Genomic DNA, 72,089 nt, shown 5'->3' with positions numbered 1-72,089 from the left:
TAAACTAAATTAAACTCCATCATTCTAATTAACCAAAAGCACTTATATTCAAACCATGGCTACCAAGGCCTTTCCAAACCATATGAAACCAACAGAAACCAATTCATGTTTCTTTAACTATTTACGTAATGTAAAGATTCCAAGGATAATCAAACTATGAGAAAAAATCATTCCCATTGACAATTTCACAAACAGGTAGAGGGCATGTTCTCAAAGAAAAAATCACCAAAATTAGGGTTCAACCATGAACCCTCAATTAAGTCACCATTCCCATGAACCCACATACGCAAAACCATAATTAAAACATGCATAGTTACAATTTTAAACATAGGAAACAATATTAATTGATATGCATTCAAACCCCTCAACCTTTGCTTTCAAAACCACTATTTATAATTCATGAACAATGCTTAAACATATGGTTTTAGTAAACTAAAATGAGGGAAGTCACATGCCTGAATTACAAAAATTCACAGAGAGATATAAATCCTTAAGAATTTAAATAACCACTTTGGAGAAACCTTATCCAATTGTCTTGAGAGGATTTTAAGAGAGTAAAGAGGATGTTTAATATATTAAAGTGTGGAATGAATGACCTAAAAGTGTTATAGGTACGTGGATCTTAAGGGTTTTAAGTGAGAAATGTCTAAAGTGCTCCCAGTTTAAAGTTGTTAAAAAAACCATCCTTGGTTATGAGTCAACCCATCGATTCATTACCATGATGTTGGGTGTATTTACGCATTTTAGCGTCTTTATTATAGCCCTTTTAGCCTTGTTTTAAGGATAATTCTAAGATATAATGGTTGATAATGAGATAAATATGTTAAAAGACGTGTTTATAAGGTTCTAAGTGAGTTTCAAACAAGTTTGTACCTAAAAGATTTATTTAGAGTTCAACCTGGAAAACTAGCATTACTAGCTTGAGCTAGGTGCTTGTCTAGTTGATTCCGGTGGATTCTATTGTGTTTAAAGTGTTCCAAATGGTTTTAATGTGTAATTATGTGTGAAAAAACTTGTTTATAATGCTCAAGGGTCAATTGGATCAATCTAAAGGTCAAAACTAGGAGTTAAAGATCAAAGTGAAATTAGCCTATGCTTAGCTCGTGTTTCTAGTTCGTTATGTTGGATATTGTGTTGTTTTGAGCATTAAATTGTTGTGTTTAATGTTATAGGATAATTGATGAATGTATTTTGTATATATATGAAGTATATATAATCTTCATATCAAGTGGGAACAATTCAAAAAGGCTCGGAATGGCTCAACGAAGGCACAATACGTAGATTGATGCACTTTTGGACCCCTAGAATGTATTGGGCACGTGTGGATTGTATTAGTGTCCAATGGATGTGTGAAAAATATCATTAGATGCAGAGGAGGCCTAAAATATCAACAAAAGGCGATTACCATGCGACGTACGCTCATTTCGGTGCTCCCTTGCCTTAGAAAAATTTCTAAAGACAATTTCCAGTGAGTGCATGCGATTAGCATGCAACGTATGCTCCGATCCACACCTGGGAGTTTTCAAGCTAAGTCGAGTTATATTGGGATTTGGCTTAGCCTTATGTTATAAATACATGTTGTATCACATTTTTATATACTTTTGGACATCTTGGAGGATTAAGGAGGCTACCACAACTTCTTTTTAGGGTTTTATTATCTTAAATTTGGTTTCTTTTATGGTTTGTATCATCATTCCAAGGGATTCGATGATGAATATGTCCATTAAAGGCTAAAAATCCCTTTCCAGGGTTAAGGCCAAGATCATGACTACTTTTATTTTGAATTAAGTTTGTTGATTTGCTTATCAATATTGGTTGTTTGTTTATGCTTGTTTTAACTATTTTAAGGATTAGCTACCCTTAGAATACATCAATTGTCAACCTTGCGATCTCGAGAGAGGGAATAAGGAGGTAGAACATGGTAATAAGCAAAGTATGTTTTTTTTTCTTTATGAAGTAAGTAATTCAAATTAGTATCTAGGGCAGGGATGTACTTACATGCCTTACTTGATTCATATGTAGGATGATATTTGTAATGAACTTAAGTGAACTATTACATCCCCACTCAACGATGTAGTTGTAAGATTCAACTTAGGTAAAGGATTAGAGGTTGGGAAACCATAATCATGCAATTAACCCTATGAATCAACAACTAAGATAAGCAAGTTAACGAATAAAGTTCAATAACGTAGTATGATTGTTCGTAAGCCTTAACCCTGGGCTACTATCCATAGATTGTTCTAAGTCATTATTTTTTTTTCATTAGTTTAGTTTAGTTTTAATTTACAACTTTAAAACTCTATTTTCTCCTCTCCTCAATTGGTTAAACAAGAATTGGAAAGGCGGCGAACACAAGTCCCTGAGAGATCGATACTTGGGCTTCCTTGAAGCCACTTTACTACTTGATAAGACCATGTACACTTGCGTGTGCACTTGGGCTCTGTCACACCACATCATAGGACTCGCACCCTTGAGTCATCACTAGGACGTTAGACACCCATACCTTGTCCACCATACGAATCCATGACCCTACCCTTGACCTAACCATACTACCCATATAGTCTAGTCGTATCCAAGATAGAACCCGAGGGATTGGACACTACTACTGATAACCTATCCTCACGGCTCTTAGTGAGCCACTCATACTTAGAGCCAAGTCAAGTCACTAAGTTTTTGATTTGATTAACAACAACAGCAATAAAACCAGTGTATTCCCACAACATAGGGTCTAGGAAGGGTAAGATGTGTGCAGTCCATACCACTATCTTCTAAGAGGTAGAGAAGCTATTTCCGATAGATTCCCAGCTCAAGATAAAGGATAGTAAGTAGGGTGATGGATGATATAACCAAAATAAAGAATAAGAGATAATAAAATAGGAATCAAAGAAATATGAGATACGAGAAATAAGAGCAATACAGAATAAGAAAATAGGAACTAAGAAACAAGAAATAGGCCACCCACCTAGTAGTAACATACACTCACATACCAAAGACACCTATGTACACTGTCCTATGATTACTATCCGGCTACACAAGAACTCTCCTGACTGCTTGCTACAACCCACATACTAACACTAGCCTTTTACCCTTATTCTCGACCTCTACACCTTCCTATCTAGGGTTATGTCCTCAATAAGCTGAAGCTACTCTATGTCATGTCTAATCATCTCCCTCCAATATTCTTTTCACCTACTTCTATTCCTCCTGAATCCATCTAATGCTAGCCTCTCACACCTACAAACCAGGGTATCCACACCTTTCCTTATCATATGCCTAAACCATCTCAGCCTTCCTTCCCGCATCTTTTTCTCCACCGAAGCCACTCTCACCTTTTATCAGATAATCTCATTCCTAACTCTGTGCCCTCTAGTAAGTCCACACATCCAACACAACATTCTCATTTCTTCCACCTTCAATTTTTGGATGTGAATGTGCTTAACCAGCCAAAACTCTTCTATATACAATATGGCCGGATGAACTGCCACTCTATAGAATTTGCCTGTAAGCTTAAGGGGCACCTTCTTATTGCACAACACTCCCGAGGCAAGACTCTACTTCATCTATCTAGGTCCAATACATTTAGAAATATCCTCATTAATCTCGCCATTCCCCTGGATCATAGACCCTAGATACTTAAAACTATCCCTCTTACAAACATCCTGGGAGTCTAACCTCATCACCACTTTGTCCTCCTGCCTCGAGTCACTAAACTTGCATTTCAAATACTCTGTCTTAGACCTACTCAACCTAAACCCCTTAGACTCAGGGTTTGTATCCAAACCTCTAATTTGTCATTCACACCCCCCGTGCCTCATCAATCAACACTATATCTTCCACAAATAATATACATTAAGGCACCTCACCTTGAATACTCTGCATCAATACATCCATCACCAACGCAAAAATAAATGGACTAAGAGTCAATCCCTGATGCAACCCTATCTCGATCGAAAATGCTCTGAGTCACCTCCCACCGTCCTTACTCAGGTCTTCCCTTCATCGTATATGTCTTTAATAGCTCTGATGTATGCCACCGAAACCTCTCTCACCTTCAAGCATCTCCATAGGACCTTCCTCAAGACTTTATCATATGCCTTATCTAGGTCGATGAACACCATGCATAAATCCCTCTTTCTTTCTCTATACTACTTTACCATTCTCCTTACCAAGTGGATTGCCTTTATCATCGAGCGACCAGGTATAAATCCAAGATGATTCTCTAAAATAGACATGACCCTCCTCAATCTCTGCTCAACCACTCTCTCTCAAATCTTCATAGTATGACTCAACAGTTTAATACCCCTATAGTTGTTGCAACTCTGAATGTCACCCTTGTTTTTATATAATGGAATCATCATACTCCTCCTCAAAGCCTTAGCCATTCTTGTATTCTTGAAAATGCCGTTAAACAAATCAGCCAACCACCTTAAACCTGCCCCACCACCATACTTCCAAAAGTCCATCAGAATCTCATCAGGCCCCATTGCCCTACCCCTCCGCATCCTACAAATAGCCTCACTGACCTCCTCAACCCTAAAATGCCTACAAAAACTAAAAACATGGCTCCCTTAGCTCAATTCCTCTATCTCTCTTCTCATTTAATAGTCTGTGAAAATACTCCTACCATCTCTTCTTAATGTGCAAATCATCCACCAAAACACTACCATCCTCCCCCTTAATGCACCTCACTTAATCGAGGTCACAAACCTTCTGCTCCCTAGCCTTAGAAAGCCTGTACTACCTCTTTACCCTACCTTTCTTCTCTAACCCTGCATACAAGCTCTCGAATGCAGCTAACTCAGAAGCCATAACTGCTAACTTAGCCCCCTTCCTTGCTACTTTGTAAACCTCCCTATTCACCCGCTTTTTCTCTTCATTTTTACTTTCACTCAACTTAATACACTGCATTCTTAATCTCCACTTTCTTCTTCACTTCTTTATTCCACCACCAGTCTCCCTTATGACGACCTGCTCGGCCCCTCAAAATATCCAACACTTTTCTAACAGTCTCCATAATGTAGCTAGAAGCCCTATCCCATATAACATCCATTCCTTCCTGCACTCCCATACCCCCATTCCTGCCACCTTGTCCTCTATCTCTAGAGAACTAACTGGCATCATGCCACCCCACTTAATTCTAGGTCACCCCTCCCCGACCCTTTTCTTCTTACTCTTCTTGATAGATAAGTCCATCACTAGAAACCTATACTGAGTTGAAAGATGCTCCTTCAGAATGACTTCACAGTCCTTACATAACACCCTATCCTTCTTCCTAAGCAGCAGTAAGTCAATCTGAGTATTGGTTATCATGCTTCGAAAGGTAATCAGGTGATCTTCCTTCTTTGGAAAGCTTGAATTAACTACCACTATCCCAAAGGACCTCGGAAAATCCAACAAAGCAGCTCCCTCACAATTTCTATTACCAAAACCAAAACCTCCAGGCACATCATCATAGAGCCCCGGTAAGACCCTAATATGCCTATTGAAGTCCCCGGCTATGATAATCTTCTCTGAACTAGGCACGCTTCCTACCACCTCATCCAAATCCTCCTAAAATTTTGCTTTTACCTTCTCTTCCAAGACCACCTGGGGCGCATAAACACTACACACATACAGCGTAAAACCCCAAATAACTAACATAATCTTCGTCATCCTATCATTGACCCTCTTAACCTCCACCACCTATCCTCTAAGCTTCTCATCCACTAAGATGCCAGCCCCATTCCGATGCCTCACATTCCCTAAGTAACACAACTTGTACCCATCCACATCCCTAGCCTTAAAACCTAACTACCTAGTCTCCTGAACACAAGCAATATTAATCCTCCTCTTCTTAAGAATCTTTACCAACTCTACGGACATGCCCTGAAGGGTCCCAATGTTCCAAGACCCTACCCTCAACCTATATTCTCTGTCCTCTTGCCTAGTTCTAATACCCCTCACCACCCCATCCCTAACACATGACCTATACCCCATACCCATCCTCGTCCTCTCCTCCTTACCCCCTCCTAAAATAGTCCTCACCCCTAACCTACTCAGACATGACCCTAATACACCATGAACCCCTCTTTCCAATACTCAAAAACCAATACAAAGCCCCTAAATTGACAAATAAATAAAAATAGCAACAATACAAAAAATAGTAAGAGAAGGCACGCATAAAGTATACTATACGACCTAGTAACTAGAACAACACAACAATAATCCACCAATAACCAAAGAAACCAGACACCACTATAATAGAAAGAATGGAACCAAAAATCCAAAATTAGGGCTCAATATGCAGCAGTCACCACTACGGGTTAGAAGCCAAAAATCAAATTGGAAAAACAATACAAAATTCTACAAAAATTTTAGGCAACAGGCGAGTAGAAATTGATCAAGAAATCTAATCTTAAATGCTTCTACCTCTAGCTTCTTACAAGTACAATAATTGAATGTATGCTAACACAAACCAGAATGCACAACAGACTATCCAAACATGCCAAAAAATTCGATAGCCAAAAAATTAACAACAAGAAATATACAACCAATTTACTAGAGTCCAAAATTTGATAGCCAAAAAAAATTAACAACAAGAATTATACCACCAATAAGAAATATCTACGAATTTAAAGATGGATAACAAGGTAGAATACAACTATTGAATAAGAAAAAGATGGAAAAGGAAGGTTTTAAAAAATATAAACCCAAGTCACGAACAAGTGAAATGTTAGAACCTGGTTAGGACGACAAGATCTCTAATTTGATTAAGGATCGACCAAATAACCCATCACCACCATTAAAGACTCATAGAACTAAGTCATTACCAAGACAAAAAAAACCTAACCACCATCCACTAGTCTCCTAATGACTAGGGTCACCGACCTGTACCCATACCATACAATTTATAGGATGAGTCATTACTAGGATAGTGAGCTCATAGCTTAAGAATTTTACAAAAAACTTGGGTGTTTTAGGGTCCCATAAACTAAGATGCCTTCTCTTGTTTTGCAACAATTATCCCATAAATCTAATAAAAATGCATAAACTTATCATACAACCCAGTCTACTTAGTGTTTACCTTTTATATTACCTCCATGCGGTGATCAATCTTTGAAGCATCTGATGGGAGCTTAAACTCTTCCCCATAAAGGAACTGAGATATCATTTGAGTAGAGATGTGCACACAAACACCTCAGACTATCACCGAGTGTAAGATATCCCTTCTCTTCCATGACATGCTTTGTGGATACATCCACCTCAACTCTATATGATAAGCTCTATAAAATACTCAAATTAGTATCGGGCTGTGTCTACCTGAGGACTTCGTCATCCACTCAAAGTGGTACTTTTTGAATTTTGCCTCAAACTTTGGAATCTCAAACATGACCACCGTGCTCTTCTTGAGATCAAGGTAGAACCCTCTCTTCGGCCACTGTGTAGTGGGGATAATGGCACTATGCCACTCATATAATTCTTACATTCTGAGGTACTCCCACCAGTTAACGATGGGCATCGAGAAAGGCTCAAATTTGTATATGTGATGCACTGGTGGTGGATGGGAGATATCTCTACTGGTGTGATTTTGCTTGACTCTCCTTCCTCATCCTCCTCACCATTCTTCAAACCCAACTCCAAACCTTCATTATTTGACTCACTGCAAGATAAATTATTATGTTCTTTCACTTTATCCTTATGGTCTAATTTAGACTCTTCTCCTTCTTTAAACTGGAGAGATAAAGGTGGTGGTGATTGACTTGGGTTATTCATTCGAGGCCTAACCTATGGAGGTAGCTGGCCCAAATGAGTAGACTTAGTGCCTCAGGGTACGATAGTCCTTGGTTTCACCGGCTCTACCATGGGATGTTCTCTTATGAATATGCTAGACTCATCATCATTGGGCTCTTCCCTAAGTTAATGAGTTGTGGAATGAGCTTACTTCCTTGGGGTTTGCTCGGAGGAGTCATTCTTCAGTGCCATTATACATGATGGAAGAAATTTGTTAGATAATACTAGGAAAAAGAAAAAAAAATAAAAGAATAACTAAGAATAATGACAATGGCTGGGCACCCTACGAGTTAAGCTATGACTCATTTCTAGAGGCTACAAGTCATCCTGACACTTTTAGGGTGGAATGACATGGAATCCTTAATACTGGTCACCCTATAAGTCCACCCAATGAGTCATTGGGTCACCTGACAACTCATCAAGTGACTCGTAGTCTGACCAGAACATAATTGCTAAGTTATCTTTTATGTCCAGTCACTATGAGTCCACACTATAAGTCGTAGGGTGAGACAACGAATCGTATTTTGAGTCATAGTATTACTTGATAAGTCTCAGCCTTACCTACTCTTTTTTTCAATGTGTATGAGTCACTTAATGATTCTTTAGGTTACCCTATGAGTTGTTATGAGGCCCATAGCGACTGCAACATGTGTGGTTAAGGATGATTAATTTTTGCATTCCTATTTCCCAATGGGTACTCAGACTTCCCCCATAAATTCAACAACTGATTTAAGCCTTAACTTATCCCCACATCAAGGTCTACTCTATTTTATTATAATTTTGAATTTTCTCAAGAACCACATGGTAAACTTTTAACCCTAGGCAAATTATCAACATGGAATCTAAAGCATTTTTTCTTTAGGAATTACCATGAACTTTAAATGTACATCATGAGATTAAAGCACTTACTTGAAAATAAAGAAATATTTGCTTGAATTTAGAGTTTTGTTGCCTTGTTCTTGAGAATATAACTTTTGGAGTGATTAAATCTTGATTTTAAGAGTGTTGAAGGATGATTAAGGATGTATTTAGGGTATTTTAGAATGGTTATAGGAATGGAGGGAGTTACACGAGCTTAAATGGAAGGGGAATCAATCAGGAGCTTTAAATCCTTTTTTCTCACATGAATTGGGTCGGGTTATCGTATAATATTTGTGATGTTGGGCCTGACGATGAATAATAGGAATGATTCATAATGAGTTTCTATGAGTCGTAGTGTTCTTCTATTTATATCTATAGCCTTACCTGGGTCTCCAGTCATCACGACTCAAGGTGGCGAGTTGTTGTCACTGAAAAAATGACTCATTCTGGGAGTCGTTAAGACTCCAGAGACCAGTTACCTAAGAGATGTCATATTGGATACTTTTGAAGGGTCTGGTGATGAGTCATATCATATCCTAATGTCTTAGAGGGTCCCTCGTAGGGACCAAGGCAGCACAAAATTTTTTGGTCTTTTCCTATATCTTTTAGCCCTTCATACTAAACACACAAGTTACCCTACAATGTAATAAGTACAAAACATGGGTTGCCTCCCATGCAGTGGTTGATTTAATGCTGCGGCATGATGTGGATATGTTGGATACTCAGAATTCAATAACAAGCCCATGGACTGCCTCCTATGTAGAGTTTTATTTAACGTCGTGGCAAGACTCAGTTGCCTTGGCTCTCAGACTTTGTCAAGACTTACATCAACACATATTTTCACTTCCTCCATATATTCTATTTAGCACTTAACATGCTTCTCGTTCACCTTGAATATGGATTATTTTTCTCACTTTAAATCAATCGCACCATACGGAAAAAATCTAACCAAAGTGAATAGTTTATACCATCTAAACTTCAACTTTCCAGGAAACATCAATGTTTTAAATTATATGATAAGACCATATCACTGGGCTTGAACACTCTTTTCTCAATCTATTTTTCATGATACAATTTATTTTCTCTTGTATAAAGATGACTCTTATAAGCTCAGATCCAGAATTTGTCTAATTCATTCACTCTATTTATTCTCAAGTTTGCAACATTGCTCTACCCAAAATTTAGCTTTTTCAACATCCATAGTACCTTGTGCTTAAGTTTAATCAACAAGTGGCATGCCTTTCCCTACATAAGATGATATGAAGAGGCACCTAGGGGGTTTTAAAAGATGTCCGATAAGACCAAAGTCCACCATCTAGATTCCTCGACCAATCAATCTAGTTGGCATTCACAATCTTCATCAAGATGGACTTTATCTCACGATTAGAGACCTCAACCTGTCCACTTATCTACGGATGATATGGTGTTGCCAGCTTATGTTTCACACTATATTTTTTGAGCAACGTCTTAAATAGATGATTATAGAAGTGAGACACACCATCACTAATAATAGTACATGGAGTGCCAAATCGAGAAAATATATTCTTCTTTAAGAATGTGGTAACACTTTAGCCCTTATTATTGGGAAGTGCAGCCACTTTTACCCATTTAGAAATATTATTGACTATCACCAGTATATGCTTTATCCCATATGAACTCATAAATTGACCTATAAAATTAATTCCATGCACATCAGATAGCTCTAATTTCAAGATAAGTGTCATAGGGAGCTCATGTTTCTTAAAAATATTTCTTTTCCACTGACACTGATCACAAGCTCAAGCAAAATCATAAGCATCTTTGTAAATAGTTGGTCAATAGTAACCACACAGCAGAATTTTATGGGTTGTACGGTACCACCATGATGACCTACAACTGGTGATGAATGAAAGGCCTCAAGAATGCTCATCATCTCCACCTCAGGAATACACCACCAAATAACTCTATCCACACACACCTAAAATAGGTAAGTCTTATCCCAGAAAAACTCGCATACCTCATGCATGAATCATTTGCTCTACTGAAATGACAAGTCTTTTGGGACAAGGCCACTTTCCAAATAGATGGAAAAATTAGCAAGCTAGGGGATTAAGTTTTGAGATGCTACCAAGACCTACTCATCTATAAAAGTATAATCAATTTCAATATCATCCCCTAATTTCAGCATTACCTCCACTTTGAGGTAGGATAGGTGGTCTGCTACCCAATTTTTAGTACCTTTTAGCTTTTCCACCTCAAAGTTAAATTCCTATAGCAATAGTACCCAGTGAATTAACCTCGTCTTAGCATATTTATTCGACATAAGATATCTCAATGCTTCATGATTAGTATGAACATGAATTTGGTCCCCATCAAATATGACAAAAAATTCTCAAAAGCAAACACCATTGTGAGTAGCTCCTGCTCAGTAACTTATGATTGCTACATAGGGTTGAGATCTTTGCTAGCATAATAGACTGAGTGAAATTTTTTTCAGATCATTCACCTAGGAAAGGTCCTAAATCCATACCACTAGTGTCGTACATCACCTCAAATGGCAAGGACCAATTTGGAGACACAATAATAGGAACCGAGATCAATTGCTCCTTAAGGCACCCAAAGGCCTTGAGAAAGGCATCATCAAATATGAACTTCACCTCTTTTTCCATCAACTTACCCAATGGATTTGCAGTTTTAGAGATATCCTTGATTAATCGCCTATATAACCCTGCATGACCCAAGAATATTCTAATATCCTTGGCAAAAATATTTTGAGCTAATTTTTCAATAACCTAATGCAATACCCTAGTTTCGAGAACTTAGAAAATTACAAATAATTTTAATCTTTGGACCAAATATGACTCATGGGAATGAGCTATATGTTGGGGTATTGATCGTATGGTCCAGTCATATGCTGATCAGTATTGGTTAGTGGGATAGATTTTGGCTATTAAAATGCATATGACTTAGGGGTATAAGTTGTATTGGTGGTTATGAATTATTTGGTTTCTTTACTTATTAGTAGACTTTGTTACTTAGGTTGGATCTGAGTATGAGTGGATCACCATGAGCTGTAAGCTAGGGAGCAAGTCATACCTAAGACTCATATGGTGGATAGTGTCTAAATTTTCCTTAGGATTAAATTTTCTAGGGGTACAGATAATGGGAGAGGATCGTATACTTTGGATACAACTTGGTTGGATGATTCATATGTTGGATAGTGTTTGATCCAAATGTTAAGGCCTGGGGTATAAGTGGAGGGTACAACTCATATCAGAGGGTATAACTCGTGAGGGTCAGTCATTTCCCTGTGATGGGATTTAGGTGCAACTTAAGTGGAGTGTATTCTAAATATTTCCTCACTTATCCTAATAAGGTCCCATAACTTCTTACCTACTTGAAAGGTTATGTACCCTGTTATTCCATTCATTAATACTTAGAAACTCATCTAAACACTAGGATTCTCTCAAAAGTTTTTGGGCAAGAGAAGCTAGGGTTTCAACTAAAGGATTGATTTAGGGCTTGTCTTGGTGATTTATTTCAATCAACATATTGGTTTAAGGCATGTTCTCTTCCGTCATTGTTAATTTTATCTTAAGGCATCGTTTTTATGAATGTTTTTATGATTTCATTAGTTGTATGATTTTGGTTTTCAAATATGATTTGAGGGTTTTGATATTAAATGGTTAATTATTATTTCCCATGGTTTTAATTATGCTTTTATACACATTAATGGTGATTTTGGATAATTGGATTGCATGGGAATGGTTTAATGGTAATTGGATTTGGTTTTGGTCATATTATGACCCCAATGTGTTTTACAAAATATGTATAAAGATATTTTTCATGCATTAACTACTTTTATTGGAACTCTTACTTATTTTAAAACTTGGTAAAGAAATTATGCATGGCTTAAATAGTGTTAAGAAAGCTCAGTAATCTCAGTTATCTCTATAATCTCTATATCACTAGTAATCTAGCCACAGTCCTGTAATCAGCTCCATTCTAATAGTATTCAAGTGATTCAATTCTAATCTCAGAAGCGATTTGAGCTATTCAAGATCTGTATTATCAGTCAGATACCATGATTTAATATCTTTTCCATTAGATACGGAACTAAGTAATAGCAGCGTAACTCAGTCAGATCTTTTGAGAAACTTGATTAGTATCAAATTTAACATTGTCTAGTATAGTCTAAGAATCAACCTAAAATCTTTCTGTTGGGAGTAGGATTCAACATCAAGTGAACCCAAGGATGGGAACTCACCTGATAATAGAAGGTGTGATTCTTATAAGCAATACTTGCATTCCAAAACTGTGTATCCAGCACAGGAAAAGGATTCACCCGTTAATAAAGCTTGACGTCCTATTGAGAGATACTACCAGAAAGCCTGACCTTAGAGAAAGATAATGTCTTTACCCGTGGCACGGTATTGGCACCCTCCCAACTGAGGGTGGATATTGGACCCCACCAGTTGTAGGTTGGGACATGTTAGTTAGATGACTATTTCCCACAGTTTTAGTTTCAAATTTAGTCTCAGTTTTAGAATCAATCTTTAAAAATCAGGACTGTGTGGTACAGTCATTTATTTTAGAGAGGAAATCAGATAGTTCCATTAATTTATGGACCATCCCGTCAGATAGGTTTGGTCTTATATACAGTTTTTTGATATCATATTTAGAGATATGCTGCAAAATAGGCTTGTTCATAGTATCAGATTTCTAATGAATATTCTTATCGTCAGATTTAGATATAAGCATATTTTTTATCATTGATAAAGCTTCCAAATTAATCTATTAGAAAATTTGATCTCGGTCTCCGACCATGTTAAGTATTCTTATTATCATATCTAGAGATCTCCCATCAGATAGGTTTAATCTCCATCCCAGATTCTATTAAGTATTAATGTTGTCAGATTCGAACATGATCATACTTCTTATAATTGAGAATCGCTGCAGAATAATCTGTTAAAAATGCTGATATCTAATTATGCCAGTCAAAAACAGTAAGCTCAGAGTTCAGTCCTTGATGTAAATACATCCAGATCCTTAGTTATCAGTATCAGATAAGTTAGTGATTCTGTATCTCAGTTTTTATAGTGAGTTCAGTCAGCAGTAAGGTGGTATCCGAGTTTCAATATCTAGAGTCGTGATGATTGTGTTCATATTTTGTCCATTCATATATGTGATCTTATGCGACATCTTCATGATTAGTTATTTTAGATATTGTGCATGCATGAGCCCTTGTATTAGCCTACCTCATCTATTAGTTTCGAGATTTATTTTAGATATTATAAAGTGTACAGGTACATATACCAGTAAAGGGTTACCTTGTGGTCCTTCGGGGTCATAAGCACCGTATGATGTCTCGGGATGGAATCTCGGGGTGTTTCAAACTTGGTATCAGAGCCTAAGGTTCAAGAGTATCCTAGGGAGTCCTAAAAGCCGCATCTAGTAGAGTCTTGTCGATGGGTATGTAGCATGCTAAATTTATGTAGAAGATGCTACGGGATGTTCTTAGGAGCCGTTCCTCTTCTTTCACTAATAATTTCGTATGAATGAGCATGAGGTCAAGTTTATCATTAGTCTAATCCACTTCTTTCTAAGAATTATAGAGTATGCCTCCTTACAAAAATTTAGTCTGTGGGGTTGGTGATCAACCCCCACAGCTAGTATATCCTGAGAAAGAGAGTGTGTCACATATAGAGTTTTGAGCAGCTTTTCAAGTGCTAGCCCAAGCTGTGACTAATGTTCAGGGAAACCGTCAGGCTGCAGCCCCACCTCAGCAAGATGGGAATTCTGCCACAGCCGGGTTAAAAATTTCATAAAAATAAACCCGACAGAATTCTTTGGGTCAGTAGTAGGTGAGAACCTAAAACTTTATCTAGAGGAGTTGAAAAAGATCACCCAGATTATGCATGTTTCTGAAGAGAGAGAGAGTGAGTAAGAGAGCCAAAATAGGTAGTAATGATTTCTCACAGTCAGGGTCTTAAGGTGGTAGTAGTTATTAGTATGGTCGAAGAATTTTTAGTCCCAGCTCCATCTTCAGCTAGTATACCCGTACCTGTGTTTGGGGGTGGCAGATCTAAGGGAGCGCCAAGCTCCAAAGACCAGAGTAGTGCTAGTGGTGTTCGTACCCATTTGAGTTGTACAGAGTGTGGCAGGCGCCACCAAGGTGTGTGTAGAGCTGGTAGTGATGTATGCTTTGGGTGTGGTGATCCAGGCCATAGAATGCGAGAATGTAGAGTGTTCACTTAAAGGGGTAGACTTTATGCGTTTCAGGCTCGCCTTGATTGGGAAGGATTCGCTAAAATAGACCCGGGTATGTTATGAGCCCTTCATCTTTGTGATATGCATTGTTAGATCCTTTGCTTCCATTTTAAGATTATATACGTTAGCATGAGTCATGCATAAGTTTCAGATCTTGATCGGTCAATTGTGACCCAGTCTGTTGGTGCCCTGCGCACTGCTCTAGTATTTCAGCAAAGTGTGTTTAGACGGACATAGAGTCCCAAGGGGGTGATACCCCATAGTATTATAATGTTGTATGCCATTAGATTCATCCCAATGCATGTTTATATTTTCTTCGTGGAGTTAGTATTAGTTGTCATTGCATTGTCAAGTCGTGCTTTCAAAAGTCAGCTTAGCCGAACATTCAGGCATTAGATATGCACATTTAGTAGAAAAGTTCATCTTGTCAGCGTGTGTTCAGTCATGTATTCATGAGATCATCCCAGTTATGAGTCCATTCATCAGATATGCATGCCCAATGGGAGAACTCTATATGTCAGTTGTTCCAATCACGTAGTCCTGATCTGAGATGTTTCCATTTCTTAAGCAAGTTCTGTTGATTCATATTCTCATTCTATCAAGCGACATTCGAGGAAAAATGTTCTCAATGGGGAGATAATGTAATGTCCCACAAAATCCTCTTCCAATCTGAGCCTTAGAGCGTATTTCGGTAGAGTAAAAAACCAAGATAAAATGTTTCAGAAATATCCTCCCAAGTATGAAACACTTTAAATCATTTGGGAATTTATTAGAGCATGAATTGAGATCATAGAGGTCCCCTAACTCATGGACGAGTTGAAAGCTTTCCTATCGTTCAAGTTTTAGTGACCGTCAAAATTTGGGTCAAATTATATCGACCATAACTACTTGTATATATCGAATTAGAGGACCTACTATATATAAAATGTAAGCTCTTTGAATTATCTTTCCAATGATACCTTTTTCGTCAACAACTGATATAGGAGCAAAGAGTTATGCCCATTTTACTCTAGCATGTCTTGCCGAAAAATTAGTGACGACAATTGTGACAAGCCTTCACGCCTGTGACGGACTATCACAAAATGTCATCAACCCTGGGCAGAAAATCAAGAATTCAACCCCTTTTTGTGATAACAATTTATGATGGCCTATCACGGGCTTGACGGCTTGTCACAGATGTCGTCAAGAATATTTTTCCAGTAATTTAAGAACATTTTTTCAAGGATGTTTTGGTCATTTTACAGCTTTTGGAAGCCTCTATAAATATGGGAAACCTCATCGAAAACTGTAATTTCCTTTACTTTCTCTTCCAATTCTCTAAAGAGAAAATATCTAGGGTTTCATTCAAGAACCCTAATCTTCCAAAAATCATCCATAAAGTCTTAAAAATTTCTTCAAGAATCAAGTTCCTCATAGTGTGGGCTTCGAGAATCATTTATTACAAGTGCAGATAGAGTCTCAAGCATTAGAATTCATCCCATTTCAAAGATTAAGGAATGTAGATGTTGATTTTTGGGTCCCTTTTATCCAAGAAGCTCAAGAACCCTTTCTAAAACTAAAAGATTTTTATGTTTATGAGTTGTTAATGATTTGTATTTGTTTAAATTGATGTTAATATGTTGGTCAGTTTTGATTTATGTTTGCATACAAAATTTATGAGCTTTGACCCTATTATGTGGAATTCATTTGATGTTTTTCATAGACCTTCTTGAAGTTGTTTTCTATATGAGGTGTTCATGACTTTTGGATGTAGAAATGGTTGAATAAGTGAAGCATGTCCCCCATAGGTTTGATAAAGGCCATAGGTGAAGCATAAGGGACATTATAGTGTGTTGAATAGGAAACCCCAAATTGTGAGTTAGTTTGTACTTAGTGTTTTGATAAAATGCCCAAGTGAATGAACTATTCTATGGTAGTAGGAAATTACCAAATAAGTTTGAACCCATGCATGTCTAGTATTTTGTTAAAGGACCTTAGTGAACAAGTAGAGCGGTAATAGTAGTAATGTCCCCAATTATGTGCTCCTGATATATGCTAAGCTTTTAATACATGCCAAGTGGTTAGCAAGTAGGGTATAACATCATAGTATGAAGTTTCCCCAAGCAATGTGATATCCAAACACGAGTCAAGATTGATATAGGTATGAAATAGCTGAGGTAAAACCTTGTTGAAAGGAGTACGATTTAGTAGCTTATTTCCCTGACATTATTATATGATTTTGATTCCGAGATGCCTAAAGTGACCCCACGGTGACTATGAAAATACTTTAATGATTATGAGATGCTTTTATGATTGTGATGATGTATGAATAATTTTGATGATATATGAATGAACGTGATGATGAATGAATGATTATGCTTTACTTTTATGTCATCGAGTCCTGGGGTTTTTATACCTAACAATAGAGCTGTTGTCTAGAGCCCGTGTCAGTTTCTTGATAATTCAAGTCATGCCATGATTCTCAGAACTTAGTGAATTATAGAACTTTGTATCCTCAGACAAGTGAAGAACTTAAGATAGCTTAGTAATCTCAGTTATCTTGGTAATCTATGTATCACTAGTAATCTAGTCCCAGTCCTGTAATCAGCTCAGTTCTAATAGTATTCAAGTGATTCAATTCTAATCTCAGAAGCGATTCAATTAATCTATTTAAGATATGTATTGTCAGTCAGATATCATGATTCAATATCTTTTTCATCAGATACGGAACTAAGTAATCTCAACGTAACTCAGTCAGATCTTTTGGGAAACATAATTAGTATTAGATTCAGCTTTGTCTAGCACAGTCTAAGAATCAACCCAGAGTCTTTAAGTTGGGAGTAGGATTCAGCACCGAGAGAACCTAAGGATGGGAACTCACTTTCTAGTAGAGGGTGTCATTCTTAGAAGAAATCCTTGCATTCCAGAACTGTGTAGCCAGCACAGGAAAAGAAGTCACCCGTTAAGCAAGCTTGATGTCCTGTTGAGGGTCACTGCCAGAGAGCCTGACCTTAGAGAAAAGATAATGTCTTTACCCATGGCAAGGTATTGGCACCATCCTAACTGGGAGTAGAGGTTGGACCCCACCTGTGGTAGGTTGGGGCATGTCAGTTAGATGACTATTTCCCACAGTTTCAATTTTAAATTCAGTCTCAATTTCAGAATTAATCTTCAGAAATTAGGACTGTGTGGTACAGTCATTTATCTCAGAGAGAAACTTAGATAGTTCCATTGATTTATGGACCATCCTATCAGATAGGCTTGGTCTTATATACAGTTGTTTGATATCATATTCAGAGATATGCCTCCAGGTAGGCTTGATCATAGAATCATATTTGTATTGAATATTCTTGTCATCAGATTCAGATATAATCATATTTCTTATCGTTGATAAATCTTCCAAAATAATCTGTTAGAAAATTTGATCTCAGTCTTAGACCATGTTGAGTATTCTTATTATCATATCTAGAGATCTCCCGTCAGATAGGTTTGATCTCCATCTCAGATTCTATTAAGTATTCATGTTGTTAGATTCGGACATGATCATACTTCTTATAATTGAGAATCTCTCCCGAATAATCTGTTAGAAATATCGATCTCTAATTCTGTCAGTCAAAAAAAGTAAGCTCAGAGTTCAGTCCTTGATGTAAGTACATCCAGATCCTTAGTTATCAGTACCAGATAAGTTAGTGATTCTGTATCTCTGTTTTAGTAGTGTGTTCAGTCTGCAGTAAGGTGGTATCCAAGTTTCTGTACCTAGAATTGCGATAATTGTGTTCATATTTTGTCCATTCATGTACTTGATCTTATGCGACATCTTCATGATTAGTTATTTTAGATATTGTGCATGCATGAGCCCTTGCATTAGCCTACCTCATCTAGATACTCGATACATTCCTGTACTGACACATTTGCACTATGGTGTTTTATTTGACACCATAGGTTCAGAGGCACAAGATCCAGAGTATCCTCAGCAGTTTAGTCCTAGTCAGCAGCAGTAGCAGTGATTCCTCTTCTTTCGAGGACAAATTTTAGTCTACTATTATTGCTTCAGTCTTTGTTTATTTTTAGTTGATGGAGTTAGTTGGGGACCAGTCCTATCAACTCCGCAGTTCAAGTAGTTTAGAGGTTTCTCAGATGGATGTATTAGTATTCAGTTTTTCTGTATTCTGAGTATTCATAGATGTGTTTAACCTTATGGCTAGTTTTTGAATTTATTTCAGATATTATGCAGTGTACAGGTACATATATCAGTAAAGGGTTAGCTTATGGTCCTTTAGGGTCATAAGAACCGTGTGACATCTCAGGATGGAATCTCAGGGCGTTACAAGCCTCTAATAAAAAAATACAAATATTATAAAGTCAATATACAATAGTCTCAAAAATAAAAATACTACAAAAAATAAATGAAGGAGAAAAGGTAAAATGCAGCTTTGAGAGCTCACCCTTTCTAAGAACTCTACCAACACAATTCTAAGTGTCAACTAGTACTTGGATCTGCACCTAAAAGGTACAGAAGTGTAGTATGAGTACCAATTCCACAAGTACTTGGTAGACATCATCGGCTAACTAAGCTAAACCATAATATAAATATAATAAAATATTAGATTAATAACCTAAGTCAAGATAGGAGGGAAACCTGGAAAACTCTCCAAATGATGAAAGGAAACAACAGTAATTATAATAATAAAGGAAAATATAACTATCTCTACACAACTAGCCCCCATAAGAAAAAAGTCAAGAATAAATTAAATAACCCAACACGAGCCTCCTTAATCCCGGATGGTGCAATAAAGGAGAAATACTAACTTAAATTTTTTCTAATTAACCATATTCCAAAATCATAACGCTAGATCCTCCTATGCTATAAAACAACTAACTCAGACTAGTTACATAATTTTAATAAATCACCTCTCAATGCCAAACTTGCACCATAACTCATATTATTAATAATGTGATATCAAGGTCGTATGATCAAGTAACACCCCACATTTTTGGGATAGAATTTAAATCATTGTTCCTATGCATATAAACTTGAACCCAATGATTCTATATCTATAAATGTATGATGATTAATTCTATAGTGTTGAAATGTTCTATTATATTAGTTGAGGTCATAAAAATCTCCAAACTCAAAGACAAGTTAAAAATGCTTCTATTGACTAAGGTTTAGTAAACGTTTTAGCTTGGGTCAACTTTAAAAGACCATTACACCTTGTAAATAATGATTTCAGTGGGATAATATATCTCAAAATAAAGATCTTTAAATCTTATTTCCAACACATTTTGTTTCACCTTAATCCGATATCAAAGAAAAAAGTTATACTCATTTTACTTCAGCATGTCAATCTGTCAACAAAGTGATGACCTGAGCTGATAACCCATCAACTAAGTGACAACTTATCAGCCAAGTCGTCTGCTCAAACTAGTAAGCTATCACTTTCATCCTCCAAGTTATGACCTAAGTTGATAGGTCATCAACCAAGTGACGACCTATAAGCCCAAGTCATCACCCATGACCAGACTTTATCAACCTCACCCTTAAACAATTTTATAGTGGTATTTTTGTCTTTTCCCTAACCTCCCAAGACATAAATCATGCACTAAACCCTATTAAGTGTTAATATATCAGTTTATCATCACTCATAATCCTCTCAACTCTCAAAAATAGGAAAATTTGGGTTTCCTTCCTAGATCATCTCCCAAGAACAAGATTCAAGACATTCTTTAAGAAAACTAAGAAATTATAATTCCCAATCCAAGAATGTTCAAGAAAAGTCAATTCTCTTTCAAGATTAAAGATTTAAGGTATGTTAGATGTTCATCCATGTGTCCTTTTAACCCATGGAGTCCAAGAATCCATTTTTAAGTTTTAAATCACGATCTTTACATATTTTTATGAATTATGTCCATGATCTTTCATGAATTTCTAATTTTATATCATGTTTACACAAAATAGTTATTGTTATTTAACCCTACATATTTGAATGGTTTTGTTCACTGATTTAAGCCTTAATGGGTGATTTAGTATCAAAATCATGCTACTACTATAAGTTTTAGCAGTATTCCCATGCTTAGCTTAAACCATGCATTTCAAGTGTTTCATAAAATACCTAGAAGAAAGGATTTTGAACAATGATTACATAATATGTCCCTAAAGTTTTAGTATACTTTAAATTTTATGATTCCATATTATGTTCATGCAAGTACAGAATAGAACCCTCAATTTATGATTTGGTCATGTGATTCATGCTATCTTATTATGTTTAAAAGCACCCTAATTTCAAACTTAGATCAGTTCAGTAACCCGATTCAAATGCCTCTTCAATTAAGCTTAGCTTAGTTTTGTAATCAGTGTTAGTTTAGTTGGGAGTAAGATTCAACACCGAGCGAGCCTAGGGATGGAGGCTCACCAGTTAGTTAGGATTGGGTCCTTAGAAGCAATCCTAAAGATCCAGAACTACATAGCTAGCATAGGTTTTGAGATGTCACCCACGAGTTTAGGACTTATACTGTTAGGGATCACCTACTAGTTAGGACTGATCTCAGCGGTCCCCCGCTAGATTAGGAAAAACTCCATAGACAATGTTAGTACTCGTGGCATTGTACTAGTAACCTTCCAACTGGGGTCACATATTGGTCCTCGAACAGCTAAGACTAGGGTATGTTGGTTAGATGATACCTCCCACAGTTTCCATTTCAATGTTCAGTTCAGAACTCAGTTCAATTTTTCTTGATCATAGCATATAGTTTATTAGTTATTTAGTTATCAAATTTTAGTATTTTAGTTATAGACTATATCAGAAATATGTTATTTTCTTGGTCATACAATCTAAGATTTTTCATGTTTCACGCATTTAGATTTACTATTCTCATGCTAACCGGACAATCTCTAGTTCATGCATGCTTACTAAGTTACTTTATATTATTCAGTAAGTTAGTATTTCATGTTCAGTTATCCCATGCTATTCATTTAGTTTGTTATCATTTATGCACATAAACCCATGCATCTCAGCCTTACCTTATTTAGCATACCGATACATTCAAAGTATTGCTCACATACCCATTTCTTGGGCTATGATGTTTCATATGATAGGATCAGATTCTCAGGCTCCCGACCGTACCTATTTATCCTAATGCACCAGTAATAGCAGCAGTAGAGAGTCCTCATGTTTTGAGGAACAGTTATGTTCATTTAAGTTTCTCAGTTTTAGCTGACAGTCTAAGTTAGTTGAGGGCTTATCCCATTTACTCCTCAATTATTCAGTTAGAGGCTTTAAGACTAGTAAAGATAGTCAGTTTTCAATTGATATTATAAGTATTTTTTTTTGTAGAGATTATCATAATTATGAATGAAAACCTTATGAAAATTTTAGTTAAATTCTGTAAAATAAATCTTATGTTATCAGTTTAATTCTGTGCCCACAGCAAGTACCATTCATGAGTTAGCTTGTAGTTCTTACATGATGTAAGCACTGTGTGACACCAAGGGTGTACTCTCGAGGTGTTACAAACTTGGTATCAGAGTCTAAGTTTTTAAAGTGTCTGAGGTAGTCTGAAATCCACATCAAGTAGTGTGTTATTAATAGGTGTGAAGTGCACCACACTTATGGACAAGAGGCTATAAGATGTATTAACAAAAGTTTCCCTTCTTTCATGTCTTAGATCATTCTATCGAAAGATTCTCTGAGAAACTTATGTATATTCTCATCTTGCTCCACTCATGTCAACTCTACCTTACTTTTAAGGTAATAGAAGCAGTGAAGCTCAAAGTCCTACAGAAAGAGCTTTCTCAAACAGTCCCCACAGATAGTTATGGGATTACACATAAGATCGAGAGTGTTTCATCAAGTGCTATTCAGTTCTAAAGTTCTAAATCTAATATTCATATTCATATAAATCATGCACTAAACCCAAAGTAAGATGTGCCCTCAGACTCCTTCTCAGCATTCTAGGATCGCATATGATCTAGAGTTAAAATCATGAAACAAGGAGTTTAGCAACAGTAGTGGAGTTGGGATAGTGTTATTGAATTTAAACAGCTTATATTTCATGGGTTAGTTATATGAAAGGTTAATCAATAGGCGTGAAATAGTGTATGGAAGAATTTAAGTTTGGTAATTCAAAATTATATGTGTTGGTTTTGTTGGTGAAGTGGTAATTCTCATGTTGATTGATAATATAAGTTTAGAGATGTGATATTTGTAGCCTATGATGAAAGTAGTATGGTTATTAATGATTTGCAGATATCCATCTTACTTGTTAGAATCTAAGTTTGAATCTTTGATTGTTAAGCTAATATACAGAGGAGTTAAAAATTAAGTTAGTTAGTTCTTAAGTTGTTACATGATGTATTTGGGGCTATAAAAAGTTAAAAGTTCTATGTTAGAAGGAAGTATCAGTAGTAGGGTTTTAGACTTTTAGGTGCAATCTTTCAGTATGAATTTAGTGTTTATAAGTATTGTTACATCTCGAAATCTAAAGTAAAGTGGTTTTAGTTTAGTTTACAGATATTGATTAAGTAGTTACAGACTTGGAATGATATATTTAAGCTAAGGGAGATATGATAGAGTAAACAAAAAAGTTAGGTTCTTAGATTCTAGTAGTGATGCCAGTATGTATAGAAAAGCAGTAGGGGAGAATAATGCCCAATCCCTTCTTATCTTAGTGCAGTGTTTCTCAGTCATCATGATATCTACTTATGCCTTACATGTCAGTTCCATAATCATAATTCATATTCATACACATGATAAAGAATCATGTACGCTTCCAGTTCCTAGTCTAAGGAGTTCTAGTTTGCTCAGCAGTATAGATCATGTTCCATAAAGTTATGAACTCCAAATTCAAGTCATTAAACTCATGACTCATGTACTCATGCTTTAAAGTATGTTTAGTTCTTGTACTTATGCTACACACTTAATGATTAGTGAAATTTAGATTCATGCTATGCATGTCCTCAGTTCAAACCTCTTTGATGAATCTGTGTCAGTAACCCTCTATTACTCAGACCTCAGTTTCAAACTCTAGATGTTCTGTCATTATTCAATCCATAATTGTTTTACATATCATCTCATTCTTTCCATAGTATGTCAGCCAATTTAGTTTTATTCGAGGACAAATGTTCCCAAGGGGGAGATATTGTAACGCCCAACATTTTTGGGCTAGAATTTAGATCATTGCACCTATACATAAAAAACTTGAACCCAATAATTATATGTCTATATATGTGTGATGATCAATTTTATAGTGTGGAAAATGTCCTATTATATCAGTTGAGGTCATAAAAATCTCCTAAATCAAAGACGATTTAAAAATGCTTCTATTGATTAAGTTTTAGTGAACATTTCAGCTTGTTTCAAATTTAAACAACCGTTACTCCTTGTACATTATTAGTTATTTGGGATACTATATATATATATATCAAAATACATATCTTTGAATCTTATTTCCAATGCATTTGGTTTCCACTTAATCTGATATCAAAGCAAAAAGTTATACTTATTTTACTTCAGCATGTCAGTCTGTCAACAAAGTGACGACTTGAGATAATAAGCCATCAACTAAGTTACAACATATCAGCCTAGTCATCATCCCAAACCAGTGAACCATTAGTTTCAGATTTCAAGTGATGACCTAAGTTGATAGGCCATCAACTAAGTGATGACCTATCAGCCTAAGTCATCACCCATGATAAGACTTGATCAACCTCACCCTTAAAAAGTTTTAGAGGTGTATTTTGGCCTTTTCCCTCACCTTCCATGACTAAAATCATGCATTAAACCCTATTAAGTGATAAAATATTAGTTTCTCTCCACTCTAAAGAATAAGAAAATTAGGGTTTCCTCTCTAGATCATCTCCTAAGAACAAGATTCAAGCCCTTCTTTAAGAAAACTAAGAAATTATAATACCCAATCAAATAACATTAAGCAAAAGTCAATTCTCTTTCAAGATTAAAGCTCTAAGGTATGTTAGATGTTCATCTATGGTTCCTTTTTACCCATGAAGTCCAAGAATCCATTTTCAAGTTTAGAATCATGATCTTTACATATTTTTATGAATTATGTCAATGAACTTTCAAGGATTTTGAATTGTATATTTTGTTTACATAAAAAGGTTGTTGGTATTAAACCCTACATGTTTGAATGGTGTTGTTTGCTAATATAAGCATTAATGGGTGATTTAGTATCAAAATCTTGTTACTACTACAACTTTTAACAATATTCACATGCTTAGCTTAAACTATGCATTGCAAGTGTTTGATAAAATTCCTAGGTGAATGGATTTTGAACAATTATTATACAATATGTTCCTAAAGATTTAGTATATTTTAGATATTATGGTTTCAATATCATGTTCATGCAAGTCAAGAATAAAATCCTTAGTTTATTATTTGGTTGTGATTCGTGCTATCTTATCATGTTTAAAAGCACCCCCCATGTCAAAGTCTTGACCCCTATGCAATTGATGAAATGCTTAAGTGAATAATTGTGAACAATGATTTTCTTCCATGGTTTTAAAGATTTCATGTGTCCCTGTCATTATTGTTATCGACTCCTGGAGGTTATGAATAGCCGAAAACTTAGTTGTTTACTTTGTCTTACTAGTTTCAAAATGGTTTCAAATAAAACATGAGTGTCATCATTCCAGTCAATTATCTTATTCAGTCAAACTTAGATTAGTTTAGTAACTCGAGTCAATTCCTTCTAAAGTTAGGCTTAGCTTAGTCCCGTAATCAATCTCTATTTAGTTGGGAGTAGGATTTTTCACCGAGTGAGCCTAGTGATGGGGGCTCACCTATTACTTATGATTGGGTCCTTATAAGCAATCCCTAAGTTCCAAAACTACGTAGATAGTGTAGGTTATGAGATGTCACCTGCGAATTTAGGACTTACACTCTCAGGGATCACCCGCTAGTTAGGATTGATCTCAGGGGTCACCCGCTAGATTAGGACGAACTCCACAACCATTGTAAGTACCCGAGGCACAATACTAACACCCTTTAAACTATGAACACAGGTTGGACCCCGATCAACTCAGACTAGGGCATGTCGGTTAAATGTACCTCCCAAAATTTTAGTTTCACTGTTCAGTTAAGTTTTACTTGACTATAGCATACAGTTTATTAGTTATTTAGTTATCAAATTTCACTATTTTAGTTACAGTCTACATCAAAAACATGTTATATTCTTGGCCATGCATTCTAAGATTTTTCAGCTATCACGCATTTATATTTAGTATTCTCATTCTACCTAAATAGTCTATGCTCCATGCATGCTTACTAAGTTTCTTCATATCATTTAGCTAGTTATTATTTCATGTTCAGTGATACCATGCTATTTATTCAGTTGGTTATCATTTATGCACATAAACTCATGTATCTTAGCCTTACCTCATTTAGCATACCTATACATTCAAAGAACTAATCGTATTCCCATTTCCTATGCTATGACGTTTCATATCATACGATATGACTATTAGGTTCCCATCCATACCTAGTTATCCTAGCTCATGAGTAGCAGCAGTAGTAGTGAGTCCTAATGTTCTGAGGACCAATTATGTTTATTTCAGTTTCTCAATTATAGAAGAGATTAAGAGTTACTTGAGGGCTTGTCCCATCAACTCCTCAGTTATTCAGTGAGAGGCTTTTGGACTAGTACAGACAATTAGTCAATTTTTATTTGTTATTATCAGTGTTGTTTGGGATGAAAATATGCAACACAGAAAAGGTAATTTTTGAACTATTATTCTCTCTCCTCTCTTCTCTCTCTTACACTTTTCCTATCTAACTAACGTCTCCTTCAATATATTCTTTGTTGTGACCACTCCATCTTTGGTAAAGCAGATGCTGGCGTAGTAATATCATCGGTGATAGGTAAATACGCTACCCTTTCTCTGCCCTAGTCTCTTTCCCCTTCTTCTTATTGCTATATTACTGGTTTAGTCTCTCATCGGCGTATGGGTATCTAGTTTTTCCACTTCGGTGATGGATATATAGGAAGAAGCGGTGTTGCCGATGGGAAAGAATAAAAAAAGGAGTTACATAAGAGGAGGAAACAAATCAGTCCGCGATTAGATCAGGCAAACTTAATCGATTACCACCGGTGACCCTCCGACGAATTTCCAGTGACATATTCCAGTGACTATTTTCTACCTCGAATTGCCAGAATCCAACATAACAAGTAGGATTTGAGCTTTTGCTACACGTATCCAGTGTGCCTTTAATACTTATTATTGTTTTAGCCTTTACTATACTTTTGTTGATTAGTGGCTTGGGTGACATATAGTGGAATAGAGTCATGTCCTTGAGGGATATGGGTGGGTTCAGGGGTTGGTCCTGGGTTAGGTCAGAGATGCGAAGTGTGAGGTATTAGAGGATGGGATAAGTATGTTAATAGGTTGAGGGTAGGGTCATGGAAAATAGGGACCCTTTAGGGGAAGTTGATAGAACTGGTTAAGATTCTTAGGAAGAGAAAGACTAATTTTGTGTCTATCTAGGAGACCAAGTGGGTAGGTTCTAAGGCTAGGGAAGTAGATAGGTACAAGTTGTGGTACTCGGGTAGTGAGAGATATAGGAATGGCGTAGGTATCTTAGTAGACGAGGAGCTTAGGAGCAGGTAGTGGAGGTTAAAAGGGTTAGTAGTAGGGTGATGACTATTAAGTTAGGCCTTACGGGGTGTACTTTGAACATCTGTAGTGCGTATGCGCCACAGGTGGTCCTAGACGAGGAGGAGAAGAAGTGTTTTTGGGTGGTTTTGGATGAGGTGATTAGAGGCATGCATATTTCAGAGAAGATTTTCTTAGGATGAGATTTTAATGGGCACATTGGGTCATTGACATTAGGGTATGATGATGTGTATGGAGGCTTTGGGTTTGGTGTTAGAAATGATGAGGCAGCTGCTCTTTTGGATTTTGCGAGGGTCTTTGGGTTGGTGGTGGTGAATTCTTACTTTTCGAAGAAGTTGGGGCATCTAGTTACTTTTTGTAATAGGTTAGCCAAGACTCAGATTAACGTATGGATGCTTAGGAAGGGGGATAGAGCTTTGTGTAAGGATTGTAAGGTAATTTCGAGTGAGACTCTGGCAACCTAACATAGACTCCTGGTGATAAACTTGGTTATCATAAAAGGAAAGAAGAGGTAGGGTAGGAGGGGTCAACATAGAGTTAGGTGGGGTGACCTAACTTTTATTAGTGCTTTGGAGATAGGGGTAAAGTTGTAGGGGATGGGGGTTTGGGAGTGTAGTGGGGATATGGATAGTATGTGGGATAGGGCTGCTAGATGCATTAAGGAGTCTATTGGAGAGGTGTTTGGTTTCTTGAGGGGCTGGTCTAGACGGTATCCACGTGATTAGTGGTGGAATAAAGATGTTAAGAAGAAGGTGGAGATGAAGAAAAAGGCTTATGCTAAGTAGATTGAGAGTAAGGTTGTAGAAGAGAAACGGGTGAGAAGGGAGGAGTACAAGGTAGCTAAGAAGGAGGCTAAGTTAGCAGTTATGGCTACTAAGATAACATCTTTTGAGAGTTTGTATAAGGGGTTAGAGGAGAAAAACGAGGAAAAGAGGTTGTTTAGGCTTGCAAAGGTTAGGGAGTGGAAGGGTTGGGATTTGCACCAAGTAAAGTGTATTAAGGTGGAGGATGGTAGAGTATTGGTGGAAGACGCCCTCATTAAGAAAAAATGGCAGTCGTATTTTCATAGGCTCTTAATGATAAGGGGTATAGAGGTGTTATGTTAGGGGAGTTGGACCACTCCGGGGAGTGTCGCTATTTCGACTATTGTCGACATTTAAAGATAGAGGAGGTTAGTAAGGCTATTCGCAAGATGTGAAGGGGTAGGGCTATGGGGCCCAATGAGATTCCAGTGGATTTTTGGAAGTTCTCTGGTAAGGCAGGGTTGAGGTGGCTGACCAACTTATTTTACAATATTTTTAAGTTTGTAATGATGCACGAGGCATGGAGATAGAGCATGATGATCCTTTTATATAATAAAACGGGTGACGTTAAGAGTTGCAACTACTGAGGTATAAAGTTGTTGTCACACTATTAAGATTTGGGAGAGGATAGTGGAGCGGAGGTTGAGGAAGATTGTGTCTATTTTAGAGAATCAATTTGGTTTTATGCCTGGTCACTCTACGATGGAGAAAATTTACTCGGTGTAGAGACTGGTTGAGCAGTATAGAGAAAAGAAAAGGGATCTTCACATGGTGTTTATTGACTTGGAAAAGGCATATGACAAGGTCCCTAAGGATGTTCTTTGGAGATGCTTGGAGATGAGAGGGGTCCCAGTGGCGTACATCACAACAATTAAGGACATGTATGAGGGGTCGAAGACGCAGGTAAGAACAATAGGAGGAGATTCATAGCATTTTTCAATCTTGATAGGGTTGCACCAGGAATAAACTTTTAGTCCATTTTTATTCACCTTGGTAATGGATGTGGTGACGTGGAGTATACAAGGTGAGGTGCCTTGGTGTATGCTTTTTGCAGATTATGTAGTTTTGATTGATGAGTTACGTTAAGGTGTTAATGATAAGCTGGATGTTTGGAGACAAACCTTGGAGTCTAAAGGGTTTTGGTTGAGTAGGACAAAGACGGAGTTCTTTGAGTGCAAGTTTAGTGACTCAAGGCAAGAGGAGGAGGTGGTAGTGAAGTTGGATTCCCAGGCGATTTGCAAGAGGGATAGTTTTAAGTACCTTGGGTCTACGATTTAAGGGAATGAAGAGATAGATGAGAATGTATTTCACCGTATTATGGCAGGTTGGATTAAATGGAGGGTCGCTTCGGGAATCATATGCGATAAGAAGGTGCCCCATAAGCTGAAAGGTGAATTCTATAAAGTTACAGTCCGGATAACTCTGCTTTATGGAACAGAGTGTTGGCCGGTTAAGAATTCTCATATCCAAAAGTTGAAGGTGGCGGAAATGAGGATGTTGCATTGGATGTATGGATTTACTAGTGCTGACAGGGTTAGGAATGAGATTATTCCAAAGAAAGAGGGAGTCGTGTTGGTGGAGGACAAAATATGGGAAGTGAGGTTGAGATGGTTTGGTCATATGATGGGGAGGGGCACGGGTGCCCTGGTTTGTAAGTGTGAGAGACTGGCCTTAGATGGTTTCAATATGGGTAGGGGTAGACCAAAGAGATACTGGAGGGAAGTGATTAAACGTGACTTGGAGAGATTACAACTGACTAAGGACATGACACTGGATAGGAAGGTACAGAGAAATATTATTAGGGTAGAGGGCTAAGGTAGGTGGATGAGTCGTATTCAGTAGGTACGAGGGCGTGGTCTCCTTTGTTTGACAATCTACAATTTTGTGTGGATGTTGTACCTATGTTATTTTTATTGTGTTCCATGCTTTTGATGTTTTATAAACTATCCTTCGTCTTGAGGCAGGGGTCTATCGGAAACAACCTCTCTACCTTTTTAGAGGTAGTGGTATGGAGTGCGTATACTCTACCCTCACCAGACCCCATGATGTGGGAATTTACTGTGTTTGTTGTTGTTGTTGTTTTGTTATTTTGCAGGGATTATCAGAATTATGACTTAAAACCTTATGGAAATTTTAGTTAAATTGCGCAAAATAAATATTTTGTTATCAGTTTTATTTAGTGCACACAGCAGGTACCAGTCATGGGTTAGCTTATGGTCCTTCAGGGCTGTAAGAACCATGTGACACCTAGGGTGTACTCCCGGGGAATTACAGATCATAAATTGCCAAACTCAAACCAAAACTAATACCATCATCCAAGTACCTATCTATACTAAAGCATCATGTATCTAAATATCCTCATGCGCTAGAATATAAATTAAGATAATGTAACACATCTATTGAATCTAAGGGAGAAAATAGTAGTCCTAGCCAAAGGTCTGCTGAAGGGTCCCATATCAAACCCAAAATACATTTTAAGGAAAATTCTATCGTGAACTAGGTTAAGTTATCTAATTCATTACTGGATATTAAATAAGCCCCAATTAGTCTTAAGAAATCAAATCTACCAAAAGAATAAGTGGTTAAGTCAATTATGCTTAATTATGGTTCCTTAATCGGCTAAAAGTTCCAAATTCTAATAAATATACATCCTAGACTTAATTCTCACCTAAAATCCAACATAATATCTTATTCATACTATGATTAAGCCCAATCTAGAGAAAGGTAAACCTAGACTACCTGGATGCCAAAAAAAGCAATTGAACTATATTAAATCGTCGATTTCCCCTTTCTAAACAACTTCCGCTTGATACCATGCTATAAAAAGGTTAATCCACTAATAATTATGAGAAAAATGGTACCCATATTTCATTTTAATGCTTTTGGTCTATAATCACATAAAAATACCATGTAGGTCCCCCTTGTAAAATTGCTCTTTGAAAATTGTTAGTGTGTCCCTCTATGCTCAAGGATTATTTACCCTAGTGAATGGGTAAATTTCGAGCTCACACGATGCTACAATATGCTCAACAAGAATCTAAAAATTGTTAGAATATATGGAGGAATTAACCAAGAATTTAGTGGAAGTTTACCAAGATTTTGATGAACAAATGATTAATCCAAGCTCACTATTACCCCACAATCGCCCAATAATTATTCTCTCTTTTTCCCACACTCTCTAGGGTTTTAATTCTTTAAACTTGTGAAAAAAATGGGAGAAATTTGGGAAAACGAGGCATTTAATGGGCTTCCAGGTGCCGCTTAAACAGCTACTTGACCTCTAAAGAGACCAAGTACTGCTTAAGCAATCCGCAAGGGTCTGCCCCGTTCACAAATATTGACGAAAAGCTTTCCTCCTCTTTAGAAAAATCGGCTCTACTTTAGTGACCTACTTGGAAGGCCTGGTCTCTTATGAGATCTATTAGAAACTTAAGGGGCCTTATCTAAAGTGACCTAAGTGTCACTTTTGTGGATACACCAATTGAGTGATGCACCAACTGAGAAATTGAAAAATCCAAGTCTCTACCAACCACTCGGGGTTCATTTAGAATCATGCAAATGGAAATAAGTTATGATACACTATCTAATTCGATATTCCAAACACAATGGCAAACTTGAACCTTCCACCTGGGCTCATTTTATTTAAATGTGGGCGGTACACCCATAAGCCATTTTACTCAATTTTTGGCAATATCCCGAAAAGAGTTCAGAAGACTTCTAACCCAAACCAAAGGTCCCCTAGAAAAACTTCAATGTTCTAAAGCTAATTAATCTATCAAAATTAGCACCCAAAATTTTAAACTAAAGTTTTCAACTAATAGCCAATTCTTACTTGCAAAAAGAGTTCAAAATGGAGATTTGGCTCTAAAAACTAAATGACTTGCATGGTAACTGAGCTGTCAGCTCCAACAAGTTACAAATCACTTGAGGTAGCGAAAGGGAAGCTCTATTAGATGTTTAGTAAAAAAAACCCCCATCAAGAAATTTTCAATTTATTTCTTGACTTCTTTTTGCATTGGAGGATTTAACTTTCTTTGATGCTCAATGCTAGACACATAATTAGGTTCCAGTTGGATTGTATAAAACCAAATTCTAATAATATCGGCAATTTCCTATCCAATGACCTTTATGATCTTTTTCGACATAGAAAAAAAAGTTTTAATTTAACAAACTATAAAATCAGCCCCTATGTTGGTGGGAAAAGTGATATCTTGCCCAAAGAAAACATGCGAAGGTGGTGAGAAAGAGACTTAAGTTCTAGCTTTGGTGGCTCTTCAATTGACTGGTTGGACGGTGGACTTTCTTAGTTCTTCAAGTAAAGATCAAGATTTATTGTGTTCTTTGTATAAGTACCCAACCCTATTAATGATTACACCACTTTATTGTAGCCAGTTATCACTTATAACCAAAAATTCATATTACTGACATCTATGATTCACCTATAAAATCAATCTTTGAGGTGCAAGCAACACTCTATCAATTGAATTAATATATGAAATAACATTAAAATCCCTTGGCTATTTCATGAATTTCACACATTAAAGGTTACTGTTTTTGTTATCTTTAAAATTTAGTTCTCCACTTTCAACATCCTACAAAGCTCTCCTCACAACAAAGAAAGGCCTAGTAAGAATGATGGCCACTTCATTGTCAATCTCGCAATAAAGAATAATAAAATTATTGGGGAAGATAAATTTGTCTACTTTCACCAATACATCATAGTAGATTATAATTGGTGTTTTGATGGACCAGTCATCCATAAGAAACCTTATTTTCATGGACTTTGAAGTTCCAAGCCCCAAATTCTTGAATATAGAGTAGGGTATTAGATTAATACTGGCACCCAAGACGCATAAATTTTTACTAATTGATAATTCCTAATAGTTAAATTGATTGTAAAACTTCGATATCGTCCATCTTTACAACCAAGTTATTTCACACAATCCCACTATAATGTTTTGATACTTTGAATGTTTCTAAATCCATACTCATCTTCTTAGTCAACAAGTCTTTCATGAATTTAGAATATTTGGGAATTTCATGTAACCCATCCAACAAGTGGATGTTGATAGAGAGATTTTTGAACATATCAAGAAAATTTTTAAACTTGACATCCTCCTCTATCTTCTTCAACCTTTGTGCGAATAGAGGAGGAACATTCATTATTGGCTTTGAAATGGATAGACGATTATAAAACATTAACTTTAACCTTCAAAAACCATTTATTTCTCTTTATTGTTACTCCCATCTTCAAACACTATCGACCCCTCAACATTCAACCCTTCGAGGTTCTATTCCTCAAGATTTAGCTCATATGACTTCTCAATGCACTTTTTTCGCATTCATGTCATCCGCTTTTAATTATTTGTTAGGAGTTTCACCAATATCATCTATATGATCATCATTTACCTTTTAGAATCTAGTTACGATATCCATACAATACACATTATCATTATTTGGATTTAACATCTTATCACTAGGAATTTTACCTTTCAGTTATATATTTAGGTAGGATGAGATTTGAATCAATTATGTTTCATGTTTTTTGACAATGACAAATTAATATGTGCCTATTTGATTCAACAAAGAGATAGAACTCTTTAGTTGTTTAAGGATGTCGTCACAACCTTCAACCGATTTAAGAATACTTTCAAGCATGCCCCTCTATTCTATGTATTTCTGGGTTTGAGGTAGATTCTTCATCTTTGGGTTGATCATGGCGGAGGACATATCTATCTCTATCATGATACCTATCGTAATCTCTGCCCCTTAAATCATAATCCTTAACATGATCTCACTAATACAAATCTCTATCACACAAATTCCCTTCTCTATTTTTATCTTGCTGATTGCAGTCCCGATCCTTGTTCCAACCATGATTATTTCCTTGGCTTTGATAGGTTGGTCGAGAAGAACCCACTAGGTATTCCCAAAACTGAATTTCTTCATCAGATGAGTTATCTAAATCATCATTATCGAGTTGGCATCCCATAGTTGCCATGAATTCACACTTTTAGGGTCTGAACCCCTAACATGCCTGTCAAAAGGACATTTGATTCATCATTTTTGCCATGTTCTCATCACATGCTTCATATTTTTTCCTTGATCTTGGGTAACCAAAGAGGAGGAGCTGCACCTACTACCATCTCAGCTTCTCAAGTATGCCAAGCATAATTTGACCTAGTCACTTGATCAAGAAAATTAATTGCGACTCCAAAAGTTCAATTTATTAAGGAACCACCAGGTAGATTATCAACCATAGTTTTGATTAAAGAATTTAATGAACGCTAAAAATTTGTAGAAACACATTCTTTGACTACTATGTTGACTCATGTTTTCACCTAATTCACAGTTAAAAACAACAAATAACAAAAATTCAAATTTTGACCAACTACAAGTGATTTAAAACTCTTTAATTGCCACAACCCAATTTACGAGTCATGATGGCACCTACTAAACCCCAACCATTGGGTAAGTCGAACCCTAAATCGAAGCTATTCGCAATGGGCTAACTTGGTGGAAATGCCCCAAAAAGGGAAAGACATGAAATTCAATACATCAATAAGCAATGCAATAGAAATAGTCTAAAGTTAGCCATAATATAGAAAACCATCCAATGGCCTGGTAGAGCCAGTACTAGAGCTACTATTATTACAACCCAACTCTAAAATAGTTAATACAATCCTATCTCAAAACTAGAGACTAGACATAAGTAAGATAAAAGGAAATATGGCCAGTCCACCTCAATGACCTCACTATATTTTTAGAATCTCACAAAATATGATCCTTGAGTCAACGTCGATAAATACTAATCGAATCTGCACCAAAAAAGTAATGAAGTATAGTATGAGTACCAAAACCACAGGTACTTAGTAGGCATCATCGGCTGAATGGGCTAAATAATGATACAAATACATTAAAATGCAAGATAATATAACTAAGTCAAGGTAGAAACAAACCTGAATCGAATCCAACATTGTCATACATAAATAATTAAATAACCATAATAATAACATAACATAAAGGATAAAACACAAGCGATTATAGCTAAATAATTGGCCCATTTAAGAAAATAAATATGTAAAAGTATATAACCCAATCGAAGGCCTCCATATGCCTGGAGGGTGCACAAAAGGATAGTATAACCCAAACCACCATCATTTACTAACTCTAAAGGTGCAACAAAAATCTATCCATATTATGCCACATTATAAGAAATTCCATTTTGGGACTAAAACTAATACCCATATCTTCAATACCTTTCTCCATAACCAACATCATAAGCATCAACATTGTCAATATCATACCACCCATATAATGATTAATTTCATAAAATATCGAGACTAGAATAGATAATTACATAATCACAATCATCTTTCAAACTTGAAAGGGTACATATCATCAATATCATTACCTATATCAAGACTTGAATTGGTAGTATATCATCATCATTATCAAGATTTGAAGTGGTAAGTATATCATTAATCTTATAATCAATACCTGGACTTGAACTAATAAATGTTTATATTTAGCATTAAAAGTAATAGCATAATTACTAGCTCAATCATTAGGATAATTAATAAGCCTCAACTATCAATATTAACCTATATAGACCATTATCAAGTGCTAGGGTTTCTCAATATTACCTCAATAATGAATTTGAAGATGTACAATAAGTGTAAAAAGTGATTTCAATAGCTAACACAAATCTTAGCCTAAGGTAGTCAAGGGACAACATCTAAGTCCCCATAAATCCATTACAATGCAATTCCTACCTTGAACTAGGCTAGTGTATCTAAATCTATGTTTGGATATCAAATAAGCCATAATTAGCCCTAAGATGGAAATTTTACTCATGATCTAAGCAACTAATCCCAAGCAACTAAATTACGATTTATGAATGGCCTAGAAGGTCAAACTAACCCAAGTATTCCTAATTTAATCATCAACACCTAAAACCCATCCCAACTCTAACATAACATCATAAACATTCTATGACATAGCTCGATCTAAGAAGAGGGAAAACCTAGCCTACGTAGACACTGAAGAAGCTCAAAGAATCCACTGAATCACTGCCTTTCCCTTTAGAGAAGCTTTTGAAAGATGCCAAGCTATCAAAATCACAATCTACTCATCAATACGAGAATAGTGATACCCATATTGCACCATTGTTCTTCGGGTCCAAAAATCACACCCTAAAATCCTATATGGGTTCTGCATATAGAATCACATTTCTAAAACCAACCCAACATTCCCTCATGCTCAAGGAGTAATTACCCTCAAGAATAGATGAAATTTGAGTTATATTGGTGCTAAAATCAAGCCACCAAGGTTTAGAGATTTTGAACAAGAAATGGGATAATGTACATGGAAATTAAAGATATCTTAAAACAAACTGAAAGGATAATCACATAATCATCATTACCTAAGCTCCCAAATCACCCACAAGCTTTTATTCTAAGATTTTCCTCTCATTTATGGTTTTAGTCTCAAGAGAATGGGTGAGAAATAGGAAAAATAGGCTGGAAAAAGACTATTTATACCTTTCCTAGGTACCCATGACCTGACTATCGTGACATGACTATTATTTTCACAATATATGGCAAAAACGATAAGAGTCACATTTGCGACATCCCCTTATCACTATTGCAATTATTGTCAATAGCCAAAGAAGTTGTTTTTGACCAAACATATAGTGGATTAGCACTTGTTGGTGCTACAAGATCGCTATTAGCAATCCATGGCCCATGATCACTGGTGCACTAGATACAGCTGAGACTTGGAGTTTTCAAAGACTCTGCCAAGCCTTCAAGATTTATCCAGAATACCATATATGCAAATAAACTATGCTACCATACCAAATTCGATATTTTGGACTCAGTGGCATAGTAAAAATTTCTATTCGGGGTTGTTTCATCAAAAACTGGGTTCCACACCCTTATTTATTTTTCTTAGCCTTCCAACCAAAAGGTCAAAATGAGCACGGGTGCCTCGAGACCCAAACTATGAGTCCTTCTATCCTAAAATTGACATTCCAAAGTTGTTAGAATAGTCAGAAATAGAATAGGAGGTTGTTTGACTGGAGTTTTCACCTAGTGGCCAATTTGAACAGCGAAGACTTCAAAATAGAGAATTGGCCATTTAAACCAAAAGAATTATCTAGTGACCGAACTGTCATTCCTAGTAAGTCATAAATAACTTAGGGTATCTATAAGATAGGAATGACCTGAACGGTCATTATAATATCCACTACTAAAAGGACTTTCGTCCACAAAAGTCAAGGATTAGGTATACCTAAAGTATCAAACAGGTGAGGATATAGGGTCTTCAGCTTACTTTAGATCTCCCAAGTAGCCTTCTCTGCTAGGTGGTGTCTCTTCTAATCCTTAACTGTATGAATCTGTCTATGCTCAGTCGTCTAACTTTACTAGCCAAAACAAGCATAGGCTCCTTCATTAAGGTCAACCTCTCATTAAGTTGAACTAAGTCTTTTTTAGGCATATGCGATGGATCAGGAATGTATCGCTACAAAATAGAAACATGAGAAACCTGATGGACATCAGCAAAATATGTATAAGCCACCTCATCAACTGTGTAAAGAATCACGAAATATCCAATATACCTAGGGTGGAAATTACCCTTCCTCCTAAAACTTATTACACCCTTTATAGGCAACACACATAGAGGAATACTCGATCATCAACTATAAATCTTAAGGAATGAAACCTATAGTTTCCATAACCCTTCTACCTACTCTGAGCAGCTTTATGCCTATCTTGAATCACCCTGAATCTATCTAATGACTCTTAAAGGAGGTGAGTCCCACGGTTTAAGGTCTTGAAAGTCTCAAACCATCAAATTATAGAACAACTTTTCCTACAATAGAAGTCCTTAAGAGTCGTAATCTCAATGCTACAATGATAATTCATAATGTATATAAATTTTGCCAAGGATAAGTATTGCTCCCATTGACCTCTAAAATCCATAATAGATAATCGAAGGATATCCTCGAGGACTTGAATAGTCCGCTCCGACTTGCCATTGGTTTGTGGATAGAAATTTATACTAAGATTTACCTGAGTACCCAACTCCTCCTATAAAGTTGTCCAAAAGCTGGAGGTGAACAAAAAACTCTAGTCTAAAATGAAAATATAGGCACACCATGCAAATGGACTATCTCACGCAAATAGATATAGGCTATCTTCTCGATAATGATGGACATCTGACTAGGAATGAAATCTGCCGACTATGTCAAATGATCTACAATGACCTAAATACCATCAAAACCACAAGATCTGCTAGCAAAATACTAACAAAATCCACAGTAATACTCTCTCATTTTTACTCGAGAATGGGAAACCTCTGAATCCAACTTCCTGGTTGTTGATGTTCAACCTTCATCTACTGAGAAAATAGGCAATGAGCAATAAAGTCTACCACATCTCTCTTCATGCTGATTTACTAATAATATTGTCTCAAATCTCTATACATCTTAGCTATGCCTAGATAAATAGAATATCTAGAGCTGTGAGACTCATCCAAAATTAGTTGACTTAAATCATTAATCCTTTGAACACAAATATATCTATCAAATATTAACGCACCATCAGAATCAATGGTAGACCTCTTAGACTCATCACTCAATACCTGATCACGGAGGATGCAAAGCCTATTATCCTTAAACTAACGATCCTAAATCTGCTCAAATAGTGAGGATCTAGCCTCAACACTAGAAAAAATCATCCTAGGATCTTAAATATCAAGTTGGACTATCAAATTGGCTAAGGACTAAATGTCCCATGTCAATAGCCTCTAAGACACAAAAATACAAGCCAAACTACAAATACTTACCATCTTTCTACTAAAGGCATCTTCTTCCATATTTTCCATACCCAGATGATACAAAATAGAAATATCATAATCTTTAAACAACTTCGTGCATCTATGTTTCCTAACATTAAGCTCCCTCTGGGTCATAATATGATGAAGACAACGATGATTGATGAAATTCTCACAATATACCCCATAAAGATAATGCCTCCAAATCTTAAGCACGAAAACTACTACCACTTACTTTAAATCATGAGTAGGGTAATTGTGTTTATGAACCTTAAGCTGCCTCAAAGAATAAGTGATAACATGACCCTAATTCATCAATACACAACCCAAACCTACATTAGAAGCATCACAATACACGATGATTACTCATCTTCTACAGCAAGATCCAAAATAGGAGCTGAAGTAAGAAACTCTTTATGATTCCAGAAGCTCGACTCCTACTCCCACGACCAATGAAAATGAACCTCTTTCTGAGTTAATATGGTTATAGGCTCTGAAGTAGTAGCAAAACCCTCTATGAATCATCTGTAATAACTACCCAAACAAATGAAGCTATGAACCTCAGTCAGAGATATAGACCTAGCCTAATCACGAATGGCTTCAATCTTTGCCTGGTCTACCTAGTACCATCATTACATACCACTTGCCCAAGGAATGTCACTTACTCAAGTAAAAACTTACACTAAGAGAACTTGGGGAAAAACACATGATCCCTTAAAGTTTATAGCATAATCCTCAAATATTGCACGTTTTTCTCTTTACTCTTCAAATACACAAGGATGCTTTTTATGAACATAACCACGAAAGAGTCAAAATAAGTCCTAAAAACTCATTTCGTCAAATCCATAAATGCGGCTAGGGCATTATACCACCCAAAGGATATTACCAAGAACTCATAATGACCATAACGGGTCCTAAAAGTTGTCTTTGGTATATCCTCTGCTTGAATTATCAACTGATGGTAACCAGACCTTAATTCAATATTAGAAAACATTGCTTCACCCAAATAATGGTCGAACAAGTCATCAATGTATGGCATACGACAATGGTTCTTCAACGTCACTTTATTAAGCTGCCTATAATAATTACACATGCATATAGAGCCATCCGTCTTCTTTATAAAAACACAGGATCTCCCTAAGAAGATACACTCAGTCTAATAAAACCCTTACTAAGAAGATCATGAAGTTGAGAATTCAACTTCTTAAGCTCGATAGGAGACATATGGTAAGGTTCTATAAAAATAGGTCAAGTGCTAGGCTCAAGATAAATGACAAACTCAATATTACAGGCCAGAGGTGTGCCAAGCAGATTGGCAAAGAAAATAATAGAAAACTCATGAACTTTAGGAATAGAGTTAAGAGACGGACTCTCTGTACTAACATCATGAATATAAGCAATATAAGACATGGAACCTATCAAAATAAATCTCTTAGGAAAAATATAAGAAATAATCCCTATCCTCTCATGGCTAACAACTCCCATTAATACGACTGGGGGTATGTTAAGCATAACTAATGTAAAAGTCTTGGTACAATAATCCATGATCGCATGATAGTAGGATAACCAGTCCATGATCAGAATCACATCAAAATTCACCTTCTATAATATAATAAGATAAACATGAGTATCAACATCTTTAACAGTCATAACAAAGGATCTAAACACCCAATCCACTATTAAAGAATCACCTATAAGAGTAGATACACATAATGACATAATAATAAATCCAAAAGTAACTCTAACTATAGAGTAAAATATACAAACACATAAGAATAAGTAGATCCTGTATCAAATAAAGAAAAGTCAGAATGACAACACACCATAATTATACTTCTACCTATAACATCTGAAGACTTAGCCTCAAGTCTTGCATATACCAAATACAACTGACCCTACTTGCTATGTAGCTGGGATCTAGACTGATCTCCTATAATAACTGCTTAAGAACAACCTAGAGTTCCTTGGGGAAAACCTCTATAAATATGCAAACCACCTCTAGCTGAGGGTTAAACTGCTCTAATAGGGGGAACACTTTGGTCTTAAATAACAATTGCCTTACGGCTAAGGCGCTTTCATGAATAATGACCAACAACTTATTAACTATAAAAAATCACCCTATTTGAACTACATAGAGAGGATCCAACTAACCCAGAGTAGCCATCTCAAATAAAATAACTATTAGAAGAACCCCTCAAAGAAGGAACACTACCTTAACCAAGATGATCAATAACACAAGACTGACCTTTGTAAGTAATTTAGAGTACTGCCTAAATGGGTCTACTAGGCTAACTTTGAGGTTGATAGGGCTGATACAGAGGGTATAGACCATATGAACTACTACCACTGAAATGGGAAATACTACATCTCCCATTGAAATAACCCTGATATCTAGTCCTCTTATCTCTACCCCTTGGGCCTCACGATGCATTTTCTCCATCACCTGAGCATGATAAAAAAAACATAGAAAAAGACCTACCTGCAATAGACAAACTCTGATAGACATATGAAAGGAAAGTCTTAACCCTATAATAAACAAAAAACACTCTCATACTTAGTATATAGAATAGAAGTAGCATGCCTATCAAACTTATGGAAATAAGCGTCATACTTTACAACTATCATTGAGCCTTATCCCAATCTACAGAAATGATCCCTTAGATAATTATTCAGGCTGCGAGATATATATTTCTTTAAGAAAATCTCAGAGAGTAGATCTCACATCAAAGAAAAAGTTCTAACTTTTATGGAATATAGATAACTTGTACACTAGTGTCGGGCTTCCAAGTCCAATTGAAAGGTAGTGTAATCCATACCACGAGTCTCAATGAGGCAAAAATTATGTAGCCTATTGTTACAAGCAATAAGAAACTTATATGTATCCTTGCTCGATTGATGTGTGAGCAAAAGCTAACACATTTAATGCTTTTTAGCTCAAAATAATTGGGAAGGCTTAAGCAACTTTTATTATTTTTTTATTATTTTATTTTTTTAATGCAGATACAAGTGATCGGGGAGAAAACCAAAGAAAATAAGAATAAATCAGCTGAAATCTGGTGCAAATAAGTTATACTAAAGTTAACGCCATTTCTAAAACGCCGTCAGACATATGACAGACTGTCAAAGTTTTTGTCAAACTTAGACAGAACTTGAGGAATTGAGATAAAATACGATGATATTTTAGAAGAGCAGTCAAGAATGGGATGGGCTATCAAAGAGGTTGTTAACTTGAGGAAGATTATACTTATTTACAGTAAAGATATGATGATATTTTTGACGGGCCATCACATATTTTACACGCCATCAGATTTTCCATCAGAAAAATCAGAAGATAGTAATTCACCAGAAACTTTGATGGCATCTTGCACACTCCGTCATACTTATGACGTACCGTCAAGAATGCCATCACCCATACCGAAGAAAATCTTAAATTTTAATTTTATTTCTTTATTTAGGGTTAACTATTTAAAGAACTATAGGAGGGTTCCCTAATATTATTATTCCACAGAAAAGGAGAGAGCCGCACTTGAGTTTTTAGTTAGACAACATATTGATATTTTCTCTCTCTAATTTTACTGGCTTGAAGAAGAAAATCCTTTGAAGAGATTAATATCATTACTTTGGAATTTCCTTTATGATCTAATCTGTGATTCACTAGTTATTATTCAGCTCTATAAGTTTATCTTTCAAATCATGAATTCAATTATGTGTTTAATTTGTTACATCATGAGTGGCTAAATTCCATTAACCTAGATTATGGGATCTAGGGTTAGGTCATGATAAGGTGTTAAATACTCAAGGTTTAATAGGTGTTAGGATTTCTTGATAATTCTGAGACTATAATTTATGTATGTTGGTTGCAAACAATAAGAGTTCCTACTTTGGTTTTCTTGAGAAAGAAATCATAAGCAATAGGAAGTGAGTTATCAACAGGAACTCGAAAAGGCTTCGTTTAATAATCAGCATTGTAACAAAGTTGATTAACCTGAGGTAAAAGTTGTGTAGCGATAAGTGATTCCCTAAGTCTTAGAGGATTAGGGAATTAGATGCTTAAATAGGCCGAGAGACATTTGAGCATACCATCGATAAAGATAGCTTGTCCTCCTAACTACCATGAGAACCTTGAGTAAAGTTTAGTATCTATCATGTACCATAAGTGCTAGTGAACATAATCCTAGTTATTTCATAAACTCTTGATTACAAACTGAAACTAAGGTGACCAAAAATTACTTGTTAAACTCAAAACCCCCATTTATCTTTTCATGCCAGTTGTTTGAATTTGACTTGTAGCTTTAGGTTCAAACTAGTTTAATATCCACTTACATTGCTCCCTGGGGATTTGACCCCACTCTAAAGTTGGGTACATATATTGAAGAGAACTACCTTACACTAAATTGAGGTATAAGTTGAGCATTATAAAAAATGGCACCGTTGCTGGGGAATAATTTGGCGTATTGAGTTGGCTTGGAAATTTAGCCTACTAGCTTGAATTAAAACTTGTAAATATTTGTTTTTAGTTTTATTTTATTTCTTGTGCTAGGCAGTTTTTCATTTTAGTTTAATTATTACTATGGCATCATTGAATGAACATGAGCTTGGTGGTTGGAAATCTTATCTTGATGATCCATTTCCATATTGTGGTGACCTCACTTTTGGCAAAATTGTAGACATGCTCCCCAGAGAGAGATGTGTGCACCATCTCCATCCTACCAGGATTATAAATATTCTTTATATGGTGGTCAATATGGACATTGGAGTGGTTGTGCTAACCCAAGTTTTAGATCTTCTTATAAGTATGACAGGTCTTATGGTAAAAAAAAAAGAATAAAGCACTAGAAAGAGTGACATTAAAGCTATACTTCAACTAATGTTGGATCGTATAGACACAATGAATGACACCATATGTGACATATATCAAGACATTAGGGCATTTCATAAAGGAAGAGAAAAGATAGAATAGATGGCTATTGAGGTCAATCATCCAAAATACTTTTCTATATTATGTTTAGAAGATATCTTGTCTGTGGAATTATTTAAAATAATAGAAGAGTGTGAGGATGAAGAGCAAGAATCCTATGCTGATGATGAGCTTGATGTTGAAAAACCCTCGATGATTTTCCAACCAATCGAACCATTCATGAATGAAGATGCCAAGGATGAGGAAATGGCATTAGAGTCAAAGGAAGAAATCAAGCACAATTCTCATGAAGACTCTAGTCCATTTCAGGGTAAAAATACTAATAGGAAAGTTATTCCGAAATTGAGGGTTAGTCCTCATTTGAATCACTTTTCAACATTATGCTTAGTGGATGTGATGAAAGTCAAATCACCCAAGCAAATGATCAATTTTTAAAATGAGTAGGAAGATTCTTACATTTTGGAGTTTATCGTTCCAAAAGGGCATACTACAACCCCAATATTGAAGGCCAAGGAGCTTAAAGATCGATGTCCATTTAGTGGATGTTTAAGATTCTCACCACTGCCAAAAAAGCCCACACAAAATTTTGATGCAAAATTGAGAAAACAGTTCAAGTCTTCGAAGTGGTGTGATAGAACATTCCTCATCATGCCCTCATATTTGCCCACCTTGAAGATGTATTGATCAAAAGTTAGGCTGGCATTTCAAATCCTCCAAGTGGAGAAATAAATAATTATCAACAAGGTATCTTGAAAAAGTCTGAGTAGTCAAGATAATTGAGTCGCTCTGCAAAGTTAAACCAGGCGCTTCTTGAGAGCCAACCCAATGTATTTTGTTGTTTGTATTTGTATTATGTGATTAACATCAGATCTTTGCATCCATGATACCAAAGGTATGTTTCTAACTCTCTTGTTTTGGTTTGATGCATGGGGGAATTTACATGATATTAAGTTGAGGGTGGAGCTACTTGTGGGGGTTGATGTCGTCCTGGGGTTTTTGTTGTCGTGTCTCTTTTCCCCAGAGTCGTGTTCGTAGTAGATCCAGCATGTTTAGGCATATCGTATTTTGTTTTGTGATGTGTTTTGTTTAACTAGGAGAAAATAAGTATCTGGGGTAGTTCTTTTTACCCTGCCTGGCGCCATCCAGACATATTTTTGTTAATTTTTGGAACACCTCTCGACTGATCTATTTTATAACTGTGTGACATGTATTCATGCGTGACCACTGTGCATCTTGTTGTGGCATTAGTACTAGTGACATGATAATCACTGCTAACAATTGCATGAACTCAATAGGTAATAGCTTGTGATGTACCTGTGTGCCATGTGTGTGTGAGATTTTACTGAGTTCCTTTTGTACTGCCGAATCCAGAACTTGCCCGGTTAGTCTTACCTTAGTTGAAAGGTAGGGGTTAGGAAAGAATCATAGGATTTTTTTAAATTTAAGTCACTATTAGCCTAAATGACATTCCCGTAATGCATGATATCCTTTGATCCCTGTTTGAGCCTGAATTGACCAATTTTTTTCAATGATACCTATCACCTTCCCTTTTTTTGATCATAATGAACCTGTTTTAGCCCTAGTCCTCTTTGGACACTGTGCACCTTGACTTAGGCAAATAGCCTAAGTTGAGGGTGGCTATCATAGAGGTGCGTGATGTAAATTGGGTATGAAGAACGGTAGAGTAGAAAAAAATAATAAGTGAAAAAAGAAATAGAAAATTGGGTATTGGTGAAAAAGAGCAAGAAAAGAAGTTTGTTTGAATAAAAAGAAAAACTGCACCCATTATGAATGTGTGGTAAAGAGAAAAAGAAAAGAAAAGAAAAAGAGGTTAATAAGTGGACCCCACAAGTTAAGGTAGTGCCAAGGAGGTTAGTCACTCTAAATGCCATCTAATATCATACCAGCCCTTAGCCTACGTTTCAAGCCTAAGAAATCTCTATAGTGATCTTAGATTACCTGTCTAGACACTTTGGTAATGAAGATAAGGGAAAGCATATGGTATTTAGCATACATTGGTTTGAACTTCATTCTGAGAGTGAGTGTTTTTGTGATGATCCCCATGTTTATACTTTGATTTCTCTTATGAGAGAAAAAGGGGAAATTATTTGATGTGAGGGCACACTAGTATGTTGCTAGGTGACTTACTTGTTTGGGTAGTGTCATATTGATATATGCATGATTGTTCGTACATAGTTGATGCCATTGATGGAATCCTTTGTGTTACATTGCTTCTTTTCTATAAGATACACAGTAGTTTAAATTGGTTAACCTTGGAGGTGGTAACGGAGTTTTAAGCTAAAATGGTTGTTGACTGCTGAATGTTCTTTGTATTCTCTTAGTTAGTTTGTTTCTTGAGGACAAGCAATTGTTTTAAGTTGAGGGTGTTGATGTGTGAGAAAAAGCTAACACATTAAATACATTTTAGCTCAAAATAATTGTGAAGGCTTAAGAAACTTTTGTTGTTTTTTTGATTGTTTTATTTTTTTAATGCAGATACAAGTGATCGGGGAGAAAACCAAAGAAAATAAGAATAAATCAACTAAAATCTGGTGAAAATGAGCTATACTAAAGTTGATGCAATTTCTGAAGTGCCATCATACGTATGACAGGCTGCAAAGTTGCCATCAAACTTAGACAGAACCTGAGGAATTGAAATGAAATGCGACGACATTTTGGAAGCGCCGTCAAGCATGGGATGGGCTGTCAAAGTGGCCGTCAACGTAAGGCAGATTATCTTGATTTCAAGTGAAGATGTGATGACATTTTTCATGGGCCATCACATATTTGACACGCCTTCAGATTTACCATCAGAAAAATCAAAAGATAGTAATTCACTGGAGACTTTGATTGCATCCTGGACACGCCATCATACTTATGACGCATCGTCAAGAATGCCGTCACACATCCCAAAGAAAATCTTAAATTTTAATTTTATTTCCTTATGTAGGGTTGACTAATTAAAGACCTGTAGGAGGGTTTTATAATATTATTATTCCACAAAAGGGGAGAGATCCGCACTTGAGTTTTTGGTGAGACAACACATTGATATTTTATCTCTCTAATTTTCTTGGCTTGAAGAAGCAAATCCTTTGAAGAGATTAATATCATTACTTTGGAATTTCCTTTGTGATCTAATCTGCGATTCACTAGTTACTAGTCATCTTTGTAAGTTTATCTTTCAAATCATGAATTCAATTATGTGTTTTGTTCGTTACATCATGAGTGGCTAAATTCCATTAACCTGGATTATGGGATCTAGGGTTAGGTCATGAAAAGGTATTAAATACACAAGGTTTAATAGGTGTTAGGATTTCTTGATAATTTTGAGACTATAATTTATGTCTATTGGTTGCAAACAATAGGCGAGCCTACTTTGGTTTGCTTGAGAAAGAAATCATAAACAGTAGGAAGTGAGTTATCAACAGGGACTTGGAAAGGCTTCATTTAATAATCAGCGCTGTAACAAGGTTAATTAACCTAAGGTAAAATCTGTGTAGTGATAAGTGATTTGCTAAGTTCGAGAGGATTAGGGAATTAGATGCTTGAATAGGTCAAGATACATTTGAGCATACCATCGATAAAGATAGCTTGTCATCCTAACTACTGTGAGAACCTTGAGTAAATATTTGTCATGTTCCGTAAGCCTAAGTGAATATAATCCTTGTTATTTCATAAAATCTTGATTACAAACTAAAACCAAGGTGACCAACAATTACTTGTTCAACTCAAAACCTCCATTTATCTTTCCGTGCCAGTTGTTTGAATTTGACTTGTAGCTTTAGGTTCAAACTAGTTTAATCACCACTCACATTGTTCCTTGTGGATTCGATCCCGACTCCAAAGTTGGGTAAGTATATTGACGACGACCGCCTTGCACTAAATTGAAGTGTAAGTTGAGCGTTATCATCGGTGCACCAAAAAACCAAGGCTGAGCAAAGCTGAAGAATTTGAGCAATATCTTCTACTTTTTAGTAACATAGCAAGTTAGGAATCCACATATTGACTTACTATAGGCTGAGCAACTACCGGTGTAGGTGAAACCTTAACTTTGGGAGCCCCAGTACCACTCTTATCTGTATTATGTGAACCGTTAGAGGATGCCCCACCAAACAACCACTAAATATGAACCAAAGCATCCCTGCACACTAACGAAGAAATAAACTTTTGTGGAACCTAGGCTGGTCACTAGCCCACCACTAGCTGAGATGAAAAAATCTCTAGCTCAAGAGCGGGAATAGGGTCTGGTGGAGGCCCTCTATCCTAGACCCTACCTAGTGAAAAAGATCGAGGCTTTCCATGACCTTTATATAATCCACAAACAACAATAGGATCACTAGGCTAGATCATTGGACCCTCATCTCATAGAACAGTGACATGTGTCCTAGCCATTTGTGAAAGAGTAAAGTCAAAGGAATGCCTAACAAACAAACTCAGACACTTAGCACAAAAGGACTAAAAGAAGTGAAAACCTCTTAAGAATGTCCTATACCCTCACAAATATAGGAAGCAGAAGTCATCGTTCTAATCCGCAAGACTCTACTAGAGATTTGCTTTTGTACCAACAATACCGGTGTAACCTGGCTCTGATATAAATTTGTCATGACCCAATTTATAAGGTGTGATGTCACCTACTAAACTCCCACCCATATGTAAGCCAAACCCTAGCTTGGAGCTATTCTCAATGTGTTAAATTGGTGGAAATTCCCTAAAAAGGGCTAAATAGGCAATATAATACATTAATAAGAAATGCAATAAAAATAGTTTAAAGGTAACCATAATATAGAAAGCCATACTACAAACGGGTAGAGCCAGTACAAGAACTACTATAAATACAACCCAAGTATAAAATAGTCAATACAATCCTCTCTCAAAACTAAAGACTAAACATAAGTAAGATTAAAGGAAATAGGGTAACTCTAACTCCAAGAGCTCACCCTATTTAAAGAATCTAATACAACATGATCCTTGAATCAATAGTGGAAACTAGTACTTGGATATGCACCAAAAAGTTATAGAAGTGTAGTATGAGTGCCAAAACCACTGGTACTTAGTAGCTATCATCGGTCGACTTAGCTAAATCATGATATAAATACGTTAAAATACAAGATAATATAAGTAACTCAAGATAGAGAAAAACCTGAATAGACTCCAACATCATCATACATAAATAAGTAAATAATTGGAATAATAACATTACATAAAGGATAAAATACATGCAATTATAGCTCCAAAATTGGCTCCCATAAGCCAATAAGTGCATTAAAGCAAACAACCCAACACAAGCCCCTATAAGCTTGGAGGGTACACACAAGGATAGTAAAACCCGAACCACCATCATTTATAAACTTTCAATGTGAAACCTAATTCTATCCATATTATGCCATATTGAATCAAATTCCACTTCTAGACTTAAACCGATACCCATAACATCAATATTTTCCTCTATAACCAGCATCATAAGCATCAACATTATAGATATCGTTCCACCCATATCATGATTTATTTTATAGAAATATCCAGACTTGAATCGATAATTATATAATCATAATAATCTTTCAGACTTGAACCGGGTATGTGTCATCAATGATATCATTACTACTATCCGGACTTGAACCTGTAGTATATCATCATATCATCATCATAATCCGGACTTGGACCGGTAAGTGTATCATTAATGTTATAATTATTACCTAAACTTGAACTAGTAAATGTATATATTCAGCATCAAAAGCAGTATCATAATTACTAGCTCAATCATTAGCATAATCACTAGTATAATCAATAAGCCTCAACTCTTAATTTTCAACCATTGAAATCACTATCAAGTACCAAGTCTTCTCAATATTACCACAATAAGACATTTCAAGATGTACAATAATCTTATAAAAGGTTTCGATAGATAATAAAATCTTGGCCTAAGGTTGGTAAGGACATATTCTAAGTCCCCATAAATCCATTACAAGGGAATTACTACTCTGAACTAGGCTAAGGTATCTAGATCAGTGTTTAGATGTCAAATAAGCCTTAATTATCCATATGGTAGAAATTCAACTCATGATCTAAGCAACTAAGCCCAACCACCTAAATTATAATTTCTGAACAGCCTAGAATGTCCAACTAACCCATTTATTACAAATTTGATCGCCAACACCTAAAATCCATCCTAAATATAACATAATATCATATAAAAACTATGAGATAGCTCAATCTAAGAAGACAAAAAACCTAGTCTACCTGTGATACAACCCAAAACTGGGCCTTATTGTATCGACATCTCAAGCCCAACAAGGACTAGAGATCACTCCGTTAACCTAACCTAACTATAACCTCAAACCATAAGTGTCGGATGAACCCGACTATAAAATAGGATTGAGGAAAAAATACTATAATTATAGCTTAAGAATCATCTAAGTGATCTATTAATATTAACAACTAACCAATAAAACCAATACCACAGTCCTCCACGATGCCTCTAAAATGCCGACATCTATAAAATGTTGGGACATACCCCCAACAATAGCTAAAACCAAGTCTAAAATATGCCTATGACATAGGATAAAAGATGATGAAATGTATGACTTTTGAAGAATGGAAGTTCACTACTTCAGTTAGTTAAAACCAAGCCAAACCATCATATGCAACAACATTTATATTTATACAGACATATATGAAGAAATATATATATATATATATATATATATATTGGTAAATAACATGCCAAATCACGAAACAAGTCCTAACATGCGTTCTTCAAACAGTTATTCATGAAACATGGAATAAAGAACACCAACCTTCCACCCTTAATTCTTACAGTTAAGAACATTGAACTTTTCTGTTACATTAGGTAAGAGGATGCTAACATCAAGCTATTTTATTATATATAGAAAATGGACCCTAACTATAACATCCTAAATTTGGTACTCAAAATGTTACACATTACTTATGACCCCAATAGACCACAAGCTAACCCATGACTGATATGTGTAACTGAGCACTGAATAATATACTATAAATATATGGAATATAAGTTGTAAGGCCATAAGGTTCAAAACTGAACTAATACTGAATATAGAAAAATATCTTAAATAGGGTATAAAAATAACCAAAAACTAAAATAACCTATCTGAAAACATGTTATAGTTTGAAAGCCTCTAAACTGTCTGAAAACTGTGGAGTTGATGGGATATCCCCAACTAACTCCGATCTATCAAAATAATAAAGTAATAAAATAATCATGCTATCCTTGAATGATAAGGACTAACTGCTAGTCTGGATGCTGAATGTCTGATCTACTAAGGATGCTCGGAAGGTCGTGATTCTAAACCTATGGTATAAAACACCATAGCACAAATGCATCAGTATGTTGAATGTGCTAGTATGTAAGTGAGGTAGGCTAAATGTAAGGGTTTATTTTCATGAACAATAATAACTAACTGTATAACATGAACGTGAGAATACCTGCTTGAATACATAATTGTAATTGACATCGTGATAACACTAACTAATGAATTTTGATAACATGGATTTAATAATATCTGAGTACTAATATTGGGATACTGAATGACTGAATCTATTGAGTACTGAGGAACAGATGTCTTATTAAAGATACAGGAATGACCATTTTTGATAGTTCTGATTATGAAGAACTGGCTTGAATGACTGTATTTGACAGTCCTGAAACTGAATAATGATAACATAAGTTTTGTATGATTAATATACTATTAACTGAGTTTGTGATAACATGATTACTCAGTCTAAATACTGATAACATGATTGACTTATCTAATAGTCCTAATACTTATAGAACTAGCTGAGTTTTGTACTTTACTGAGTTGACTATATCTGATAGTCTTGGATTTCTATAGAATTGAACTGAGTTCTATTACTAAGACTAGATCTGTAAGTAAGACTGTGGTAAGTAGTTATCTAACTAACATGCCCCTAATACACCATTATGGCTAAGTTGGGGTCTAATCGGTAACCCCAATCAGAAGGGAGTCAATACCGCGCCACTGGTAAGGACAAGTTGTGAGTGACCCTTATTTGACAGTGTCCCTAAAAGAGAATGGTCGGGCCCTCATCTGACAATGCTTATCGACCTCTTCAAATCTCATCTGACAGTGTTGATGTATCAACCTATTCTAGCTATATATTTATAGAATGCAAGAATAACTTCTAAGAATCACACCCTCAGGATGTGAAGTTCAAGAAAAAGATAAAGATAAAGTTTTTGGCTACATAATATTTTTGGGTATTTGTAACACTTTTTGGATGTACGTTATCAATACATGTGTTGAAACTTGAAGTTTAAAAGCTTGGTTGTAAGAATTGGAAGGCCTGAAACTTATCTATGTCTACATGTGGACTGCATGTAGCACATGTGGTCTCTATGTGACTAAAGGAAGTACCAGAATTAAAGATCCAGAGAGTCAAAGAGCTAAAGAAGAAATTTTGGCACTTACCTATGTCTAAATGAAGACCACATATGGGTAAGGTAAGTTCCAAAAGTCCAAAGTCCAGAGAGCAGACAGTGCAGGAAATTTTTATGACATTTACCCATGTCTACATACGCCCTCTGGAAGCCACTGACCCTTTTTCTCCTTTTCCATTAAAGCTTTGATTTTTAGGGTTTCAACATGTGCTATAAATACCCCTTATGTATTATTTTAGTAAAATTAACACAGTCTTGATACCTACAAATATATTTTGATTCTAAGATTCGAGTTTGGCCTTGGAATTCTCTTATATTGATTTTGGTTGACTAATTCAGTTAAAGTTTGGGGTTTTTAGTGGTTATTATTGTGATTACATCTTATTCTTTTATCTATGAATGCTATTGAGTACTTCACAAAGCATGAGCAACAAAAAAACTTTTAGGTGGGGTTATGGAAACCCTGGCAGATAGAAGATGTAGGGAAAGTGCTACATTGTTCTGAATTGATACCCATGCATGCATTGTATTATCTTTGCTTTAATAGATATCTTAGCAGTTGAAAATGTTAGGATATTGCCTACATTATTGCTACTTACTCCAAAAGAGGAGTAGTGACTAGGAAATGATAATTATAATAGTAATTTGAAATTTAACTGTCTATCCATGCTACTAGGTATTATCTAAGTAAGATGGTTAGTTGTCATGTAATAACTAGAGATTTAAAAGGTAATAGTTAATTGGAATCTAGGATAAGGATTAGTAAGGTGACATCCTAAGACTCAAAAGGTAAATTGTGAAATCTCTCAACTAGTCCAAAAGACTGTTGGTGATAGATAACTTATCAAATTCTGCATGTAAGGTATTGGGTTGGTTGAATACAGTATGATAATCCTATGAAGTTGATAAGCTAGGAGGACCATAATCCTAGTGTTCACTGATGACTAATTAAAACCAAAGTTTATATTATCTACTCGATATTGACACTACAATCCCCCATTTACTTTTCCAGTTTTGTATGTTAATTACAATAATTGAAAGCCTTAATTCCACATATTCCCTAGGGATTTGAACCCAACTTTGTTAGGTTAAATTATTTGATAGAGACCGCATAATCTTCAAGTTGAAGGTGTAGCTCAGGTATTATTAAATTTTGGTGCCATTGCAGGGGAATATGATATTGAGTTGTGAATTGAGGTTGTTGTAGTTTTTGGGTCATTTTTCTATTCTTAGTTGGGTTTATGCAAGTGTATGACTAGAACATGAAGTAGAGGCAATCCCTTAATTCCAGAATCCGAAACTAGAGAGGATCCTACAAATACCTAGTAAGATGACAGAGCGCGAGAAGAAATGATATTCCTGGAGGGGTTTGTAATGATGCTTGCCAGATGCCTCCCCCTTCACTTGAAGGAGTTTAGGACATTGATGACTAGTAAACAGAGGTACTATCAACACAAGCTGCTAATCAGAGAAGGGAAGAAGATATTCAGCGCATAGCTTAGGAAGCAGAGTTTGTTGTGCAAAGGCAGGAAACAAACCGCTGAGAAGCACTCGATGGTAATCAGAACAAAGTTAGAGGTTATCATCCTCAAGTGATCCCAAAGTACCAATATTTATAGCCATAGAGGATGATGATGAGGATTTGGGGTACGTTGATCCGGTAGAAACATGAGCTATCATTCCTCGTATTTAGCCCCAGTGTGAAATTTAACATAGTCAGTTCCATAATCTAGCTCTTATACTTAAAGGGTGTGTTTGTAGGATTCCCTAAAAATAACGCAATCATGCATCTGACCAATTTTACTAAAATTTTCACTCTGTATACAAATCTATGGGTGAATTAAGAGGTTCTTAGATTAAGATTGTTCCCCTTCTTACTTACTGGAGAAACATGTTTATGGTTGGGGGAACTTCTAAGAGGATCTATCATTATATGGAATGAGTTGCACAGGAAATTCTTGAATAGGTTCTTTCCTTCATCCAAGATATTACAGCTTAAGGATAAGATTTATAATTTTAGGCAACTACAGTCAAAATCTACGTACGAGGATTGGTTTAGGTTCAAGAAGAAACTGATTATGGTGCCCAACCATAAGATTTTTAGGATAAGCTTACTAAAGATATTATAGAGATCCTTGACAATCAGCTCTAAATCCATGGCAGACACCATCTTAGGAGGACTTTTTATGAGACTACACTGGGAGGTAGCTTTAAATATCATAGACCAAATTTCTTTCACTAACCGAGAGTAATAAACTTGAGAGATTGAGAGGGGTTCTAGAACTTATGCTATTGGTCCTCCAGTGATCATAGAGTAGCTGATGATTTCGTGGTACAAGAAATTCTGCTACTGAGAATTGATCTTGAGTTGTTGTCTAAGTAATTTGTGATGATAAATTCTAAGAAAGTCAATATAGTAGGAGCACAGGGTATAGCTTCCAGAGCTTATGAGTCTTAATTATAAGAGGAAGATACATATCTAGATCATCAATTAGAAGGTTTCCAAGACTAAAGGCAAGGAAACCAAGGTTGAAACTACTATGACAATAGATATCGAGACCACAGTAGGGGTAGAGACAGTGATAGAGGATAAAGAGATTATTACAAGGAGAAGGGAGTTAGGTACTTTCTAGCTGATAGATATGATATAGAATCAAGAATGAAAGATATATTGACCAAGATGGAGAAGGGGAAATAATTCCAGGAGGATGTCCTTTAGGAGCTCAAGGATTATATATTAAGTTTGACCTAGAAGATTGAGTCTCATGCGATGGCTATCAAGTAGTTAGATCATTAGTTTGGGTAGATGTCTTCCAATTTACATCAAAGGTAGTCGCGTACCCTCTTGAGTAACACCGTGCAAAATCCTTCAAAAATCAGTCATTGTCTAGCTATGACCACTAATTTTGAAACCACTACTAATGATCCCCCTGTACTGACTATGAATAAGTTAAAGATTGATAAGATAGCTGAGGCAGAATCTAAGAAGTTAACATGGGACGATGATGATTCTTAGTATGATAGTGCTGTGGATTGGATCATAGAAACCAATGATCATATGCACCCTTATAGTGAGACCCCTTCCTTGCTGTTAGTAAAAAAAGAGGACCCCAGAGCATTCACTATTCCATGTTAGATTGGTCCTTTCAATGTCAAACTAGCTTAATGTGACTTAGTACTAGGTGTAAATATGATTCCATGGGTTGTGTACAAACTATTGAGGATAGGGGAACCCAAACTTACTTATATAAAGTTGTTTATGGCTGACTCATCTATGAAGAAACCGTTGGATATTTTTATGACGTAGAAGTAAGAGTGTCATACTTTATGTTCCCCAATAATTTCATGTTTCTTGATTGTAAGGTGAACTTTCAAGCCCCTATTATATTAGGTAGACCCTTTCTATCAACTAGTAAGGCATTGATTGATATGGATTTGGGGAAGATCACCTTCAAAATAAATAGTGAGCAACTAGTTTTTGATTTGTGTATGACAGTGTAGGAGCCAGAAGATATGCTAGTGATATCTGTGATAGACACTATTGATGAGGGTATTCTTACACAGACTAGTGCAATAGATACACTAGATGTTGAGAACAGAAAATAGGTGATGGACACTCGGCTACTAATTATTGAGACTGAGGTGGCGATATTATACGAGCAGATCCATCCACGGGTTTGGACTATACTAAAGAATGTTGAGGCTAGACTATAGTTGTGCATCGGGCAGCAATTTTGGAGTGATGGTCTAAGTTGAACTCATGGATAGATGCTATTAAGATTGAATATCAGCCTGATTTAGAAAGATTGAGATGGGGATCTAGGAGACATTAGGGAAGAGGTAGACCTACTTAAAGAAGAGGTATGCCCTCTTACTGAGAGCCACATATCATCTATCCCTCCAGTTATATCCCCAGTTATTCAGCCATTACCTCTATATAGTCCCATATATTTTAATTTATTCATAAGGGATGATACAGTGGTCCTTGCAGTTGGGACCAAAAGAGGTTGAGAGGGATAATTGCAAAATCTAGACAGGCCATATGAGCAAGACCTAAAAAGGGCTACCTTTGATTCAATGGAGACTACTTTGTTGATCGGTAGAGGCATGTTAAGCTAGCTGCAGGTGTTTTTTCTCAAAGTGCACTGCCACTACCATGGCCTTTTGCTAGTGAAAATACCCCAATCTGGGGAACATCTTGACACTAACTCTTAGCGTCTTAGGTATGTCCTCATTTCCTTTGTGTTATATAATTTTAGCACAATCGGATAGTGCATAGTCTTTTAGTTAGGGTAGGGTATACCATAGCCATCACAGGTTTTTGTTGTTGTGCTTCTTTTCCTATCATCCCTAGTATAGTTGTATAACCAACATGTCTAGGGTAAATTTGAGTCGTATTATGTTCTGTTTTTTATTGTATTGTATTTTTGTGTAATTGAAAGATTTTTAAGTACTTAGGGTAGTTTTCATGCTTTTGATTAATTTTTGAGAAAAATGATACCTCTCCAATATTTTAGAACTGAGTGAATGTATATATGTGTGAACATTTTGGATCTTGTTATGGCATTAGGATTAGAGACATGATAATCACTTGCTACCAATTGAATGAACCAGATAAATAGTAGCTCTTAATATTAACTTTGTGCCATATGTGTGATAGATGCTTCTTAGTTCTCTTTGTGTATTAAATCTAGAACTTTCCTGGTTAGTATTGCCTAGGTTGTAGGATAGTTGGTTAGAAAAAGGATTATAGGTCATTTTTTATTTTACTCCTTTTTTATAATTAATGATCTTCCTAATATGTAACAATATTTGTTGATCCCTATTTAAATCCTTTTGGCCTATTTTTCTTGTTTCACCTTTGACCTCTCATTTGTGTAGCAATAAGCTGTTTTGGTCAAATCCTCCTTGGACATCGTGCACCTCAACTTCAGTTCAGCCTCACCTTTTGAGTATCGAGTTGATTAGATGAGATGGCAGAATAATATGATAGACGTGAATCTAAAATTGTTGTCTTAATCTTCTTTTCCTAATCTCAAACTCCCTTGTGAGGACATTATCAAATAAAGTCAAACCTCAAGCTTTTGTAGTAGCTCTGAGTTCAATTAATATGAAGAAGATTAAGATACATACATCTATAATAGAAAAGATGAATCTTGTACTTCCTTTACGTAGTTAATTTGCTAGGGTTCCCACAATGCTAGTTAGGAAAATTAGTTGTTCATGTTTATGCAATAATCAATGATAATCGATAGAGAATTCATGTTATCAATTGCACAAGAATAAGAAGAATAAAATCTGAAATCTTCAATTGAATAATAACCCAAAAAATCACACGAATAATATAAAGTATGTAAAAGTATGTAATAGAATATCAAAGAATGTAACCTAATAAAGGAATAACCCTACGTTATTTGTAGTATATCAAAATAAATCAAAAATCCTAATTTAAAATGGAATAGGAAAAGTAAGTCATCACAATGGACAACTCGCTTCGTCCACTCGTAAGGTCTCCTTACGAGTCTTACTGTGCCTTTCATATGTTCTCTAGTGTCTAATCTTCCAGGATTCATGGTTTATATTAAATTTATGAAACTCATGAGTCGTATCTTAACCATCTGACTCATGACCTTCACTCGTTACCACCATGTGACTCATGGTCTTCACTCGTTACCACCTGCACTTTAGTGCCATTATCCTAACTTATTTAACCTTGTTTTGAGGAAAATTCATGTAATTTATGTGTTGATGATTTTATAATTAAGTATTTAAGTGTTTAATAATTTTATTACAATGTTTAAAAGTATTTTCAGACAAGTTTGATTCAAATCGGTCATTTAGAGTCTAGACGAGAAAATTAGTTTTACTAGCTTGAGCTAGTTGTTGTTCTAGTCTATTGTGATGGATTCTAATGTATCAAATGAGTTCCTAATGATAATAATATATGATATTTTGTGTAAAAATTTGTTTGTGGTGTGAAAAGTGTAATCGTAACAAGCCAAGAGTTAATACAATAAGTTAAATATCAACATGGGCAAGCCTAGTTTTAGCTCGAGTTTCTAGCTTGTTGTTCTTCATGTTTTCGTGTGTTGAGATATAATCCATGGTATTTGACCATGTAGGATTCTTGGTGATTTTAATATTTTGATATATGGATGTTTAACAAGATGTAAATTAAAAAGAAACAACACGAAAAACGTAGAAGGGAAAGCAAATCCACAAGGCTAAGTTTAGATACAAAAAAGGGACTTCTAGTGAGGGCATGTAGATATAGAGGTTGCTCCCCCTATACAGTGGTGATATAAGGTAGGTTGAGAATCCTTTGAAGGGGTGAAATACCCCAGGTGGTTTCCCTTCTACTCCCATTCTCTAGAACGGGCAGCGCATGGCCTATTCCCATACAGTAATTATTCTCCACATATAAATACAATACTTGTACACTTTGTTTAGGACTTTTGGAAGTATTTGGCTTATTAGAGGGGATGTTCAACACTTCTTTTAGGATTTATATCTCTTTAACTTATCCTCATAATAGATTATAACATGTATTCAATTATGTTGATTACAGTTATATTGATTAGCGGCTAAACGTGCCCTTTTTGGGGTTAAGGCTGAGATTATAGTTGCTTTCATTTTGACTTATGTTTGTTGAATTTCTTATCATATATATATTTTTTTAATCATTTTTAACTATTTTAATAATTCATGGAGCTTAGAATATATGAATTCTCGACCTTGTGATCTCAGGAGAGGGAATAGGAAGATAGAACATGAGGATAAATAGAACAAGGTTCTTATTCCTTTATAAAATAAGGAATTTGAACTAGCATCTAGAACAGGTATGTAACTAGAGGCCTTGTATGGTTAACATGTAGGATGATATCATCATGCACTTAATTGGATTATTACATCCCCGCTCAATGATGTAGTTGTAATATCCAAGTTAGGTAGATGATTAGGGTCCGGGAGACTATGATCATGTAATAAACCCTATGATTCTACATCCAAGATAAAAATCTAACGAATGAAGTTCAGTGGCGTAGTATGATAGTTTGTAAGCCTTAATTCTTGATCTCTATTCATTGATTTTCAAAAGTCATTAGTTTTCCGCATTAGTTTAGTTTACTTTTAGTTTACAATTCTAAAAGTTTCTTGGTTACTTTATCTCAAATTTTAAACTAGAATTGGATAGTTTTTTTAACATAAGTCCCTGTGGGATCAATATTCATCTTTCTTTAAGGCCACTATATTAATTGGTAGACCACGTACACTTGTGTGTGCACTTGGGCATAAAATTTTTTTGGCTCCATTGTCAGGGACTTGTAAATTGAAAACTATCTTATTTTAAGTTTAGCTATATTGAGTTGAAAATAGTTTATTTTTTTTCTATTTTTTTAGTTTTTTTAATTTGTTTTATCACACTTCTTGACATGGCAGCTTGGGATAGATGGTTTTTAAGGGATGATCATTCTTGTCATTTTTGTGGAGGACCCCACCACAAGGCTTTTTGTCCAGCTTTTAATGCAAGCATTTGGAGGGGACCTACTTGTTTTCGACCTATGCAACAGACCTCAAGTTGGTATGTGGTTTGTGGTAATTTGTATTACTCTGTAGATATGTGTGGAGTTAATCCTAATTCAGTCATGTTTGAGGATATTGTTAAAAAGATAGTTAACGAGGTAGATGCGGAGTTTATTCCCCAACCAATTCCAAACAAAGTTTTTGATAATTCAAGGAAGTTTGAGTACTTGAAAACTAAAGTTGTTGAATAGGTTAAGTAGATATCACCACCACCATGTACACAGATGCTAAGAAAAGAAAATTGTGAGGTGGATACCAACCAATTTTTGGAACAAACATAAGAATCACAGCTATTCAACTATCATCTCTCTTTTGAGACTGCAATTGAGAATGTGAATATGAGTAAGGGTGTTGTGGATTGTGTTAAAAAGTGAGAGTTGTTGGGCCTCATTAAAAGCACTTTTCTACATTATATTTAGATGATGTCTTGTCTGTGGAATCATTTGAAATAGTGAGAGAGTGTAAAGATGAGGAATGAGAATCCTATTTTCTTGATTTTGCACCAGTTAATCAACATAGAAACACACCTCACTTCAAGGCCGAGTGATTTACCATGCACCATCCATTCCTGTTTTCCTTAATCTTTGTACCGCCACCCTATGAGCCAAAAAAAGAGATGGATGGGAAGTTGGGGGTAAATTTCATATCCTTAAGGTGGAGGAAAAAATTGATTGGGTCGTGCCGCGATACTAAATCAGGCGCTTCTTGGGAGGAAACCCAAGCAAAGTATATTTTTATGTTAAGTATTTTTCATTTTTACTTCACTAATTTTTGTATTTATTGAGTCAGAGGTTGATGGAAAGTTTGAGTGCCAAAAAACCTAAGCTAAGAAGCATGGTAAAGACTTAGTGTGGGGTTCTCGGACCCTCTTAATGATAAAAAATGCTTATAGCTAGACCTAGAGGCCTCAAGGAGTATTTCTATCTCTACTTTTAAAGTATACTTTGGGAACAAAGTGGATTTTTAAGTGTAGGGTGGGGAAATTCCCATTTTTAGGGTAATTTTAAATGTTTTTGTTAAGAATAAATGTGGGATATTGGTTCTATATTTGACTATATGATGCAAGTTTTTTAGTTGTAAAAGCATGTTGATTATGTGAATTTCTATTTTTGAGACTCCTAGTCTTATGTTTATGACTCTTGTACTTGTTGCCTTAATGTTGAATTCATGTTATTGTTTGGTTAAGAGTCTAAACGGATCCTACGTGAATCGAGCATGTGCCATGTATTTGTGAGATTGTTTGTATAGTCCTCGTTGCATGTGATATTTAGAACTTGCCTGGTGTGTGTGCATAATAAAATAAAGAAAGTGGGTTTAGGACATGATCTAGGTATTTCTTTGATATCCCTATTTATACCTTCTCTTATTTCTTTGATAGCCCTATTTATACCTTCTCTTGACCTACCCTTATGCATAATCACAGTTTAACCCCCATTTAGCCTTTAGCTTATTCTTTGGCAGACTCTTGTGTAGCCTAATCACCTTATTTGATTGACCTTAATTTGATCCAAGCTCCTATACGTTTTAGTATAAACATAATTAAGTTAAGGAGATGAAAATTCAAGTAGGATAAAGGTGACATTGAATGCCCAAAGTGATAGTTATTGATGCATAAAAATTATTGTGTTATGGTTAGGAGTTAGAGAAATTTGTGCTAAAAAAATTCCCATTTTTAGCCTAGTCGTGTTATAATGAACTTACTTTGGCCCATGTCTTCCTTAGACATTGTACACCTTAGCTAAGGCAAATTGCTTAAGTTGAGTATGGCTGTCATAGGGGTGCGTAACATATCATGGGTGTGAAGAAGGGTAAAATCAAATGATGTATACATAGCATACCTCCATCATAGTATATGTGAATGAGCTTAATGAGATGGGCAAAACAAAAGTTGTGGGTAGACAAAAGTGGTGTAAGTTGGTTGGTAAAGAGTGGTCTTAATTGAAAAATATGATGTATTGAAGCTCTTACGGAAGATAGTCGCTATTCTTGGCCAAAATAGTTCCAAAAATCCCTTATTCTACATTTCAACCTCTAAAGACCTATTTGATCTTAAGCCTTAACATTTTTATGTCAGTGTAGCACTATACTAAGGGAAAGGATATGGTTCATCTTGTGTAACTTGTGAATTCCTTGTGAGAGCGAGCATAACTTGATTTTTGAACCCATTGTGTTGTAAATTGTATTTATATGAGTGATTATGGGTAACTCTCTTGTTGTAAGGAAACATGTTTGATAAATATGGGTCATTTGTAGGATGTATTTTATTGAGCAATATGCTTGAGTTTACCAAGCTAGTGACTTAATTATTGAGGTTAGGATGTTTTGGGAGTAGTATTCTTGAACTTTCAATTATGTATATAAGATGCTTCATGTAGAAACTTGCAATCTGTGTAGTCATTATAGTACTAGCTTTAGTTTTTTGCATATAGTTGATGTGTAGAGTCCCCTCAACTTATGATGCTTGGAGTAATAGTTGTTTGAGGATGAACAAGGCTTTAAGTGTGGGTTGGTGACGTTGGGCGTATTTATGCACTTTAATATCATTATCCTAGCAAAATTAACCTTGTTTTAAGGATAATTCGTGTACTTTATGTGTTGGTGATGATATAAATAATCATTTAATTTTTCAATAATGTTTTTACAAAGTTTAAAAGTGTTTTCAAATAAGCTTAGATTCAAATCGATCATTTAGTCAAGATGAGAAAACTCGTTTTACTAGCTTGAGCTAGGTATTGTTCTAGTCTATTGTTATGGATTATAATGTTTAAAATGAGTTCCAAATAATAATAATGTCTGATATTGTGTTGAAAAACTTTTTTGTAGTGTGCAATGTTTAATCGGAGCAAGCCAAGAGTCAATACAATAAGTTAAAGATCAACGTGGGCCAGCCTAGTCGTAACTCGAGTTTCTAGCTTGTTGTTATTGATATTTTATTTTGTTGAGATTTAATACATGGTGTTTGATCATATAGGATTCTTATTTAGTTGAATATGATGATATATTTATGTTGAACAAGCTGAAAATTAAAAAGAAACTACACCAAAATCATGGAAGGTAAGGCAAATGCACAAGGCCAAGTTTAGATGCAAAAAAGGGACTTCCGGTGAGGGCATGTAGATAAAGGGGATGCACCCCCTTTACAGCATTGATCTAAGGAAGACTGATCCTCCATTGTAGTAGTGAAATACCCCATGTCGTTCCCCCTCTACTCCCATGCTCTAGAACAGGCGGCGCATGGCCTATTCCCACACTGCAATTGTTCCCCACCTATAAATACAATACTTGTACCCTTTGTTTAGGAGTTTTGGACGTATTTGGCTTAGTATAGGGGCTGATCAAAATTTCTTTATGGTTTTTATCTCTTTAATTCATCTTTATAATGGATTATAACATGTATTCAATCATGGTGATTACGGTTATGTCGATTAGCAGCTAAACGCCCCCTTTCCAGGGTTAAGGCCAAGATCATGATTGCTTTCATTTTGAATTAATTTTGTTGAGTTTATTATCATATTTGGTTTTTTTTACCCTTGTTTTAACTATTTTAAGGATTCATGGCCCTTAGAATATATTCATTATCGACCTTGTAATCTCGAGGGGGAGAATAGAAAGATAGAACATGGGGGTAAATAGAATAAGGTTCTTACTCTTTTATAAAATAAGGAATTTGAATTAGCATCTAAGATAGGGATGTACCTAGAGGCCTTGTTTGGTTCACATGTATTATGATAACTTCATTGACTTAATTGGATTATTATATCCCCGCTCAAATAAGTAGTTGTAATATTCAAGTTAGGTAGACGATTAGGGGTCGGGAGACCATGATCATGTAATAAACCCTAAGAATAATAAACCAAGATAAATAATCTAATGAATGAAGTTCAATGGCGTAGTATGATTGTTCGTAAAACTTAACCCTGGATCTCTATTCACTGATTGTCAAAAGTCATTACTTTTTTGCATTAGTTTAGTTTACTTTTAGTTTACAATTCTAAAACTTTCTTGGTTACTTTTTCTCAAAAGTTAAACTATAATTGGGTAGTTGTTTAACACAAATCCCTTTGGAATCTATATTTAGATTTCTTTAAGGCCATTATATTTCTTAGTAGACCATGTACACTTGCGTGTGCGCTTGGGCACAACACTCTTTCAACTCTCTGAAAGTTGGTCAGCTTATGGTTTTGTTATTAGAGTTGTGCTCATACTTTTGACTCATCTTCTTCTATGACTTTAACTCTGTATGGAAGTCTACAATTTTGTTCTCTTTACGGTTGCTTGACATGACCCGTATTCTCATCTTATGACTCGTATATTCTAGTCATATCTTTCCTTCACTTAGAATTTCTGCTTGTATACATGACTTTTCTTTTTATTGTGCTTGTGAGTCATCCTATGAGCCATATAATATGTTTATGGCTAGTAAGAAGACTCGTACCATCTACAGTCTTCATAATTTTTAGGTTTTTTTCTTTAAATTTTATTCCAAGACTGTAATTTACCTATTGTACCTACAACAACCAAAAGAGCACATCATATCTACTAAAACAACCTAAGTCCAAGCATAAATTCTTTTTTAAGTATTGAAAGTGTCATGTTTCCAAGGTGCATCACTTATGAGTTGGATTTGCCTTCTAGTTTGGGTTCTATTCATCTTGTGTTCTATGTTTCGGTGTTGAAGAATTGTGTAGGTGATTTATCCTTGGTTGGGCCTCTTAAGAGTGTAGGTATTTTGAATTCCTTGTCTTATGAGAAAGTGTTGTTGGTGATTTTGGATAGACAAGTATGTAGGACATATTGGTTGAGGACTAAGGTTGTGGCTTTGTTAAAGGTTTTATGGAGAAACCAAAAGGTTAAAGAAGCTACTTGGGAAAGTGAAGAGGACATGAAGTCCAAATATCCTTTCCTATTTTCTGCTTTGGAAAATCGTGCTTAATGTATGTAATATTCCCCAATATCTTTGTCTTTGGTCTTTATTAAAAGAAAGTGTGGTTATGTTCTGTGTTATATCGTGCTAATGGATACCTTGTCTCATCATTTGAGGAAGAATGCTCGTTGGGGTGGAGAATGTAACAACTAAAATTTTGGTACTTGAAAAATCCCCGAGCTTTGAGTTCACTGCCTGGACTATGACTGACTATACAATTCGTAAGGTTTTTATATTAGTCGTATGACCCAAAGTGTAGCTTGACCAGTGAAGGTTGCCTTTGTTTTGACTTGGTTATGACTTAATCTCGATGAGTCATAAGGACACTATACAAATCGTAAGGTACCTATCGTAGGTTGACTAGTGTAATTACCCAAATGTCCTGTCTTGATTATGACTAGGACCCTACAAGTCCTAGGGTCACTTGACTAGTCATATGGTATGAGTTGTAGTGTCACCAAGAGAGGGTTCCTTTAGCTACTTCCCACAATATAATTTATCATAATAAGTTGTAGTATGTCCTCATGAGAGGTTGGGAGACCCATCATCACTGTGATAAATTTTTAGCTTTTAATTAAGGGTACTTTGGGCTATTTCCTCTAAGGAACCCCATAACCCCTCATTACTCAAACAATTTCTCTCATCTTTTCTCTCAAATTCCCATTCAAAGACACGGCTAGGGTTTCAAGAAATTTGTCATCTAGGGCTCCAAGGGTGATTTTATCTTCAAATTTCTTAAGGATTACGGCTTGTATCTCTCTCCCTAAACTTGTGTTTTCATTATTGCATGACTTGGTTTAATATACACATGGTTTTGATGTTAGGTTTTGAATGGGGGTTTAGGGTTTTGGTTGTAATTTGTTTAAATATTTTTCCTTTGATTATTATGGATTAATTATGCATTGAATTAATGATTTGTAAACTTATCAGGGTGCATGGGAAAGGAGAATGAAATAGAGGTACAATGATTCCCCAAAATTTCAAATAAAACATTATGGGGTACAAGGATTCCCCCAAATAATTATATTTTGGTATTGAAATTAATGAGGACTTCAGCCCAGTTGCATAATTTTTTTTGGAATGTGAATAATCATTTTTCTTGGCCTACTTTTTTCAAAACTAATGCATTGCATAAATGGCTAAATGGATAAGAATGATCTTGAAAATTTGTGGGATACAAGGATTCCCCTAAGTTGTTTTAATAATGGAGTTTGGGGGTACGAGGATTCCCCCAAGTGATTTCTTAATGACATTCACTTGCAACCTATAGTTGGTATGACGTCATACCACTTAATGATTCCTTAATGATTTACTCCTTGAACTAATGGATGGGTTGTGCGCTAAATGTTTTAATTAGGTTTAAAGGGGTTGTTAGCTAGCCGTAAAGGTAGAGATCCCGAGGGACTAATACTGGAAACTCACATTTGTTGGCATGTGGGTTGGTGTAGATGACTATGTTCTTATGTCACACTATATGTTTATCAATATCATGGATGGCGGAGGGTACAAAAGTTCACAGTATTCTATGCTATCTATAGCTTGTGCGACTTACACGCACTAGGGCACGACCAGGGGGTGACAGCTACACCCATATGGACCATGGGTTATTATTAGGATGGTTAATCTACACTGTCTAGGCTAATGATTTAAAGTTCATGCTGAATAATATTCCCTCTCCCAGTATCTTATAAATACATATATATATATATGCTTGTATGTGCACATGTAAAATGGTTTTGAATTGGTTTTGTAATGATGGCATTATTTCATACCCTTATCTTTGAGTTACATGCTAGCGCTCAATATGCTAACTATCTCGGGCACTGTAGCCCCATGCGATGCAGGACGTGGTGGCACTTTTAATTTTTGTGTACAGTGGTAGGATTTTGAGGTGTCAGCAGTTAGCTTAAAGTGGTGAGCTTCTATTCTCTGGAAGAGATTTTTTTCATGGTTTTGTAATTCATATGTCATAGAGTATTCATGTAGATTCTTTTGGCTATCATCAAGGGTATGTCCCAACTTAGATTATATTTGGTTTTATCACAGAGTCTTTGTGGATTATTGCAGATTGGGATGTGTTGAAATTCATAAATTCTTTTCTAAGTTTCCTATCTATTTATATGTCTAGAACTCAGCTTATCTTGTTATATGTTTAGAATTCATCTGCTACTAGCTGTATTATGTTCTGTTTGGCTAGGCAGAGGGGGTAGTCTCGATCCTCCATTGACTTTTGATACCCATCACGGCCAGGCCCTGGTTTAGGTCATAACAATATGGTGAACAATAACAAAATGTTGGGTGATATTAAGATGATAGCATTTACTGAGGAGTCCAGTTTAGTGGTGATGATAAAGATGCCCAAGAAGCTCAAGGACCCTGGGAGTTTTACCCTCCCTATACAGATTGGTGAAAGTGATGTGGTCCATGTTTTTAGTGACTTAAGGATGAGCATAAATTTTATTTACCTATCTATATTTAATACTCTGGGTGTGCAAAAGAATTGTCCATGTTCAGTGGTGGTCCAAATGGCGACAACGACAAGAGTGGTGCCCAAAAGAATCATCAAGTATGTGCTCATCAAGGTTGGCAAATTCATTACACCTATTGATGTTATTGTTCTTCATTATATTGCAGATGACTAGGTACCGATCATACTGAGATGTGAATTCTTAGCAACTAGAGGAGCACTTATTGATGTGAAAGAAGGCACTTTAAAAATGAGATTGAATAATGAAAAGGTGGTTTTTAGAGTGTACAAAGAACTCAATACACCTTCACACTATAGAGATTTGTGAATGATCACGGTTATGGAAGTGGAAGAGTATGGGGTAGAGGAGTGCAAATCTTTAATGGCTTATTCAGACTCTCTCATACAGTTGCCCAAACAATGAATTTAGCCAGAAATTAGAAAATATAAAGAAGAGCCTACAAATTTTAGCATGGAAAGAGCTATTGACTTTGAGAATAAGCACTCCCGAGGTCAAAAAAGACTTAGAAGATAGGCTTTGGGTAGGAAAAAGTGGATGAAATAATATAGTCAAAAGTAGTAATGTGAGTCATTCTGTGATGATAAATCAGGTGTTGCTTGGGAGGCAACCCAAGTTAAGGTAGGTATTTTTTTCTTAATTTGCATAAGAATCACCTTTGTTTTTTTTTTGGCAAAGTCTTAGGTTGAAGGAAATTTGAGTACTGGAGACCCAAGCTAAAGATCATGGCAAAGCCTAGGTGTGGGATCCACCAAACCTCTTCGATGATTAAGATTCTGCTAGCTAGGCATAGAGGTCTTTGGGAGTATTTCTACCCTTAATTTTGAGTTAAAATTTGGGAATAGTGTGATTTTGAGTGCAGTGTGGGGAATTTTCCAATTCTTTAGAGTGAAGTGTTGCTAAAGGATTTCCATTTTAGTTATTTTCTAGTGTTGACTAGATTTGGAGAAAAATAAAAAGTATAGAAATATTTTATCTTTGTTTAGTTTTCATTTTTGTGTTGTTGGTCTAGTGGGGGCACACTTCACCCGCCTTTGGTTTTTTTTTTTGATTTCTTTCCGAGGGGTGTCTTTTTAACCCAGTATCCCTTTTTCATTTTTAGGACCAAATTTTAAATTTTTTTAATTAGATATTGATGAGATGTTCTTGCTAGTTATTATGTATGATTACATGATGCAAGCTGGTTTTGAATATGTAAATATGTTGATTGAGTTGAATAACTAGTTTTAAGACACCTAGGCTCATTTATCTGGCTCTTGTTCATTGTTGGATTAATTGTGAATTCTTGCTATTTCTTGGTTGAGAGTCTATAGAGATCCTACTTTATTTGAGGATGTGCCATGTGTGAGTGAGGTTCTTCTTTATGTTCCCTTGTTGTATATTGATATCTAGAACTTTCCTGGTGTGTTTGTAAACAAAAATAAAGAATGTTCATTTTAGGTGATGATATAGCCATTTCTTTGATAGCCATGTTTATACCCTTTTTATCTACCCTTATTGCATGATCTTAGTTAGCCCCATTGAGCTTTTACCTATTCTTTGGTAGCCTCATGTGTATCTTATTCCCTTTTTTTAAGTTCACCTAAATTGATCCAAAGATTCTATGCGCTTTTGTTTAAAAATTAAAACATTAAGGAGTGTATAATTGAAGAAGAAAAAAGTGAAAGTGAAACCCCAAAATAGTAGCTACTAGTGTGATCAAAAGTTATGTGTTGTGGTTGGAGTAATGTATTGAAAAAACCAATTAATCAAAAGTGAATCATGTGTTAATAGCGAATACTCCCTACTGAGTATATGTGAACTAACATAAAGAAATGGTCCAAAACAAAAAACAAGTAGGAAGATAAAAAATGGTGAAAATTTGGTTGTTTCGAGAGGAGTTAAATGTTATTTGTGATATATTAAAGTGCTTAGGGAAGATAATCACTCTTACTGGCAAGAATAATTACTACCCATCCCTTATCCTATATTAAAATCCATAAAGTCCTACTTGATCTTCAACTTCGATGTTCTAACATTAGTGGGGTACTATACAGAGGGAAAGCTTACATTAATCTTATGTGGCATGTAATTCTTTGTAAGAGTGAGTGAAATTTGATTATTGCATCCAATCTTATGATAAATTGCTTATTTGTGAGTGATATGGGTTACGCTTTTATAGTGAGGGAACATGTTTGATGATGTTTTGGTGATTTGTATGATCTCTTTGTTGATTCGTATGCATGAATTTTCCAACATAGTAGAGTCAATTCTTAAGGTTAGAATGTTTGAAGTAGTGTTCATAGGATTTCAATTCTAATATGACATGTTTAATGTGGATTTTTATATTCATGTAGTAATTTTGGTTCTAGATTGAGTGTCTTATTTGTAATAGTAATGTTTGAGTCTTCCTTCGATGGTGCTCATTGTAAAGATTTTTTCATGGATGAAAAAAGCTTTTAGTGTGGAGTGGTGATCTTAAGCATGTTTATACTCCTAAATGTCATTATATATGCATGTTTAGCCTAATTTTAGGACTTCTTTGTGTTTTTAATGAGTTGTTAAAGGTGTAATTGAGTAATTATGTGTGGAAATTCATGTTTAGAGTATTTATGGTGCATTCAAAATAAGTTAAGAATCAAAATGACTGTATAGAGTTTAGATGAGAAAACTAGTGTTGCTAGCATGGGCTATGCTCGGTTATTGTGTACTTTTATGAACTCTATTGGGTTGTGTGCACTAACAATTGTTATTAGATATTGTATGAGACCATGAAAGTTATTTGGAGAAATTCCGGGAAGCAAGATAAGCTCAAATGAATTTAGAAAGGCCACTACAAAGTGTAGAACTTGAAGACAAATGGAAGAAGTTAACCCCAAAGAAAACTTGGCGTTTAGAGCACAAGGGTGTGTGACGCCCTTAGATCTTTGAGATATGTGCGTGCCATTCCTTGGGACACAATGTAGAGGAAAATATATAGTGAGGATTTATGTTAAGGGCGTGTCACGCCTAAGGACACTAGAGCGTGCCACGCCCAAGGGTGAATCGGCCAAAAATCCATCTACACTTTAAATAGGACACTTTCCCCCTAACCTAAACACCTTGGACCACTTTGGGAGAGATAATAAACACAAGAAGGTTCCAATTAGTGTTCTTAATCTTTACTTTAGTTTAATTTTAGTTTTTACTTAGCAATTTCAATCTTTTGATTCTTTGTAAAACTATGAGTGGCTAAACACCCTCATTCTAGGGTTGAGGCTATGAGCATGAATACTTAGCTTTCAATTGAGTGGGTTTAATGTGATTATTATGTTTTGTTGTTCGTGTATTCTTGATTTACTATTTTATTGACTCGCGATCTCTAAAATAAACATATATTTATGTTGTCTGCCTGAAACGAGGAACAATATATTAGATCATGGAATATATAGAGTGGGTTCTTATTCATTAAAAGATTTAAAGATAGGATTCACGATTAGGATAGGAATATACCTTATTCGCCCCATTAAGTTCAAATACGAGAAGATATACACGTGTAAAAATTAGTTCTTGCATCCCCGCTCAACGATGTAGTTGTGGGGATAATTTAGATAAATGGAAAGAGGCTCAGGAGACTATAATCATGTTATAAACCCCATGAATCAACAACCAATATAATTAACTTAACCAACGAGGTTGTATGGCTAAGTAGGATTTTTCATAGTGCCTTGACCCTGATTTCTCCGTATTATTGTTTTAAACAAACTATAATCTCGTATTATTTACTGTTACTTTTAATTTTCAAAACTCAAGCTTTCTCAGTGGTTAAGAGTTGCATTTTTTTAATCTTCTTAGTAATGCTAGAATTGGTTTGTTGTTAAATGCTAGTCCCTGTGGGTTCAACATCTGGCTTGAAAGGGCTATTTTATTACTTTCACAACCATGTACAGTTACGTGTGTGGTAGGTCGCAACAATAGCACCCTAGGATGCTTTCTTTCTAATCTTTTTAGACTCACTCTTCTCCTTAATGAGGTTGCACAGATTGGGCACCTTATAAATACTAAAGACTCGATAACCCTCCTGAGGATAAGGTGGAGATTTTGCTACAGCAGTGGGTGGTTGTTCTATTCTTTTCTTCTTATATTGAGATATGTTGAAAACTTTTCTACTCAGTCATGGAGCTTTACTTGTAATGTTGTTAACCTTCTTTCTTTTAAGACCAAGCCTTTCAATTGACTTCTCCCTATGATTGTTACCACTTTGGAAATTCAGAAGGTTAGAGGAAGAGAACGAAATTGTTTTTTAGCTACATAATTATTTTGAGGCATATTTGCACATACGAAAAGTAGAACACTAGGCCAAATTTATCAAAACAAAACAAAAAAATTAAGAAAAGCATCGTTGAACAATTTGGGTCATCCCCAAAGGGTTCGGCAATAAAATGTGGCCATAGACAATTGGAACAAAAATAAGAAGAATGATTAATGAAGGAAATTAAGGAATCAGTAATACACTAATGGGTTCGGTGATACTCCTCGATCATTATCAAACCACTAAGGCATCATTAAATCTCACCTTGAATAACCTAGTCCACTGTAAGTTTCGGTGATATGGGGAGTGCTTCTGCAATATGCCAACCAGTTTGGTACATTTCCAAAGCT

Source organism: Capsicum annuum, chromosome 5 (assembly GCF_002878395.1).
Source record: "Capsicum annuum cultivar UCD-10X-F1 chromosome 5, UCD10Xv1.1, whole genome shotgun sequence".
Classification (NCBI taxonomy): Eukaryota; Viridiplantae; Streptophyta; class Magnoliopsida; order Solanales; family Solanaceae; genus Capsicum; species Capsicum annuum.
This window is presented reverse-complemented; position numbering follows the sequence as displayed.